The sequence below is a fragment of the Procambarus clarkii genome, chromosome 25 (genome assembly GCF_040958095.1).
Source record: "Procambarus clarkii isolate CNS0578487 chromosome 25, FALCON_Pclarkii_2.0, whole genome shotgun sequence".
Classification (NCBI taxonomy): domain Eukaryota; kingdom Metazoa; phylum Arthropoda; class Malacostraca; order Decapoda; family Cambaridae; genus Procambarus; species Procambarus clarkii.
The window spans coordinates 35,689,322-35,750,269 of record NC_091174.1 but is presented as its reverse complement, the minus strand read 5'-3'; the positions used below and the strand labels follow the sequence as shown (position 1 = coordinate 35,750,269).

The following is a 60,948-nucleotide window of genomic DNA, read 5'->3' as shown; positions in this document are numbered from 1 at the left end:
CATCAACCTGGGCCACAAGAGGTCACCTGTACCGACCGGGGGACCAGCCTCGCTACCCTACGCTAAGTACCTGACATAAAGTTTGAACAAAATAACATACATAATATTACAAATATACGGTATACATATAATATTATAAAAATTAAACATTTAAATATATACATATCATTTTATAAAGAGTTAAAAGGACTGACATCAACAAGTGATCCACACAGTGAACCACAAATACAACACAATACATCAGACAATGGAGAGGTGTGGCGAGTGTTCGGGAGAACTGGGAAGACGTAATGTAGGCGTCAAGTGTTGCATCTGTAACATAAGATTTCACCTGGGCTGTACAGAATTATCTTCAGGATGCGCAAAAAGGCAAGGAATTTACTGGGTTTGCAAAGATGACAGATTAATGTTAGAGAACATAACTAAACTGATGAAAAACATTCCCGAGTCACAGAGATTATCATTCACAGACAAGCTACCAGTGATATATGCGGACTGCGAAAAGACAACATTGGATAACGACCAAAACTCAGGAACAGATAGTTTAGAGAACCGCAGCAGTAGTGTGGAGGAGGAGACTATTGTGGTACAAAATAACAGCAATATTACAGAGCCAGATAATATAAACAATGAGAGCAACAGTGAGATAGAGTGCATAGATGAAGGAATTGGGACGAAAAACGGAGATGGCTTATCATAGACTGTGGGTTGGTTGGTGTTGTCGTCGTTGATCCTTCTCTACGGACAACCCAACCCACAACTCGGTAGAGTGCTTACACTTCACTAGGAGATCACACTAGGCGCTTCTGGCTCCTGGAGAGGGGCTCCACGTCACACGTTTAGGGGATGCGGCTCCAACACTCAGCCTCGTTGTCACGTGCACACACCCACTCGAGCCGCTGTGACTCCCCACTCTCTCCTTAGGTGATATGATCTCCTCAATCCCCTTTTGACTTATTAGTATTACCTCTTACCCTGTCCACAGCAGTGGTTCTTGGTTCTTTCTCTCTCCTTCTTTACTACCTCCTGGGAAGCCTCACTAGGACAAGGGCAAACACCAGCAAATTGTGACACATTTACTGGACAAAGCACATACACGATACATACACACATATAATAATAATGAATCCTATACTCTATAATATCACAATCAGGTTGCACTCCAATACCATCAGAACTCTATTATCAGCTTATCAAGTGGTATCCTATCTCCTGGTTCACCACCTGATACTACTAACCTCCTCAAGTTGGTCAAGCCTACATACACTGTTGCCCCATCAGCAAGATAATATATATATAGAAAATCAGCATTTGAATGCAATCACATATATCAGTATAAATGTTCATTGATACACAACAATGATCCATCAATCACTGTCAGTCCTGGAACACATGCATCTGTAGGTAATCAAGCCTACGACTGCAACTCTAAGCTTCAGAATAAATCACTCCTTGACATAAGAATGCAAACAGTCACTCACCTCTCACTGCGTCTTGCACGCTACTGACAACCAAACACTATCAACTCCCTGTAAGTAATCCACCAGAACTTCCCCTTCCACCTCTGGAAGTTCACAACCCTAATATCCTTAGGTTCTTCCGGGCTTCACTACCAGGATCCTCTGCAGCTCCTCCAGGCTGCTATCATGAAGTTTCTTTGAGCAACTAAGGTGCTTCACCCTTCTGCTAGGGTCCTCCACAGCTCTCTTGGCTGCTACACCATGAAGTTTTCCCGAGCAACTATGGTGCTTCTCCACCTCTACAGAAGCACGTGACACTCCTCTTCACTGCTGCTTCTCCTCACAGCTCGAGGTCCTCTGCTCCACTACCTTGGAGTCTCATCAGCTACTTCATCTGCTGGCTTCGAAGTTCTCAGCAACTTCTTCCCCAAAAGAACAAACCTGCAACCCATCGACACTCCAATAAAATGTTCCCCTTTAACACAAACAAAAAATATTCACACAATATGTTTGCCTCAAACCTCTATCTGTTCTCTACATACAGTGAGAGTGGACTCCCCCATTTTGGGCGGGTCCATACTCCACCTCGCCTGGCGGCGGTCCTCACTCGCTGGGAGGGTCTTCCTCCATCCGGAGCCAGGCTCCCTCAGTCGTCCGCCAGCGCTCAGAGGGGACGGACGTCGCTCCGTGTTCCTCCCTCTCCACTCTCCTATTTCAGGCTTTCTGCCTTATTAAAACATGTCTAACTTATAAATAAACATTGCTACTGTCGCTGGGCACACGACCAACTACAAGTGATCACTATGAACTGGCGTATATCGTGCTTACCCCAGATCGGCTGGTCGAGGGCGCTTTCCCTCTGACGGCGTCTGGTCAGGGCGCTCCCACGGCCCACAATAATGTCTCTGGCCGGCTTGATACTCTCTTCTTCGACCAGGACTTGAGACCACAACGTTCCCAGCTCGATTCCACAGCTGGCACGTCTACACACTTCTCTTCTCTTCGAGATATATCACTAGGGGTTCCCTTCTGACGGGAGCTCAAACGGAGCGCGGCTTCCCCCTGCGATGTCTGGCACTCAAGTGAGGTCAAGGTCCTCCGGAAGCGAGCCTCACGCCTCCAGCAAAATGTCCACATCTCCTAGCCAGTCATTTATCTGTTTTCTTCTTCATTGCCCATAATCTTAAATTGTTTATTGAATCCACCATACCATTTTTCACATGGGTTATCACCTCAATATTTGCTAGACCTTCTAGTTAGGTCAGGCTTGCTGAATAACTCTCAAGAAGGGAGACTCGTTTCTCCTGCAGGCTGAGATCATAACACTCCCCTCCCCTTATTTTTGAGAGTTATTCCAGTGGCAAAGCTCGGGATAATACATCCGCCACCACACTGTCTCGTTCTTCACTCCATATACTCTCTTAGGAGTCTACAATTAATTCGTTGCACCTTGCAACATCTGGCTCACAACTCGCCAGAAATATGATCTTCTCACAAACGATTTGACTTCTCTGGCACCTCTTGGCTAGGCTGTCCTCCTTGGACGCCTGCACTCCATCGGTCCACTCTACTTATTGTTTCCACCCTCCGTTTCCTCGTCTTCCTCTCTTCACGTCCAGAGTTAGACATCTGCTGTCTGTACCTCCTCTGTCGTCTTCACACTTCCATCTACTGCCGTTATACTTCCGCCTCCTGTCATCATACTTCACTTCCTCGTCTTCACCGACGATCCTCCCTTGCGTCTCCGCATTTATCCAAGATCTCATCCTGTCTGACTTCCATCGAGTCCTCGGCTTTCTTCTACTCCTCCATGCTTGTATCATCTTCCTCTTCCCACACTTTTCACCTCTATACAACTCCATTTCTTCTCCTTCAACTCTTCTTCGTTCCCTAAAAGTTTCTTCGGGCACTATACTACATCCAACAGCACTCGACCATACATGTCGCTTTGCCTCTCCCAAAGTGCTCGTAAGCATCTCTCCACACATACTGTCTCTTCTCCTTTCATTTTCTCGGTTATTACTCTTCTTCACTATCTCTCCTCCACGTTGTCTGTGAAACATGTCAACTCTTGACATCTCAAACAACTTAACTCCACTATCCCTATGCCTCTGTGCTCGTGGACCACTTGACGCTCTACTCTCGTCCTCTGTATGTCCACATCCTTCCTCATTCCTACTCAGCACAGTTGCATTCACCTTCCGACTCTTAATTTCAGCAGTCTGGGCTCTACTCAGGTCCGCTCTCTTCACATGAGTCTTCCTCGGCTGGGCCATCTTCACTTTTGACCTCACCGAGACTTCATTTTCCTGGGCTGGACCTTCATCAAATAGCTTTGCTATATCTACATCGATCTCTTCCACCGGTTGAATCGACACTGTATCATCTTCTCCAGCGTCTTCCTTATCGGCCACCTCTGCCTTCCTCACTACCGAGACGGGGTTTTCAATGGCTTGGTGGTCTCCTGACGCATCTCCTCGGATGTCAGTCAGGTTCACACTCTCAGGTGTCCCACCCGTGCCGTGGCCTTCTGGGCACTCCTCTGGCACATTCTCCGCTATGACTCCTGGCAACACCTTTGTCCCACACAAGTCATTCCCCAGGATCACTTGGACTCCTGGAATAGGTATGTCGGGGCACACTCCCAACATCACCTCCGCCGACACATATTCCGACCTTAGCTGGACAGTACAAATGGGCATGTCACTCTCCGACAATAACCCATATACTTTCATCTTCCCACTGCCAGCTAACCGTCGATCATTCCCAATCAGGCTTCTCGCAATCAAGCTCTGATTAGCTCCGGTATCTCTTAAGATACCAACTTCTACCTCAGGTTGGCCTCCTACACTGATCCAACCTTTGCTCATGAACGGCCTATACCTCTCGTTCACTAAGTTCGCTCTCTGTGGTTTGTCTCGGAACACATTAGTATATTTACCTCGGGGGTCACACATGGCCAGGGTCACAACTCTCTTGCCCTGCCGACAATCTCGCATCACGTGACCCAATCCGTTACAATTGTAACATCTCATCTGGGTAAAGTCTCTTCTATATGTACCAGAGTAGCTCTGACTCTGCCCACTCGTATTGGACTTCCTCGGGCCAGACGTACTACTCGTACTCTGTGGAGCTTTACTGGACTCTTGATCTCCCGGATACCGATCAGTTTCTCGTTTAGCTCCTCCATCCTCACTTTCAGACGAAGTGCGCGACCTACTCTTCTGAGTTTTAGGGTACTTACTTTTATCTGCCCATTTATCAAAATTTTTCTCACCCCAGACTCTTCTGGGTCTTTCATAATTTCTTCCTCCCCAGACTCCACTGGATCTGCCATTGCTGCGTCTCACCTCGCTTCTCACTCTGTTCTCCCTCAAGCTCTTGTATGCTTCAGTAATCATATCCGCCCTATCTGCGGCATCTTTCACCTCCATTATCCCTGCTTCTTGGATCTTGAACTTTGTTTCGGGATGCATCATCTCCAAGAACTTCTCCATGACCATCAGTTGCTTCAGGTCAGCGTAAGATCCAACTCCAGCAGCCTCAATCCACTTCTGGAATCGTCTTTCCAGATCTCTTGCTGTCTCAGCAAACGTACACGCTCCAACTTTGATCATCTCTCTGAAGCGCTTCCTATAAGCTTCTGGGGTTAACTGAAACGAGCGCAATATGCTGCTCTTTACTGTGGCATAATCCTGGCACTCTTCCAGTGACAATTGGGTGTATGCCTCCCTGGCTGCACCGGTCAATCTTAACTGGACCAGCTGGGCCCATTCCTCCTGTGGCCACTCCTTGATACTGGCTACTTTCTCAAAATGCTCGAAGAAGCTCTCTGCCTCTTCGGGCACAAACAAGGGAATGTCCTTCTCCCTAACCCTAACATCTGTTGGGTGTGATACCTGGGTGGTGCTCTCTGGCAACCCATGTTCAATCCTTTGCTCAGCCAAGGTTCTGTTCGCTTCTATCTGCATTTGTTTTGTTCTCTCTTTTTCTTTTTCGACCTGGGCTTTTTCTTTCTCCTGTTCTAACTCCAGTTCCCTTACTCTGGTTTTCTCTTTTTCTTTCTCCTGTTCCAACTCCAGTTCCCTTACTCTGGTTTTCTCTTTTTCTTTCTCCTGTTCCAACTCCAGTTCTCTTACTCTGGTTTTCTCTTTTTCTTTCTCCACCTCTAGTCTTGCTTTCTCTTTTTCTATTTCCAGTCTGGTTTTTTCTTTTTCCTTCTCTGCTTCATTTTTCATCTGGAGTTCTAATTTCATCTTTTCCAGCTGGAACTGTCTCTCCTTGTCCTCTCGTTGTTGCTGCATCTGGAGCTCTAACTGGAATCTCTCCAAGCTCCTATTTCGGCTACTCCTGCTACTGCGGCTACTCTTGCTGCTCCTACTCGATCCCTGGGATCTCACTTCATCCTGCCCATCATCCTCCTTTCCACTTTCAGCTCCTTTTTGGGCTCCTTGCTCTGCCGCTTCATTTTTGGCTCTTAACTGCCTCAGGATCTCATCCTTCATCCCAGCTACTTTAGATGCTTTCAACCTAAGGCCACATTTTTCTGCTATTTGTTTCAATTGATCCCTCGTGCAACCTTCCAAGTCCTCAGGCTTGCCTGACTCCACAAACGCTTGCACCTTATCCATCTTTGTCCTGTGAGTCTTCCCAAGAGAGAGAGTATACACCTGCGGTCACACAGTTTATCTATTTCAGCAAGGGTGTACAAATCCACTCTTGGACAGGGTGTGGGTATGTCAGTTCACTCTCCCGGACACAGGCCCCCAATTTATCATAGACTGTGGGTTGGTTGGTGTTGTCGTCGTTGATCCTTCTCTACGGACAACCCAACCCACAACTCGGTAGAGTGCTTACACTTCACTAGGAGATCACACTAGGCGCTTCTGGCTCCTGGAGAGGGGCTCCACGTCACACGTTTAGGGGATGCGGCTCCAACACTCAGCCTCGTTGTCACGTGCACACACCCACTCGAGCCGCTGTGACTCCCCACTCTCTCCTTAGGTGATATGATCTCCTCAATCCCCTTTTGACTTATTAGTATTACCTCTTACCCTGTCCACAGCAGTGGTTCTTGGTTCTTTCTCTCTCCTTCTTTACTACCTCCTGGGAAGCCTCACTAGGACAAGGGCAAACACCAGCAAATTGTGACACATTTACTGGACAAAGCACATACACGATACATACACACATATAATAATAATGAATCCTATACTCTATAATATCACAATCAGGTTGCACTCCAATACCATCAGAACTCTATTATCAGCTTATCAAGTGGTATCCTATCTCCTGGTTCACCACCTGATACTACTAACCTCCTCAAGTTGGTCAAGCCTACATACACTGTTGCCCCATCAGCAAGATAATATATATATAGAAAATCAGCATTTGAATGCAATCACATATATCAGTATAAATGTTCATTGATACACAACAATGATCCATCAATCACTGTCAGTCCTGGAACACATGCATCTGTAGGTAATCAAGCCTACGACTGCAACTCTAAGCTTCAGAATAAATCACTCCTTGACATAAGAATGCAAACAGTCACTCACCTCTCACTGCGTCTTGCACGCTACTGACAACCAAACACTATCAACTCCCTGTAAGTAATCCACCAGAACTTCCCCTTCCACCTCTGGAAGTTCACAACCCTAATATCCTTAGGTTCTTCCGGGCTTCACTACCAGGATCCTCTGCAGCTCCTCCAGGCTGCTATCATGAAGTTTCTTTGAGCAACTAAGGTGCTTCACCCTTCTGCTAGGGGTCCTCCACAGCTCTCTTGGCTGCTACACCATGAAGTTTTCCCGAGCAACTATGGTGCTTCTCCACCTCTACAGAAGCACGTGACACTCCTCTTCACTGCTGCTTCTCCTCACAGCTCGAGGTCCTCTGCTCCACTACCTTGGAGTCTCATCAGCTACTTCATCTGCTGGCTTCGAAGTTCTCAGCAACTTCTTCCCCAAAAGAACAAACCTGCAACCCATCGACACTCCAATAAAATGTTCCCCTTCAACACAAACAAAAAATATTCACACAATATGTTTGCCTCAAACCTCTATCTGTTCTCTACATACAGTGAGAGTGGACTCCCCCATTTTGGGCGGGTCCATACTCCACCTCGCCTGGCGGCGGTCCTCACTCGCTGGGAGGGTCTTCCTCCATCCGGAGCCAGGCTCCCTCAGTCGTCCGCCAGCGCTCAGAGGGGACGGACGTCGCTCCGTGTTCCTCCCTCTCCACTCTCCTATTTCAGGCTTTCTGCCTTATTAAAACATGTCTAACTTATAAATAAACATTGCTACTGTCGCTGGGCACACGACCAACTACAAGTGATCACTATGAACTGGCGTGTATATCGTGCTTACCCCAGATCGGCTGGTCGAGGGCGCTTTCCCTCTGACGGCGTCTGGTCAGGGCGCTCCCACGGCCCACAATAATGTCTCTGGCCGGCTTGATACTCTCTTCTTCGACCAGGACTTGAGACCACAACGTTCCCAGCTCGATTCCACAGCTGGCACGTCTACACACTTCTCTTCTCTTCGAGATATATCACTAGGGGTTCCCTTCTGACGGGAGCTCAAACGGAGCGCGGCTTCCCCCTGCGATGTCTGGCACTCAAGTGAGGTCAAGGTCCTCCGGAAGCGAGCCTCACGCCTCCAGCAAAATGTCCACATCTCCTAGCCAGTCATTTATCTGTTTTCTTCTTCATTGCCCATAATCTTAAATTGTTTATTGAATCCACCATACCATTTTTCACATGGGTTATCACCTCAATATTTGCTAGACCTTCTAGTTAGGTCAGGCTTGCTGAATAACTCTCAAGAAGGGAGACTCGTTTCTCCTGCAGGCTGAGATCATAACAGGCTCCAATAAAGAGGTAGACAAGACAGACACAGATATAAATACCTTGATAAACGCAAAACCGGAACACATTTGCAAATTCTACTCTAAAGGAATATGCAAATATGGAAAATTAGGAGCAAAATGCCATTTTCTGCATCCTCGAAAATGCAGGAACATGTTGGCGAGGGGTACATGCCGTTTTGGAACGGGGTGTAGATACTTCCACCCTAAATTATGTCAATTTTCAATTAGGGACAAAAAAGGCTACAATCTTCAGTGTCCGGAATTCCACGTGAGAGGTACACAGCGTTATAGACGGGAAGATCAATATGACACTACTGGAAATTTTTTAGAGGAAGGCAGAAACAGAGTAGAAAATATAAGAGAGATGGACAGTCAGATGGAACCACTACAGGATTACAGAGGGGAACGGAGATACCCACAAGACTGGAATACAAATTATCAACAAGTACACAGGTACTACACCACACAACACCCGTCCTACTACCAAAACTGGACGAATCACTTCCAAAACAACAAACCCTGGACGCAAACACAGTGGCCTCCTTACCAGAGCCTCAGATATTAACACCAAGTAAGGCTTCCAGCACTTCCACTAACACGATAACATCATTTATATTTGCCAACATCCAGGGTATAAAAACACGCAAATCCAACAAAGTTCACTTTATAGACGGTCTCCTTCATGAGGCAAATGCAGTGTTTGCAGCCCTAACAGAAACCCACACAAAGGACTACCATGATGGTGAAATATGGATCTCAGAGTACAATCTTTTCAGATGTGATAGGAAACACCGGCTTCAGGGTGGGGTCAGCCTCTACATCAAAGACACACTCATCTGTACTGAGCTGCTAAACACCTCAAATGATATGGTGGAAGTGCTGATAATCAAAATAGAGATTCTAAAAGTAGTTATTGTCCTTGTATATAAGTCACCGGAGGCAAACCCTCAGCAGTTTAAAGACCAACTAAAGAAAATAGAACACTGCTTGGAAAACCTCACAAATCCAGCCCCGAACATCATCCTGCTTGGGGACTTCAACCTACAACACCTGAAATGGAAGCACCTAACTAATACAGTAATATCAGAAAGAATACCAGGAAGTAGCCTAAATGAACAGGCACATGCAAATGACCTGCTACGGATGTGCGGCAGGTTTGCCTTAAACCAGCAAATAGTAGAACCAACTAGGAAGGAGAACACGCTGGACCTCATTTTCACTAATAATGATGAATTGATCAGGAACATAATGATTACAAATACCTGTTACTCAGATCACAACTTAATTGAAGTTATGACAACCATGGGGAGTAGACCTTCAAAACCAGTCCAAATTCCCGGTGGAGGAGATTTCAGCAAATTCAACTTCAATAATAAACAGATAAACTGGGAGCAAATAAACCAGGACTTCACAGAAATAAACTGGGAAGAACAGCTAGAAAATGCAAACCTGAACCAGTGCCTGGAAAAAATAAGCTCAGTAGCACTAGAAATATGTTCAAACCGCATACCCCTAAGGAAAAAGAGGAAGAGATGCAGATTGGAACGGGAACATCGTTCCCTATATAGGCAAAGAAAACGAATCGCGGAACAACTTGAGAGTCGCACCCTATCTCAAGAACGGCGAAGAAGGTTAGGTAGAGAAATAGAAACAATTGAACGCAAGCTACAAGAATCATACAAAACGCAGGAGAGGCAAAGAGAGCAAAAGGCCATCAGCGAAATAGAGAGAAATCCGAAATATTTTTTCTCCATTGCAAAATCAAGATCAAAAACCACATCTAGTATCGGGCCCCTGCGAAAGGGAGATGGAACTTTCACCGATGACAACAAAGAAATGAGCGAGCTACTGAGGAAGCAGTACGACTCTGTTTTCAGCGAGCCATTAAACACACTAAAGATTGATAACCCAAATGAATTTTTCATGGATATGATACCAACATCAAATCATATATCAGACGTCACCCTATCCCCACTGGATTTTGAAGAAGCCATAAACAGTATGCCTATGCACTCTGCACCAGGCCCGGATTCTTGGAACTCCATATTCATCAAGAACTGTAAAAAAACCACTATCGCAGGCCCTCCACATTCTGTGGAGACAAAGCCTAGATGCTGGCGTTATTCCTGATATACTAAAAACAGCAGAGATAGCACCACTTCATAAAGGAGGAAATAAGGCAGAGGCAAAAAATTACAGACCGATAGCACTAACATCGCACATCATAAAAATTTTTGAGAGAGTGCTAAGACGTAAGACTGCAAAATACATGGAATCACAGCATCTCCATAACCCCGGACAACATGGTTTCAGAACAGGGCGCTTTTGCCTGTCGCAGTTGCTAGACCACTATGATATAGCATTAGATGCTATGGAAGACAAACAAAACGCTGATGAAATTTACACAGATTTCGCAAAAGCTTTTGATAAATGTGACCATGGTGCTATTGCACTTAAAATGCGTTCAAAAGGAATTACCGGAAAAATAGGCATTTGGATCTACAATTTCCTGACAAACAGAACCCAATGTTTAATAGTCAACAAAATAAAATCCAGCCCATCAACCGTGAAGAGCTCAGTCCCCCAGGGTACTGTGCTTGCTCCAGTGCTCCAGTACTTTTTCTCGTCCTCATATCGGACATAGACAAGAACACAACCTATAGCACTGTATCATCCTTTGCAGATGACACTAGGATCTTCATGAGAGTAGGCAACATAGAGGACACGGCAAACCTCCAGTCAGATGTAGATCAGGTCTTTCTATGGGCTACATAAAATAATATGGTGTTTAACGAAGATCAGTTCCAGCTCATGCGCTATGGAAAAAATTAAAATATAAAAACGGAAACCACGTACAAAACTCAGGCAAATCATAACATAGAACGAAAAGGCAATGTAAAGGACCTGGGTGTACTCATGTCGGAAGACCTTACCTTTAAAGAACACAATAAAGTAGCCGTCACAACTGCAAGAAAAATGACAGGTTGGATAACAAGAACTTTTCACACTAGAGATGCTATACCGATGATGATACTTTTCAAAACGCTTGTGCTCTCTAGAGTGGAGTACTGCTACACAATGACAGCCCCTTTCAAAGCTGGAGAAATTGCTGACCTGGAGAGCGTGCAAAGATCCTTTACTGCTAGAATCCACTCAGTAAAACATCTAAACTACTGGGACCGACTAAAGAGCCTAAATCTGTACTCCCTTGAGCGCAGGCGGGAGAGATACATAATAATTTACACGTGGAAAATATTAGAGGGGCTGGTCCCAAACCTGCACACAGAAATAACATCACATGAGACCAGAAGACATGGCAGGATGTGCATAATACCCCCGTCGAAAAGCAGATGCGCAACAGGTACTCTAAGAGAGAACTCTATCAACATCAGAGGCCCGAGACTGTTCAACACGCTTCCACTACACATAAGAGGCATAACTGGCAAACCCCTCACAGTGTTCAAGAGAGAACTGGATAAACACCTCTAAAGGATACCTGATCAACCAGGCTGTGACTCATACATCAGGCTGCGAGCAGCCGCGTCCAACAGACTGGTTGATCAGTCCGGCAACCAGGAGGCCTGGTCGACGACCGGGCCGCGGGGACGCTAAGCCCCGGAGGCACCTCAAGGTAACCTCAAGGTCAAGGTATGGTGACACCTCCACTGACGTTATGGGGGTAGACATAGGAAGCTACCTCTCTCTTATGAGAGCAATTGGGCCGACCTCGTTCCGCCTATGACAGGCCCCTAACGCTCATGAGTCGCCCTGCAAGGTTTAATGGTATCTGACCTCTTAAACAATTACACAACCGCTTTAAAACAATGATGAGCAACACAGATGTTTTAGACTATGCCAAGTTTGTGTTAGATAAAAGTTCTGCTTGAAACTGTTTTGAAACGTTGATTTAATTACCAGTTGTCCATTGACTATTATTTTCAGTAATGTTTTATTAATTAAAATGAACAATTGTATGATTTTCATAGAAATAATCATTAGTGCGACCTCATTTTCACATTCGTTTTCTCATTTTTAATTTCTCGCTTCCTCATTTTCACTCCTGTTTTTTCATTGTCATTCCCCCGTTTTCTCATTTTCAGTCCCATTATCAAAGTCTCATCCTAGATATTGGCCAAAATCCATATACTAAGCTAGAACAGCTGCGCCACAAACCCATTACACAAATCGGGTTTAAAGAAAATATTACAGCACGCAACTCCTCCAGCTTTCTCGGCCTGGAAAATTTAATTACGGGTTACGTAAAATACTTTTGCTGGCATTGGTTACATGTGGATACCTTCGCTTTGTCTGAGTCTATAGCGCTGGTAATTGGTATAGTCTTGGTAATTGATAAATATATGTATATATTTTGTTTACTATATATTGGCAAGATGGTTTTGTTCGTATGTTCGTATTTTACAGCTGTTGGGAGGTTGTATTCGAACGTTCCTCTTCCTCGTAGCACTTCAGAGTTCGTAAACTGTTCAGTAATTACAATTTAAAATACCGTAGATTTCACTTCTTCTAATCATAGGTTTCGATAGGCTAGTTGGGTTGTTTAAACTCGTACGTATGGACCAAACCGTCGCATTTTATGACGGAGTGGCAAGTACAGTGGACTAACTTGGCCAGTCAGACTAAAAAGGTTAGATATTGGGCCAGCAATATAGGCCATGGTTGAGTAATTAACATCAATGATACACTGTTGCCTAATCTACAACATACATCAGTCCTTATCAGACTAATGCCAATAGGAAATATGATATGAGTTAAAGCATTAGGTCGGCGAGAGCAGCGGGAACAACAGTGGCAAATATTGCAGCAGTTGTTGCACACATCTCTGGGGCAGGAGAAAAAATGTGTTGGATAATAAAATGTTATGTGTAATTGTTATGCGTTCAATGTTTTCCAGCCTCTAGAGACGGGTTTATTGATGGGTTGGTTATTAGTCTGAGTGACTCTGTCTGTCTGTCTGTCTGTCTGTCTGTCTCTCTCTCTCTCTCTCTCTCTCTCTCTCTCTCTCTCTCTCTCTCTCTCTCTCTCTCTCTCTCTCTCTCTCTCTCTCTCTCTCTCTCTCTCTGTATCTCTCTCTCTCTCTCTCTCTTTCTCTCTCTCTCTCTCTCTCTCTCTCTCTCTCTCTCTCTCTCTCTCTCTCTCTCTCTCTCTCTCTCTCTCTCTCTCTCTCTCTCTCTCTCTCTCTCTCTCTCTCTCTCTCTCAGTTCTCGCCCCGCATCAGTACTCTACACAGCTACGCCCCAAAAAGTTCCGTAAGTGTATTGCCAATCACGATATTGAGTTCCCGGTCCACTCTACATTCGCCTGCAGGTCTTGGAAATCTTTTTGGGGACATATATAATGGCCCATAACACTGTCTGTACCGCAGAGAGGCTCTGCATGGGTCTTCACAGGGTCCTCGATGTGTTCCAGGACTACCATGGGGCAGTTGGTGGTGGTGGGGGGGGGTTGTGTTCCAGGACTACCATGGGGCAGATGGTGGTGGGGGGGGGGGGTTGTGTTCCAGGACTACCATGGGGCAGATGGTGGTGGGGGGGGGGTGTTCCAGGACTACCATGGGGCAGATGGTGGTGGGGGGGGGGTTGTGTTCCAGGACTGCCATGGGGCAGATGGTGGTGGGGGGGGGGTTGTGTTCCAGGACTACCATGGGGCAGATGGTGGTGGGGGGGGGGTTGTGAGTAGATTATTTGGAGACAGATAGAGCCACCTATGTAGGGTAATCAGATAAGAAAATCAGAAGCGGGGAGCCACATAGTGCCACTCCATATTAGGTCACCCAAGGTGTGAGTGGTAGCAGTCGAAAAAACAGTGAAGATAGGTATCTATTATGTGCCACTATGATCATGTTCATTTACAGTAAAGTATGACAATATATTTAAGTAAAAATGAATTTATTTGTATAATAAACACTCGTGGGTGAGTGCCAGTTACGCCCCCACATTCCTCTATGGGGCAGGTGTAAAACAGGTTCCTCCCGGTGAGGGTGGTCGCCCGTACCCTTCCTCGCACCTAATGGCCTTGACTTTACCGTAACAGAGTTCCACACCCAGCGGAGGTCGAGTGGGTCTTATATAGGGGTATTAAATTATAAATCTCCTCCAGGGGTTAAAAAAAATCAAAGAATTTATTAATGTTTTATTAGGTAAAAATCACAAATGATGTATAAGAAGTTAATTATGGCCCCTATCCCTCTCCCCCCTCCACCTCCCCTTCCTCATCTGAGTAGAATTCTGACGTCTCCCCATCCGTGGTGAGTGGGGGGAGGTCTTGACCCCCTCCCCCCTCTCTTGGGGGAGTGGGGTGAGTTGGCTGGTTGCCTTTTGGACGACTTTCCTTCTGACTCTCATCTGAAGTGTTCTGGAAAGAGATGGGGAAAATAATTTATAGGACTATATCTTTTATTTGAAAAATATTCTATTTCCTCTAAGAACAGTTAGTACATACCTCTCCCCCTGCAGGAGCGACCTTGTGTCCTCTACAGCAGGCATCATCAATTAGGGTACGTAACAGCATCTTGTTTGGGGCAGACCTTCCTCGTAGAATTACTACTCTACAAATGTGGACAGGTCCTAAGAATTGCACTGAAAAAAAAAGAAGAGGTAAAATAGAGGTTGAGCAAACTTTCTATTGTGGGAAAAAAAATAAATCTTTACCAGAAAGTGAGGGTAATACTAACCAGGCCCTTCAAGGACTTCAATCTTCCCTGCGTGTGTTTCTGGGGAGACGCCTTCCATTTGTAGGATAAGGGGGATGGGGGTCTTCTAGGGAGGTTGTGGGGTGAGAGGTGTTTTATATGTGGGGTAATCCCCCTGTTAGGTGGGTTGCCTAGCTAACAAAAATATTCTCTACACCACCTATAAGAACCAACCCTTACTCCTCTACAAAATGTCCTAACACAGTGATGTTTCATAGGAAAATATCGTCTCGCATAAGCGAGGGCTCGTTTATCATTTAATTTTAAACTAACGCTTGAAAATACATTATGTAAGTAATGTACTGTTGAAGGCAACCCCAGGTGACTCACCCTATGGACGAACATTACACAATACAGTCCACAAGCAAGGGTAAAATCACTCTGGAGTCTGTAGCACATTCCAAACACCTTTGTTATTGTGTTAGTTTTAATAAATCCTTGAAAATAATGTCCATAAGTAACCGCCGACATTGCATAACTATCGAAAAAAAACATTCGATGTTTAACTTTATCAACATAAATAGCTACCCAATGTCCCATAGTTAATCTGCTATGTGATGGTAAAATATTAGTTATGAGAACAATAGGTTTTCTTGATGAGATATTTAAATGTTCTATTTCATCAGCATTATAACAACCTAGGTAGAGTGCTCGATCCCCTAGATTATTTTTTAAATTAATATTTATATCATTACAATTCATTATGTTTTTAAGCTCGCACGTCACACAGAACAGTTCTCTGTCCGTCGATGGATAGTACCCCGGTCGTTTCCCCAAACAGTAAAACCAGCCTGTTATATGTAACACCACCGCCAAACTCAAGCTCCATACGCAAGTTGCCAGATTTCTCCACAGGGAGGGAATCCTTTGTTTGAATGGTGGTTAAGTCAAAGGCGAATATCGATCTTCCCTTATTAAAAGTGTCATAGGCTAGAAGTGAATCACGCTCTAAGCCTAATGTCTTCAAAGTTTCGTAATAAAGGCGGGCATAATGATTGTCGAAATCACCACCAATTCGGTAAATTGCATTATTGTTCAAATACATGGCGATATTTTTCAGTTTTGCATTTTCAAAATATAATCCATTACCTTGGTGAAGGCCAGCGAAATAATTCATTGGCACAATTACCATGAATATCCTGTGAGGAATTACTTGCGCCCAAGGCTGATCAATTAAGAGACTAGTTTGATTCCCTGCTAGGACATATGTTTTAGAAATGGTTTTATTGAAAGTATAGCTTATGGGGTCGGGGGATGCTAACAGTGAGCTGTTTAAGGCTAGGTAAGCACTTGGGTAGGGGAACACTCGTGTTACCCACAACTTAGCATAATCCATATGCAGCCGATACTTAGAGCCATCGTCCACACTTGTATTTAGCACCCAAGCATGTGGGGAGAGCTCCAATCTTAGGCGCACATCTATATTATCTAATATGTATTGGTCTAGGGTTGTTACGTCCAATAGTAGGGGAAAACACATTGACAATCCTTTACCTTTTAAATCGGTCATAAATTTTTTATCCTTGGCGGTTGCCCCAGTAAAAAATGTATTAGTAAATTCGTTAGGGATTACACCATCATCACTCCAGTCCCTACGAAAGGCTCCAATCCTCCCCAAGGAAGACATTTTTGATGGAGGCATGGAGGTAATTAATTTAATAAACGACCAATAATTAAAATTAGAATTTGTTTCAACTACCTGCTCTCCTAAAAACACCTGAACACCTTTAAACATGGTATTTGACAACCCATTAACAAATTCCACATGGTCATCCTCTTCCAATTTTGTGGTATCGTCATCTTTCGTTAAAGATACCTTAAAATCTATAACAATATTAGCTAGATCTAAGAAGGCGCCCTGGGTTCCGGGGATGCGGAATTCTAAGTAATTATCCCGCAAACGTTGATTAATAGGGAGGTTAACAGGTAGAATGTCTATTTGCTGTGTGGAGGCAATTGAACTCTCCACATTACGTATTCTGTTACTTCTAGGAAATTGGTCAATAATACTGGAAGTATAATATTCTACAGGGATTTTCAACCCAGCTCCACTAGCCTCCGCCATGATCTCCTCCGAAAGGTGAAGTATGACTGCTTACTGTAGTGAAAATACATCATTTTTATACCCAAGGGCTCGTTTACATTTATTATTTTTATTTTTTCTTCTCCTAGAGAGTCTTTTAATTTTCCCGCCTGCTACCAATTTCTTCCCCACAGTCTTAAGAGCATCAATACCGTGAGTTCTCAGAGCGCTCTTTACATCCCGTCTACCACTGGTTAAATCACCAAGAACATTTTTCCCAAAATCGATAGCAGTCGGCGTTACAGTTTTCATGAAAAATGGTATGGCTCGTCGAGCCAAGCCGGCTAAGGTCCCAAAAAAACCACCACCAGATCTGAGATAAGGCGCTTGGAATGTGCGTATGTCATTCATCGCTCCCCCCCTCACCCCGTATCTCCCAGAGAGGGGGGAGAAGATCTCCCCATACTCCTTCTGGGAGGGTGTGTGGAAAGGTACTCGCATCCCGACTCCTATTCTTATAATAACCGATGATGTGGGTAAACACTTCTATATATATATATATATATATATATATATATATATATATATATATATATATATATATATATTTATATTTATATAGATTATATTGTTATACCTTAGGGCGGAGGTGTAAGACTACCGTAACCGACCTCCCATCTTCAAAACTAACCTTTCGCCCAAACTGATCTGTTATCTTAATGCTCACCTTCTCCAACGTGTTAGTATTTAATGTCTTGTACACTAGGGGATGAGCCCCTCTAGAATAAGAGTCATGATAATTGATTGCATCTAAGATATTTACAATTTGTCCCCCGTAACGATCCGGCTCGATGACGTCACTATAAATGAGTAAATAGTCACAACCTCCGTCATTGTCTGGGGGGAATGAGGCCACGATCTTTGAGGCTGCTGTAATGTCATCTGATTTTGCCTGATAAATGGTGTATTTGCGAGTGCTGTCAAAACCAAGTACATTAGCTATTCTGTGTTTAAATTGAAGACTAAGAGAATATAAGGAACCAGTGCCTTCATTGTTAAGTGTAGAGGATAGTAACACGCGCTCTAAGGATTGATCATAGGTGAGGATTGGTTCTCTTTCTGAGAAGTATATTTTGAAATCACCTCGGAAGCTAAGCTTCATGTCGGTGATTATTTGTCGGCTAAGCTCACTCGTGATGAATGTGATGTTTCTGGATAATATGTTGGTTTTGGGGGTGAAGGTGTAGATGAGATGTTCTGGGCTTTTAGAAAGAGTTCCTCGCTTAAAAGTAGCATAGACGTCTATACCAGACTCCCCCTCATCCTTGATGATAGCGTTAATTCGTCTGGGTAGGAGTATGTTGACTAAGGCCACTTCATGTTTAATGGAAGGGTTTAAATGTAGAGTGGGGATGGTGTTTGTAAATGCTGAACTTGTGTTGTTGTATATATCTTCTTGGTCGAGGCTAGTGAGGTATATGTAGTGCTCCTCGTCCATTGTTAAGTTATGTACTGACTGGGGTGGGAATAAAACATCATTACTTATATTTTATTTTATTAATCTACTAAGGAAATATTACTTTTAAAAGAACTACAACAGGGGGGACTACATTTTGTTCCCCCATAACAAATTACATATAAAGAGCAGCAGCTGTTGGTACTGCTGTCGTCCGCTGCTGCCGCTGCCGCTGCTGCTGGGGGAGCTGTTGGTACCACTGACACCGCTGCCACCGCTGACGGCACTGCTGCTGCTGCTGCTGCTGCTACCACCGCTGGAACCGTTGTAGTTGGTGGTACTGCTGGCGCTACCGTTACCGCTGCCGGCGATGATGGTACTGTTGCTGCCGCTGTCACCGCCGGAACTGCTGTAGTTGGTGGTACCGTTGCCGCTACCACTACCGCTGACAACACTGTCACCATCGTCGGTGGACCTGCTACTGCTACCACCACCGAAGCTGTTGTAGATGGAGGTACTGCTGTTGCTGCTGCTGCTGCTGCTGCTGCTGTTACTGACTGTGGTGGTGCTGGCACGTCTTCTTTGAGCGTTGATGGTTACAGCTTTCGTTGTTTTTTCGGTGATGAGGATAACAGGAATATTTCCTGTGACTCTCCATCGAGGATGGTGTCAATACGATGATTTGAGAGGGGGTCGAAGTCAATAGTGGTTTCGATCCGTCGTTTGGCCGTACCAGATGTTGTGGGTGGGGGTGGAGCAGCGCTGGAGGTGGATGAGTACTCTTGTAGGTGTCTCTTCTTCCTGGGGGTGGCTGGTGGTGCTGGTGGTGTAGAACGAGAAGAGCTTCCTGGGGTGGTGGCACCCTCCCCCACCACTGCATCTAGGGTGATAGTTTTACTATCACCCTCTCCCCTGGGATCATCATTCGGGAGGGGTACCATCGATGGGGTGACGGTAGAGGGACGTTTGAGGATTACCAACTCCTTGTTATGCTTGGCCAGCTCAGCGTTGAGCGAAATGAGCATGGGCCCGACGTCCTTGTGCCAGTTGTCCATGCCATCACGGGAGGCCCCCAGCCCATGGGGCACCACCAGCCGAAACATGGTTGGAGTTCTTACCATGAGATTGCCAACCTTTGTTAGGGCTGTTTTCAGCCAAAACAGCCTATTCTTGGCAGTATCCAGGGTGACATTGGTGATGTAGTGGATGTCGGAGGAAGACTGCACTTGCTCCTGAGCTATAGGGTTGGACTCGAAGGGTGCTCCTGCACCGAAAGCGGAAATTAGCGCCACGATGGTGGGGCGGAAGAACAAGACTGGCTCTTCGACAATGTCTTGACCGTCGGAGGGTAGGGGAGCTATCTTCACCTCGATGTCACCCGGGGTAGACCGGTAACGTATTGTGGCCCTGTTGACACGAGTCAGTCCTTCACGTTCCACACGGGCATAGTTGTAACATTTCCAAATTACACTTGCCAGTCCATAGGGACGCACAACAGCAGCGGGTAAGTCATACACTATGACATCACCGACCCCAAAGGCGTGGGTGTCGGTGATGTCGCTGTCTATTGACTTAATGGACGATAAAGCCATGGCGGAGGGGCGGTTGAGAGGAACGGGGTAGAGTCGTCGTCAACTATGGTGACCGAGGGTGACGGTGGAGGCCTTTAAATACACCTGTGTCCCCCACCTGGAGGGGGGAGGGATGTATGGGGTGTGGTGTAGAGGCTGCCTTCCCTACCTTAAAAGTCCATACACACTCCGTCCAGTCTCGAAGGCTGTAATCTGGTCTCGATGTTGGAAGGTTAATTTTTCCATTTGCCATATCTCCGTCTGGATTTCCTGGGATGAATATTCTTCATAACGTTTCACCGTCTCTCCAAATGACTTAAAAAACCGTTCTGGAGGGGCACTCAACACAAGACGGTCATAACAATCCCACAATGCATATATCAATCTACATTTGTGTTCGACATACTTGTAGTACCGCTGAGTAGCAACCAACTTCTTTAATAAGGGAGATTTGTCTTCTGGGGGTGTAGCTGGGGGAGGAGTGGGTCTAGAAGCTTGCTCCATGGTGGATATGCAACTGAATATGGTGGTCTTTAAGATGGTCTTCATATAGGTCTTCAATACGGCTCCCAATGGGGTCTCCTATGGATACCCCTCCCCCCTTTTAACTGAGATCTAGCGCGATAATTACGTATGAGGGTTGGGTCTATGCCAGCCACCCTCAGTAAAACCCTTACATCTTCCTTGTCACTTGCCCTAAATTGCCCCTTTGTGAAGGCTAGAGTTTTAATTATATCTAAAATATTTAAATTTTGTACAGGCTTTAATAAATTTCCGCGACTATCCCACATCACCTGTTGGCTGTTTTGTCCAAACATGTTCAATAATGCTTTGACATGAGGAATTTCCTCAATTTTAAAATTCACATTTATTAAGTTGTCCAGACTTGGATTTTGGGGTGTGATGGTGGCTTTATGTGGAGTGTGGCCAGCAACAATTACTTGCACTTCGGGCGGGAGGATGGAATGTCCCCTTTTTTTATTTATTTTTTTTTTTAAAAGGCGATGGTCGCGCCGGGCAGCCCGCGTTTTTTTTTTTCTTTTTAAGGGTGGCGGCGGGCGACGGTCGCCGGGGGCCCCAATGTCATTTAAAGGGTGTGTGACCAGCCCCGCCCGTCTGGAGGTGCTACTACGGCAACACCGCCCACAGCCCGTTGTTGTCAGGTGGGAGGAAGGAGTGTCCTCTTCCCCCACCCCCCCATCACCCCTACCAGAGTCGCAGGTGGGTAGGTTACGGGCTCCCCCAATATTATTACTTGGGGTGGATTCGTTTTTTAAAGAGAAGGACATACTTTCACTACCATCACCACCGGGGGAGGGCAGACCCACAGCATTAGGAGGTGATGGTGAGTTCTTGTTTTTATTAAATAAATATTTTTCAGCTATGAATCGTGGTACCAGGCAATATTCTTTCACCATTTTATTCTCTCGTTACTTATTTACGCAATTACCTTATTAGGGAGGAAATTAACGATACAGCCAAAGGTAGCAGAGCTGCTAATATCGCCCCACCACGTCTGGAGGTCAGTATGAGCTTCTTTTTGTATAAAGGAGTTTTCTTACGTGCTACAGATCGTATGTCGTTCTGATATCTCTGTAAGCCATTAATTATCTGAGGTTGAACTGGGATGTTTCGTTTCAGAAAATTGGCAAAAATTTCACAAATTGATTCAATTTCCTGCCGTTTTAAAGCCTTGATTAGTTTATTCCGCTTCTTGGGTGATAAATTGTTTAATAAAAATAACAACTGATGATGTTTCTCTACGAGAGAGTCCTCTTGAACTGTCATTTTTTGTTAAATTTGATGATGTCTTGAGCTTTAATCCAGCTATTGGCAGAATCTGGGTACCCTCTCCACTTGACGAAATATTCTCTGTGTCCTTTCGATGTTTTCCTAGACTGTAATACCGTTACAGGAAAATAGTCTGGAAGGGATGTTGCAATCAATTCCTGCTCATAAAACATGCCACTGATCGTCTCGTTGTTTAAATCTTTGATTTTATATGTCGGGATTGGATGTGTTCTGTCAATATGTGACACTACAAATATTTCTTCTGTATTTTGGTGCCAAAAGCCTTTGTGAAATATATTCCTGCGCTTTGCCAATCGCACATGCTGTCCAAGGTGCAGCCGTGGACTGATGGCAGTTATGGAGGAGTCATTGTTTAAATACATGACCTTAAACTGTCTTCGTATATCTTCAATATTTTGCAACTTATGAATGGCATGAGGAGTATTTTTTAGCATCCTGTGGAAAGTGTGGTTGTACACGTCCACAACTTTAGGGAGGATGTGGGTGTATTTTAATGAATTAGCTTGAGTCATATAATGATACAGTTTATGTTTTAAAGTTCTGATGGCTCGCTCCACTATGCTAGATTTCATTTCCGAAAATACACTATATAATTTAATATTTTTCTTATTAAAATAATTTTGAACTGACTTGTTGTAAAATTCTCTACCTCGGTCAGTGAATATCCGCCTTACACCGAGAAACTGAGGCGTTTCCTCTAATATCTTCTTCAGAGCGACTAACACTTCACTCGAATTTTTTGTTTTTAAAGTTTGAGTCTGCATTAGGCGGGAATAAACATCGACACAAATTAAAATATATTTAACACCATTATTGTATTTTTGTAAACTACAAAAGTCCCCTAGGTCACAGGCAATTATGGTACGAGGTTTAGGGGCTAATATTTTCCGTCGGGGGAACCTAACTAAATTTCCTCTATGTAATGTGTAAGATCGCTCCCCATGGAGAAATTCCTTCACATCTGCAACACTAATGTTGGGGTCTTTAAGTCTGGCAGCCTTATACAATTTTTGAATTGACCCTGTGAAACCACCTGGGCTAGAAATGTCATTATAGATACTGGTGAGAATTGTTCGTTTCTGTGTCGTTAGAGACATTTTTTTTGTTGTCGTTGATGATTACATTTGATACACAATTTCACAGTGGTCTTCGTTGGTGATGCTCGTTCGTAGTTGTAATGCCTCAGGAACCGTCAGATCGACCAATAAGTAACCATACTTGTTCTGGGATATTGCCCGACGGTATATTTCAACGAAACTACTAGTTGTTTTTCGCCCATATAACTGTCCACTTAAAATTTCAAGTTGGCTTATGTCTCTCTGCTTCATTAATATATAATGACTACAATTCAGAGTTATTGTCCTGGCGTATTTCCCCTGGGGAAACAAATTTTGACTAATTAGAATTACGGAAATATTACCGTGTCTCCCTCTTGTGAAGATATTGGCTATAATTGGACTCTGTATGGCTTCCAGGTATAAGTCATCAATTATATACAAAACTGACTCATTTGAAAAAGGATCTTTATACTCTAGTGGGTTAATCAGATCCTGGGAGACAGTAACCTTGTTTCGCAGAGAGGGAATGTTTGAAAGAGGTTGTTCTGTATTATTTGCAGATGACACTAAAATTTTTGAGAATTTTCCGTGGTATTTAACACATAAATTCCCCACTAGGGTCGTTTTCCCAGAATTACTGAATCCAGCTACAAATATTCTTGCTGGGTGGTGGAAAATATTAAGTTGCTCGTCTGTGACAGACGCACACTCCTCCATATTTTCCCCATAAATGGTTCAATTACCTATGGAGTGGTCGCTTATATATTCATATTATATATATATATATATATATATATATATATATATATATATATATATATATATATATATATATATATATATATATATATATATATATATATATATATATATATATATTGAGTGTGTGTGTGTGTGTGTGTGTGTGTGTGTGTGTGTGTGTGAGTGTGAGTGTATTCACCCATCAAGGGATGTGTCCCCCTCAGGACATAGCCAGTCCTCCTGATGTTTTTTTGAAGTAGAAGTCCCCTAGTGATGACCTCCAGACGAGAGAGAGAGAGAAAAAAAAAAAAAAAAGTTTTCTACAGCAGGCCTAACCCTTCTCTTACAAAAGGACTGAGAGGTGTTGTATGTGGCAACGTTGCCCCCCACGTTTCCGAGTCAATAAAAGGACGCTACACCTCCCCCACATCATGTATTATTGAATTGTGACCAAACCATCCACTCTCCTCCCCGTCTAGCCCGAGATGTAAGTAAATTAGTATCTATTTCATATAAGGGTTATATATATATATATATATATATATATATATATATATATATATATATAAATATAAATATATTATATATATATATATATATATATATATATATATATATATATATATATATATATATTTATATAGATAAGTAGGGGCAGGAATGAGAAGTGGAGTGATTTGAGTGCTGGGGGGATATATATATATATATATATATATATATACAACTTTAGAACACTTTCCCACCAGGAGACTCGAACCCTAGCCAGCACAGAAGCCTTCCAGCAACTGGCATAACAGGTACGCCTTAACCCACTCCACCACCCACTCAGACTCTTAAAAGAGATGGTAATTTCGGAGTATTTAAATACACCAAAGATCATCACCTCCCAAGAGCACCAGAGCAAGTGAGGGGTCATTTAGACGTTAATTTCATCAAGTCCCTGTTAATATGGGAAGACACAGTGTCTATGCTTAAGGCACAACTCTTCTAAACACGAGAGTGAAGTATACAACTTTAGAACACTTTCCCACCAGGAGACTCGAACCCTAGCCAGCACAGAAGCCTTCCAGCAACTGGCATAACAGGTACGCCTTAACCCACTCCACCACCCACTCAGACTCTTAAAAGAGATGGTAATTTCGGAGTATTTAAATACACCAAAGATCATCACCTCCCAAGAGCACCAGAGCAAGTGAGGGGTCATTTAGACGTTAATTTCATCAAGTCCCTGTTAATATGGGAAGACACAGTGTCTATGCTTAAGGCACAACTCTTCTAAACACTGTGCTGGCTTCTGTGCTGGCTAGGGTTCGAGTCTCCTGGTGGGAAAGTGTTCTAAAGTTGTATACTTAACTCTCGTGTTTAGGAGAGTTGTGCCTTAAGCATAGACACTGTGTCTTCCCATATTAACAGGGACTTGATGAAATTAACGTCTAAATGACCCCTCACTTGCTCTGGTGCTCTTGGGAGGTGATGATCTTTGGTGTATTTAAATACTCCGAAATTACCATCTCTTTTAAGAGTCTGAGTGGGTGGTGGAGTGGGTTAAGGCGTACCTGTTATGCCAGTTGCTGGAAGGCTTCTGTGCTGGCTAGGGTTCGAGTCTCCTGGTGGGAAAGTGTTCTAAAGTTGTATACTTCACTCTCGTGTTTAGAAGAGTTGTGCCTTAAGCATAGACACTGTGTCTTCCCATATTAACAGGGACTTGATGAAATTAACGTCTAAATGACCCCTCACTTGCTCTGGTGCTCTTGGGAGGTGATGATCTTTGGTGTATTTAAATACTCCGAAATTACCATCTCTTTTAAGAGTCTGAGTGGGTGGTGGAGTGGGTTAAGGCGTACCTGTTATGCCAGTTGCTGGAAGGCTTCTGTGCTGGCTAGGGTTCGAGTCTCCTGGTGGGAAAGTGTTCTAAAGTTGTATACTTCACTCTCGTGTTTAGAAGAGTTGTGCCTTATATATATATATATATATATATATATATATATATATATATATATATATATTTATTTATTTATTTATTTATTTTAGGTAAGCGTGATCGTTATGTCTCGAGTTGGTGATATTTGTAGAATTTGTGGATGGGGGTCATCACATCTCTTCGTTCATAGGTGTTACACATGTTTCTTCTGCGGAGAAACTGTATGTGTACAGTCTAGTGGTGAAGACAGGAGAACCTGTGCTGGAGGTATGACCGTATTTTATATATTTATTTATTCACTTATTTCAAATAAAAAAAATATTAAGAAGGGTTTTCCCCTTCTCCATGAGTGTGGGAGAGAGAGTGTATATAAATTATACACTATTTCCTTCATTAGGTAAACGTCGCCAGCCCACCCTCCCTTCCAGAGAGGATGGCTTCTTGTGCTTTTTGTGTGGAAATACATCCTTGAGACCTCACCACACTTCCCCTTGTGATAATTGTGGGACCTCTGTGTGTGAGGACTTGACCTCTGAACATCTACAAACATGCCCCCGTGGTGAGTGAATAAACCCTCCACCTTTATTTCTCTTAAGAATCTTTTTTTGAGAACTTATGTCATGGGGATTAGTGAGAGGGTGTTGCCTTTTTATTATTATTATTATTATTATTATTATTATTATTATTATTATTATTATTATTATTATTATTTATTATTATTCCATTCCAGGAGCGATTCAGAGGCAGGTAGGGGAGGAACATGACAAAGCACAGCGTGACAATAACCCCTTAGGTGGAGGGGAGGGGGGAGAGGAAGCGATGAGTGATGATGATGATGGTGATGATGGTGATAGGGGTGACATCTCTCAGCCGGGCCCTAGTGGTCTTAGACCCCCTGTCATCAATAGACTTAATGCCCTAAATAGTGATGAAAATTCCCCAGATGAGGAGGATGCTATAGACACTCCACACTTAATTAATAGGGTGGGGGCTCTGGGGAATCTCTTTACTAGGCTGGAATATTCCATCCCCTCAGCCTTCGCCACAGACCCTATAGGACTCCTAAGCAACTTTAGGGACTATTACATATCTGAAATAGAGAATTACATGAATTCTCTTGGGGGACATGGCAATTTTACTTCATCATTAAAAATCCTCCTCGAGGTAAAGGTAACACTTTTGAAACAACGACTCACGGAAGATGATGACTTTAGAGAACACTTCATAACAACACCCGCTAGACTGGTAACTCTTGAGGATGTGGGTAATCTTATTGATAGCTGGGTGGCTTATATGATTACACGACTGGAAGATCTCCTTTCAGAAACAGAGGGGAGTGGTTTCATATTATATAATGTCGATTTCCTCAAAATCGTCATCTGTAATGCAAGTGTAAGGTCAGTTTTGGGGGATTATGTCCCTTATCCCCCATTTCTAAGGGGACGGCATGAGGTCTTCAACCCAAACCCGGCTGGTAACAATAAAACATGTATTATTCAGTGCATTGCTGCTTTTCTGGCGTCACAACAAGGGTGGAAGTGGAGACGTATAGGGAGACTTGTAGAGTCTCACTCTAGGGTTAGGAAAATGGTCAAATACGACAATTTATCCTTCCCTCTGTCTTGGGAGGATATCTCTAAATTGGAGAATAGAAATAAACTATCCATTTTTTTGTATTCAATACACAAACATACAGATGGCGTCTATCACGTCTCTCTTTGTCGTCGTGGTAGCAGACAGTACTCGATCATAGTTCCTTTATTGTTATTGGGGGAATCTCATGTGACCTTGATAAAAGAGTTCGATAAGTTCCTTCGAAACTTTACTCGCAGCCACAAACGAAAGACAGTCTTCTGTAGAAACTGTCTCTCAGAATATCAAAATTCGTCTGAGCTAACAAATCACTCATCTTCCTGCGACATCACTCAGAAAATTATTTACCCTCAGCCTGGGGACACACTCCATTTTAAAAATACGGGGAAAGGTTATGCCCCTTCCCATGTGGGCTATTTTGATTTCGAGTGTGTCCTAAGCACTGAGGATTGTCTAGGTTCTGTTACAGCCATACATAGACCTATAGCATACAGCTATATAATTGTTGATAGGAACCACACTGTCGTTGATAAATTTACTTATTTTGGGGGGGACAGTGTTACTCATTTCATGCAGCGAGTTGCCACCAAATGGGAAATTATCAGATCTACCCTCCACCATTATGAAATAGACATGTCTCTTGAGGATATGATCCATTTTAGGAGACAGACTCACTGCCAGTTTTGTGAGCAGGTATTTACCCCCTCCAATTTCAAGGTTCAACATCATGATCACCTTAGGGAAAAGCTCAATTATATTGGAGCTCTATGTAATTACTGCAACCTCCGCCACAAGAATGCTCTGGAGAGTTTAGTTCTAATTGCCCATAATATGTCTTATGACATGGGCTTAATTTTGAGGGAGTTTACCATGGATTCAAATATTAAGAGCAATATCCTCATGAGACAGGGGACGAAATATCTTAAGGTGGAAATAGGGAAGCTTAAATTTCTTGATTCACTGGCTTTTATTACAGGTAGTCTTTCATCCCTAGCAAAGACCCACATTGATTCAGCCAGCCCCTTAACATTCACTCACTCAATGATAGAGGGCTTGCCCAAAAAGAGTCACCACCTACTCTTAAAGGGTAAGCAGTTTTTCCCTTATGAATATACCACAAAAATCAGCTGCTTTAATGACACATCACTCCCTCCTATTGAAATGTTCTACAGCTCCCTAAACAAATCAGGTATAACTTTGGACGAATATAGACATTCTAAATTAGTATGGGAGGCTACAGGGTGTAGGACATTAAAAGACTACCTCCTCATTTATTTGAGGTGTGATGTAGGATTACTGGCTGACATTTTTACACACCACAGGGCAATTCTAAATGATATATATTCTTTAGAATTGACACACTATTGCAGCCTCCCAGGGTACTCCTACGACTGCTTCCTGAAAAGTAGTAGAATATCGTTGGAGTTAAGTGCAGATGTGACGTTGCACAATCTCTTATCACAAAACATACGAGGGGGTTTTACAACTGCAGTTAGGAGTTATGTCAGAGCTAACAACCGCTATGTCAACCCATCTTTTAACCCCCAGGAGGATAGGTCTTCATTCTTACTTTATCTCGACTTTAACAGCCTCTATGGGAGTTGTATGACTAGGAAATTGCCCCATGGGGGACTAAGGAGACTATCATCTGATGAGATGAACTCCTTCATTAGCGGGGGGAAGATAATGACAGAACAGCCTTTCTCTTCTAACAAAGGGTACTGGCTCTTAATTGACACCAAACTTTTAAGACCCGAAATAGCTAGACTAACAGACGATCTGCCCCTTTGTTTACACCATAGGGGAATAAGTATGGAGGATATCTCACCATTTAGTAGGGGACTTCTGGAAACAAATAACATCACACACCTCCCCCCAAAAAACATCAAACTGGTTGGAGATCATCTCCCCAAAAAACATTATTTCATATCTCTTCACCTTTTACAACTATTTATTGAGATAGGACTTGAAGTGGAAACAATACATGCAATTTACGAGTTCCACCAGTCAGATTTTATGGCAGAATTTGTTAACACCAACGTTAACAATAGAAATGCCTCCAGCAGTAATGATAGGAAAACACTCTTCAAATTACTGACGAACAGTGTTTTTGGTAAAACGCTACTGAATCCAGCACGTTATGCCATTGACACCAAACTAGTGACTTCAGCTAGGGCCTTTTTACGAGAGGTGAAGAATCCCCGCTTTAAACGAATGGTGCATTTAGGCGACAATAAATTATTGTCTGTCAGTTCCAGACCATTCATTAAAATTACTCATCCTAATTACATTGGGTTCCAGATTCTTGAGCTAGCAAAATACAGCTTGTACCATTTTTGGTACAGGGTACTTAAGAACCACTATTCAGATAGGGTACAACTGGTGTATAGTGATACAGACAGTTTCATTTTCACCTTACTAGCTGAAGATGTCTTTAATGAGATGGGGAAAGAACCCCTTAGTTTGTGGATGGATACGAGTAATTTTCCTGAAACTCACCCCTTGTATGATCCTTCTAAAAAGGGTGTTTTAGGGCTGTTAAAGTCAGAGGTGTCAGATAAACACATCCTTGAAGTTGTGGCACTCAAGCCCAAAATGTATAGTGTGCTTTTGCTTGACAATAAAAATTCCATCACCGCTAAGGGTATTCCCCGAGCTGTGCAAAGATCTTTAGCACATAACCACTTTAAAGAGACCCTTCACAGTAATGGTGTAGTAAATACTTTTAATTACTCACAAATAAGAAACATAGGGGGGCAGATGGCAACCACATTCAATACTAAGAGGGGTTTAAGTGCATTTGATGATAAGCGCTTTTACCTAAATAAATACAGTAGCCTAGCGTATGGTCACCCAGACATACCATCCGAGCCCCACCCCAACACCTCAGCCCAAGGAATGTCCACCGAGAGTGAAGGTGGTGACGTCATTGAACCACAAGGAGAGGAAGGACAACACCCCACCAGCGAGAGTGAACCCTATGACGTCAGCAGTCAGTCACCTGAGGGAGGCGCACTACATCCCATTCACTCTCTGGGAGATGATGAGTCATCATCTTCGTCCCAGGAGGAGGAGGAGGAGGGGGAGGAAGACCCCACAACGGACTTGTGGGCGAGAAGGAGAGGTCTTGTTAATAAATATTATGTGGGGGGAGATGACCTACAATACGACTATGTTTAACCCTATGTACTTTGATAATATAATCTATAAATCATCAGGATTATTTCTTTTTCTCCTTCTTTAAGTATAGAGGCTTAAAATATATCCAACTTAAAAACAACTAAGGGAGGCTGGTCCCTCTTACGGTACACTCAAGGTCATCAAGTATGAGGAGGGCTGGTGAGGGGGGACCGCCCCTACTGCGAGGATCCTGTTTTTACACCTGTCCCATAGGGGGAGGTGGGGGGGGGGGGTAACTACCGCTCACCTGAGTGTTTATTATACAAATATACTGTCATACTTTTCTGTATAAATGAACATGAGCATGAACATAGCGACACATAATAGATACCTATCTTCACTATTTTACGATTGTTGCTGCCCCACACCTTGGGCGACCTAATATGGGGTGGCTCTAAGTGGCACCCCGCCTCTGATTTTCTTATCTGATTACCCTTCATAGGCAGCTACTTTACTGTAAATGAACATGATCATAGTGGCACATAATAGATACCTATCTTCACTGTTTTTTCGACTGCTACCACTCACACCTTGGGTGACCTAATATGGAGTGGCACTATGTGGCTCCCCGCTTCTGATTTTCTTATCTGATTACCCTACATAGGTGGCTCTATCTGTCTCCAAATAATCTACTGTTGTGTTCCAGGACTACCATGGGGCAGATGGTGGTGGGGGGGGGGTTGTGTTCCAGGACTACCATGGGGCAGATGGTGGTGGGGGGGCGGGTTGTGTTCCAGGACTACCATGGGGCAGATGGTGGTGGTGGTGGTGGGGGGGGGGGTTGTGTTCCAAGACTACCATGGGGCAGATGGTGGTGGGGGGGGGTTGTGTTCCAGGACTACCATGGGGCAGATGGTGGTGGTGGTGGGGGGGGGTTGTGTTCCAGGACTACCATGAGGCAGTTGGTGGTGGTGGTGGGGGGGGGGTTGTCCTCCAGGACTACCATGGGGCAGTTGGTGGTGGTGGTGGGGGGGGGGTGGTTGTGCTCCAGGACTACCATGGGGCAGATGGTGGTGGTGGTAGGGGGGGTTGTGCTCCAGGACTACCATGGGGCAGTTGGTGGTGGTGGTGGGGGGGGGTGGTTGTGTTCCAGGACTACCATGGGGCAGTTGGTGGTGGTGGAGGTGGTGGTGGTGGGGGGGGGGGGTTGTGTTCCAGGACTACCATGGGGCAGTTGGTGGTGGTGGTGGTGGTGGTGGTGGGGGGGGGGTTGTGTTCCAGGACTACCATGGGGCAGTTGGTGGTGGTGGTGGTGGTGGTGGTGGGGGGGGGGTTGTGTTCCAGGACTACCATGGGGCAGTTGGTGGTGGTGGTGGTGGGGGGTTGTGTTCCAGGACTACCATGGGGCAGATGGTGGTGGTGGTGGGGGGGGGGTTGTGTTCCAGGACTACCATGGGGCAGTTGGTGGTGGTGGTGGTGGTGGTGGGGGGGGGGGGGGTTGTGTTCCAGGACTACCATGGGGCAGTTGGTGGTGGTGGTGGTGGGGGGTTGTGTTCCAGGACTACCATGGGGCAGTTGGTGGTGATGGTGGTGGGGGGGTTGTGTTCCAGGACTACTATGGGGCAGATGGTGGTGGTGGTGGGGGGGGGGTTGTGTTCCAGGACTACCATGGGGCAGTTGGTGGTGGTGGTGGGGGGGGTTGTGTTCCAGGACAACCATGGGGCAGTTGGTGGTGGTGGTGGTAGTGGTGGTGGGGGGGTTGTGTTCCAGGACTACCATGAGGCAGATGGTGGTGGTGGTGGGGGGGGGTTGTGTTCCAGGACAACCATGGGGCAGTTGGTGGTGGTGGTGGTGGTGGTGGTGGGGGGGGGGGGTTGTGTTCCAGGACTACCATGGGGCAGTTGGTGGTGGTGGTGGAGGGGGGGGTTGTGTTCCAGGACTACCATGGGGCAGATGGTGGTGGTGGTGGGAGGGGGGGTTGTGTTCAAGGACTACCATGGGGCAGTTGGTGGTGGTGGGGGGGTTGTGTTCCAGGACTACCATGGGGCAGTTGGTGGTGGTGGTGGTGGTGGTGGTGGGGGGGGGTTGTGTTCCAGGACTACCATGGGGCAGTTGGTGGTGGTGGTGGTGGTGGTGGTGGTGGGGGGGTTGTGTTCCAGGACTACCATGGGGCAGATGGTGGTGGTGGTGGGGGGGGGTTGTGTTCCAGGACTACCGTGGGGCAGATGGTGGTGGTGGTGGGTGGGGGGGGGTTGTGTTCCAGGACTACCATGGGGCAGATGGTGGTGGTGGTGGGGGGGGGGGTTGTGTTCCAGGACTACCATGGGGCAGATGGTGGTGGTGGTGGGGGGGGTTGTGTTCCAGGACTACCATGGGGCAGTTGGTGGTGGTGGGGGGGGGGTTGAGTTCCAGGACTACCATGGGGCAGATGGTGGTGGTGGTGGTAGTGTTGGTGGAGGGGGTTGTGTTCCAGGACTACCATGGGGCAGTTGGTGGTGGTGGTGGGGGGGGGGGTTGTGTTCCAGGACTACCATGGGGCAGTTGGTAGTGGTGGTGGTGGTGGTGGGGGGTTGTGTTCCAGGACTACCATGGGGCAGTTGGTGGTGGTGGTGGAGGGGGTTGTGTTCCAGGACTACCATGGGGCAGTTGGTGGTGGTGGTGGTGGTGGAGGGGTTGTGTTCCAGGACTACCATGGGGCAGTTGGTGGTGGTGGTGGTGGGGGGGGGGGTTGTGTTCCAGGACTACCATGGGGCAGTTGGTAGTGGTGGTGGAGGGGGTTGTGTTCCAGGACTACCATGGGGCAATTGGTGGTGGTGGTGGGGGGGGGTTGTGTTCCAGGACTACCATGGGGCAGTTGGTGGTGGTGGTGGTGGAGGGGTTGTGTTCCAGGACTACCATGGGGCAGTTGGTGGTGGTGGTGGTAGTGGTGGTGGGGGGGTTGTGTTCCAGGACTACCATGGGGCAGTTGGTGGTGGTGGTGGGGGGGGGGTTGTGTTCCAGGACTACCATGGGGCAGATGGTGGTGGTGGTGGTAGTGGTGGTGGGGGGGTTGTGATCCAGGACTACCATGGGGCAGTTGGTGGTGGTGGTGGGGGGGGGTTGTGTTCCAGGACTACGATGGGGCAGTTGGTGGTGGTGGTGGTGGGGGGGGGGGTTGTGTTCCAGGACTACCATGGGGCAGTTGGTGGTGGTGGTGGGGGGGGTTGTGTTCCAGGACTACCATGGGGCAGTTGGTGGTGGTGGTGGAGGGGTTGTGTTCCAGGACTACCATGGGGCAGTTGGTGGTGGTGGTGGGGGTGGGGGTTGTGTTCTAGGACTACCATGGGGCAGTTGGTGGTGGTGGTGGGGGGGGTGTTCCAGGACTACCATGGGGCAGTTGGTGGTGGTGGTGGGGGGGGGGGTTGTGTTCCAGGACTACCATGGGGCAGTTGGTGGTGGTGGGGGGGTTGTGTTCCAGGACTACCATGGGGCAGTTGGTTGTGGTGGTGGGGGGGGGGTGTTCTAGGACTACCATGGGGCAGTTGGTGGTGGTGGTGGTGGGGGGGTTGTGTTCCAGGACTACCATGGGGCAGTTGGTGGTGGTGGGGGAGGGGGTTGTGTTCCAGGACTACCATGGGGTAGTTGGTAGTGGTGGTGGAGGGGGTTGTGCTCCAGGACTACCATGGGGCAGTTGGTGGTGGTGGTGGGGGGGGGTTGTGTTCCAGGACTACCATGAGGCAGATGGTGGTGGTGGAGGTGGTGGTGGGGGGGGTTGTTTTCCAGGACTACCCTGGGGCAGTTGGTGGTGGTGGTGGGGGGCGAGGTTGTGTTCCAGGACTACCATGGGGCAGTTGGTGGTGGTGTTGGGGGGGGTTGTGTTCCAGGACTACCATGGGGCAGTTGGTGGTGGTGGTGGGGGGGTTGTGTTCCAGGACTACCATGGGGCAGATGGTGGTGGTGGTGGAGGGGTTGTGTTCCAGGACTACCATGGGGCAGTTGGTGGTGGTGGTGGGGGGTTGTGTTCCAGGACTACCATGGGGCAGTTGGTAGTGGTGGTGGGGGGTTGTGTTCCAGGACTACCATTGGGCAGTTGGTGGTGGTGGTGGTGGAGGGGGTTGTGTTCCAGGACTACCATGGGGCAGTTGGTGGTGGTGGTGGTGGGGGGGTTGTGTTCCAGGACTACCATGGGGCAGTTGGTGGTGGTGGTGGGGGGGGGTTGTGTTCCAGGACTACCATGGGGCAGTTGGTGGTGGTGGTGGGAGGGGGGGTTGTGTTCCAGGACTACCATGGGGCAGTTGGTGATGGTGGTGGGAGGGGGGGTTGTGTTCCAGGACTACCATGGGGCAGTTGCTGGTGGTGGGGGGGTTGTGTTCCAGGACTACCATGGACCAATTGGTGGTGGTGGTGGGGGGGGGTTGTGTTCCAGGACTACCATGGAGCAGTTGCAGGTGGTGGTGGGGTTGTGTTCCAGGACTACCATGGGGCAGTTGGTGGTGGTGGTGGGGGGGGGGGGGTTGTGTTCCAGGACTACCATGGGGCAGTTGGTGGTGGTGGGGGAGGGGGTTGTGTTCCAGGACTACCATGGGGCAGTTGGTGGTGGTGGTGGGGGGGGGGTAGTGTTCCAGGACTACCATGGGGCAGTTGGTGGTGATGGTGGTGGAGGGGGTTGTGCTCCAGGACTACCATGGGGCAGTTGGTGGTGGTGGTGGAGGGGGGGTTGTGTTCCAGGACTACCATGGGGCAGTTGGTGGTGGTGATGGTGGAGGGGTTGTGTTCCAGGACTACCATGGGGCAGTTGGTGGTGGTGGTGGTGGAGGGGTTGTGTTCCAGGACTACCATGGGGCAGTTGGTGGTGGTGGTGGTGGGGGGGTTGTGTTCCAGGACTACCATGGGGCAGTTGGTGGTGGTGGTGGGGGGAGGGTTGTGTTCCAGGACTACCATGGGGCAGTTGGTGGTGGTGGTGGTGGTGGGGGGGGGTTGTGTTCCAGGACTACCATGGGGCAGTTGGTGGTGGTGGTGGGGGGGGTTGTGTTCCAGGACTACCATGGGGCAGTTGGTGGTGGTGGTGGTGGAGGGGTTGTGTTCCAGGACTACCATGGGGCAGTTGGTAGTGGTGGTGGGGGGGGGTTGTGTTCCAGGACTACCATGGGGCAGTTGGTGGTGGTGGTGGGGGGGGGGTTGTGTTCCAGGACTACCATGGGGCAGATGGTGGTGGTGGAGGTGGTGGTGGAGGGGGTTGTTTTCCAGGACTACCATGGGGCAGTTGGTGGTGGTGGTGGGGGGCGGGGTTGTGTTCCAGGACTACCATGGGGCAGTTGGTGGTGGTGTTGGGGGGGTTGTGTTCCAGGACTACCATGGGGCAGTTGGTGGTGGTGGTGGGGGGGTTGTGTTCCAGGCCTACCATGGGGCAGATGGTGGTGGTGGTGGAGGGGTTGTGTTCCAGGACTACCATGGGGCAGTTGGTGGTGGTGGTGGGGGGTTGTGTTCCAGGACTACCATGGGGCAGTTGGTAGTGGTGGTGGGGGGTTGTGTTCCAGGACTACCATTGGGCAGTTGGTGGTGGTGGTGGTGGAGGGGGTTGTGTTCCAGGACTACCATGGGGCAGTTGGTGGTGGTGGTGGTGGGGGGGTTGTGTTCCAGGACTACCATGGGGCAGTTGGTGGTGGTGGTGGGAGGGGGGGTTGTGTTCCAGGACTACCATGGGGCAGTTGGTGATGGTGGTGGGAGGGGGGGTTGTGTTCCAGGACTACCATGGGGCAGTTGCTGGTGGTGGGGGGGTTGTGTTCCAGGACTACCATGGACCAATTGGTGGTGGTGGTGGGGGGGGTTGTGTTCCAGGACTACCATGGAGCAGTTGCAGGTGGTGGTGGGGTTGTGTTCCAGGACTACCATGGGGCAGTTGGTGGTGGTGGTGGGGGGGGGGGTTGTGTTCCAGGACTACCATGGGGCAGTTGGTGGTGGTGGGGGAGGGGGCTGTGTTCCAGGACTACCATGGGGCAGTTGGTGGTGGTGGTGGGGGGGGGGTTGTGTTCCAGGACTACCATGGGGCAGTTGGTGGTGATGGTGGTGGAGGGGGTTGTGCTCCAGGACTACCATGGGGCAGTTGGTGGTGGTGGTGGAGGGGGGTTGTGTTCCAGGACTACCATGGGGCAGTTGGTGGTGGTGATGGTGGAGGGGTTGTGTTCCAGGACTACCATGGGGCAGTTGGTGGTGGTGGTGGTGGAGGGGTTGTGTTCCAGGACTACCATGGGGCAGTTGGTGGTGGTGGTGGTGGGGGGGTTGTGTTCCAGGACTACCATGGGGCAGTTGGTGGTGGTGGTGGGGGGAGGGTTGTGTTCCAGGACTACCATGGGGCAGTTGGTGGTGGTGGTGGTGGTGGGGGGGGGGGGTTGTGTTCCAGGACTACCATGGGGCAGTTGTTGGTGGTGGTGGGGGGGGGTTGTGTTCCAGGACTACCATGGGGCAGTTGGTGGTGGTGGTGGTGGAGGGGTTGTGTTCCAGGACTACCATGGGGCAGTTGGTGGTGGTGGTGGTGGGGGGTTGTGTTCCAGGACTACCATGGGGCAGTTGGTGGTGGTGGGGGGGGGGTTGTGTTCCAGGACTACCATGGGGCAGTTGGTGGTGGTGGTGGTGGAGGGGTTGTGTTCCAGGACTACCATGGGGCAGTTGGTGGTGGTGGTGGGGGGGGGGATGTGTTCCAGGACTATCATGTGGCAGTTGGTGGTGGTGGTAGGGGGGGGGGTTGTGTTCCAGGACTACCATGGGGCAGTTGGTGGTGGGGGGGGGGGGTTGTGTTCCAGGACTACCATGGGGCAGTTGGTGGTGGTGGTGGTGGTGGTGGGGGGGGGGGTTGTGTTCCAGGACTACCATGGGGCAGTTGGTGGTGGTGGTGGTGGGGGGTTGTGTTCCAGGACTACCATGGGGCAGTTGGTGGTGGTGGTGGTGGGGGGTTGTGTTCCAGGACTACCATGGGGCAGTTGGTGGTGGTGGTGGTGGGGGGTTGTGTTCCAGGACTACCATGGGGCAGTTGGTGGTGGTGGTGGTGGAGGGGGTTGTGTTCCAGGACTACCATGGGGCAGTTGGTGGTGGTGGTGGTGGGGGGTTGTGTTCCAGGACTACCATGGGGCAGTTGGTGGTGGTGGTGGGGGGGGGTTGTGTTCCAGGACTACCATGGGGCAGTTGGTGGTGGTGGTGGGGGGGGGATGTGTTCCAGGACTATCATGTGGCAGTTGGTGGTGGTGGTAGGGGGGGGGGTTGTGTTCCAGGACTACCATGGGGCAGTTGGTGGTGGGGGGGGGGGTTGTGTTCCAGGACTACCATGGGGCAGTTGGTGGTGGTGGTGGTGGTGGTGGTGGGGGGGTTGTGTTCCAGGACTACCATGGGGCAGTTGGTGGTGGTGGTGGTGGGGGGTTGTGTTCCAGGACTACCATGGGGCAGTTGGTGGTGGTGGTGGTGGGGGGTTGTGTTCCAGGACTACCATGGGGCAGTTGGTGGTGGTGGTGGTGGGGGGTTGTGTTCCAGGACTACCATGGGGCAGTTGGTGGTGGTGGTGGTGGAGGGGGTTGTGTTCCAGGACTACCATGGGGCAGTTGGTGGTGGTGGTGGTGGGGGGTTGTGTTCCAGGACTACCATGGGGCAGTTGGTGGTGGTGGTGGGGGGGGTTGTGTTCCAGGACTACCATGGGGCAGTTGGTGGTGGTGGTGGTGGGGGTTGTGTTCCAGGACTACCATGGGGCAGTTGGTGGTGGTGGTGATGGTGGTGGTGGGGGGGGGGGTTGTGTTCCAGGACTACCATGGGGCAGTTGGTGGTGGTGGTAGGGGGGGGGGGTTGAGTTCCAGGACTACCATGGGGCAGTTGGTGGTGGTGGTGGAGGGGTTGTGTTCCAGGACTACCATGGGGCAGTTGGTGGTGGTGGGGGGGGGGGTTGTGATCCAGGACTACCATGGGGCAGTTGGTGGGGGTACAAGGCGACACAATGAGCTTCCAAGACGACACAATAAGCCTTTAAGACGACACAATAAACCTTAAGGACGACATAATAAGCCTTCAAGACGACACAGTAACCCTACAAGACGACACAATAAGGCTACAAGACGACACAATAAGCCTTCAAGACGACACAATAACGGTTCAAGACGACACAATAAGGCTACAATACGACACAATAAGCCTACAAGACGACATAATAAGCCTTCAAGACGACACTATAAGCCTTCAAGACGACACAAGTTTGGTTCAAGACGACACAATAAGCCTTCAAGACGACACAATAATGGTTCAAGACAACACAATAAGCCTTCAAGACGACACAATAAGCCATCAAGACGACACAATAAGGCTATAAGACGACACAATAATGGTTCAAGACGACACAATACGCCTACAAGACGACACAATAACCCTACAAGACGACTCAATACGCCTACAAAACGACTCAATACGCCTACAAAACGACTCAATACGCCTACAAAACGACTCAATACTCCTGCAAGACGACTCAATACGCCTACAAAACGACTCAATACGCCTACAAAACGACTCAATACGCCTGCAAGACGACTCAATACGCCTACAAAACGACTCAATACGCCTACAAAACGACTCAATACGCCTGCAAGACGACTCAATACGCCTACAAAACGACTCAATACTCCTACAAGACGACTCAATACGCCTACAAAACGACTCAATACTCCTGCAAGACGACTCAATACGCCTACAAAACGACTCAATACGCCTACAAAACGACTCAATACGCCTGCAAGACGACTCAATACGCCTACAAAACGACTCAATACGCCTACAAAACGACTCAATACGCCTGCAAGACGACTCAATACGCCTACAAAACGACTCAATACGCCTACAAAACGACTCAATACTCCTGCAAGACGACTCAATACGCCTACAAAACGACTCAATACGCCTACAAAACGACTCAATACGCCTGCAAGACGACTCAATACGCCTACAAAACGACTCAATACGCCTACAAAACGACTCAATACGCCTGCAAGACGACTCAATACGCCTACAAAACGACTCAATACGCCTACAAAACGACTCAATACTCCTCCAAGACGACTCAATACTCCTACAAAACGACTCAATACTCCTGCAAGACGACTCAATACGCCTACAAAACGACTCAATACGCCTACAAAACGACTCAATACGCCTACAAAACGACTCAATACGCCTGCAAGACGACTCAATACGCCTACAAAACGACTCAATACTCCTACAAGACGACTCAATACGCCTACAAAACGACTCAATACTCCTACAAGACGACTCAATACGCCTACAAGATGATAAAATAAGTTTACAAGACGATACAATAATGGTTCAGGACGACACAATAAGCCTTCAAGACGACAGTGAAAGTCGACACTTTGCTCCCAATATGTGGTAATCAACTTACATATTGCAGACGTGTTACAAGCGTCAGTTTACCATATATATGCAAGGATATGATAATCCCAGAAGATATACCAATCATAATACATAATGATATAATCCAATCATATGCAAATTGGATTATAATGTTCAAAAATGGTCAGAATAGTGATGTTATCTGGGAAATATACTATATATTTGTCTTCTTTAATATTGGGAGGGAATTCTTGGGTAGACTAAAATATTTTAAAATGCCAAGCAGTGCCGTTTGTCTCACTGGGCATGAGTGCCTGGTACTCTTAATTGTCTCTCTAGATTCACAGGTGTTTACATCACACTTAACTGACTTTAATAGATTGAAAATAGATATATAATAGAGGTGATGATCAAGGTTGTTCAGAATTAAAGATCAATGTTGATCAAAGCTGATCAACGGATTACACATGTCAAAACAAGGCCATTTGACCCTTGACCTCGTTAAGCGAACATCACAGGAAATCGCGTAAAAGCGTTTTCAACATTTTCAGTAAAAAAATTACAGTTTTCAGATCAGTTTGTTTCATTTATATTTAAGTAAAAATATTTTACCAAAGCTCCCAAGCTATGTCAATAGACGGGGATGTCTGTCAATCAATGTGTTTGTCTGTCTAAAAGGTTGACGGGCAGAGACCTGGGGGCAACTCCGGCTCAACTTTGCAGGGTGACTGGTGGGTGGTTGGGTACCGTCTTAGGTCAGCCCCTATTGTCCCATCTACCCGTTCATAGTTCCATCTACCTATCTACCGAGCCATTTATGTATCCATCTATCCATCCAGCTATCCATCCATTTAACTATACATCTAGCCTGTCTCTCTCAGACAGACAGACAGACAGACAGACAGACAGACAGACAGACAGACAGACAGACAGACAGACAGACAGACAGACAGACAGACAGACAGACAGACAGACAGACAGACAGACAGTGAGACAGACAAGAGAGAGCTTAACACCCCCTCACACACCACATCTCACTTTCCCAGACAAGGTGGGGGGGATGTGCAACATAATGCACTCTGCTTGCTTTGCACATCAGTGTACTCACCTCACCTATTTGTACTCACCTATTTGTGCTTGCGGGGGTTGAGCTTTGGCTCTTTGGTCCCGCCTCTCAACTGTCAATCAACTGGTGTACAGATTCCTGAGCCTACTGGGCTCTATCATATCTACATTTAAAACTGTGTATGGAGTCAGCCTCCACCACATCACTGCCTAATGCATTCCATCCGTTAACTACTCTGACACTAAAAAAGTTCCTTCTAACGTCTCTGTGGCTCATGTGAGTACTCAGTTTCCACCTGTGTCCCCTTGTTCGCGTCCCACCAGTGTTGAATAGTTTATCCTTGTTTACCCGGTCGATTCCTCTGAGGATTTTGTAGGTTGTGATCATGTCTCCCCTTACTCTTCTGTCTTCCAGTGTCGTAAGGTGCATTTCCCGCAGCCTTTCCTCGTAACTCATGCCTCTTAGTTCTGGGACTAGTCTAGAACTAAGAGGCATGAGTTACGAGGAAAGGCTGCGGGAAATGCACCTTACGACACTGGAAGACAGAAGTGTGTGAGAAAGATAGTGTGCACACTACATTATTAAAACAGATAACACTGAAAAGCATCACTGAAAGTACTCAGAGTATGGGTAACGATGTGTATCAGTGCTATACCGACGGCTCTGTAGAAGAAGGTGGACGATGTACCGGATACAATCTTCTCTCGTACATACAGCAATGAAGCGCGTCAATGACTGGGCAAGTACAACTCAAACCGAACTTGCAGGCATATACCTTGCCACTGAATTTTTAAAATACAAAGGCAGTGGACTTATATACTGTGACTCGCAGAGTGCACTCCTGGCATTGAACGCACATAGTAGTGACACCCAGAAAATAGTCAGTGATATTCGAATGAATGTTTTAGCTGCTAAAGAAAACAGATTTAAAATTAAATTCCTATGGATACCATCACATGTTGGCATCTCAAGGCATGACACTGTTGATATGCTTGCTAAGTCAGCCTGCAGAAAACCAGTGGTAGAAATTGATATGGGTGTTTCATTAGCAGTGACAAAGAGAATACTTAAACAAATATCTAATGAAAATCTCACCGACCTAACAAATTCTCAAAGACCTGAAAGTTGTAGCATTAAATATTATAATAGATATCGTGAGGAGACATTCACATATGGGACTAATAGAACAAGAACCCGGCAATGTGATGTTATAGTGGCCAGAATACGCCTGGGATATAGACGTATCTGGCAGCTTTCTCAAAACCCAAATGTCGAGTACACAATGTGTCAACTTTGTGAAAGAGAAAACATGCACTCTCTTGAACATTATATTGTAGAATGTCCCATACTGACTGACTTTCGCCCTCCTGGGCTAAGGTATGCTGAACTCTGTAGTTACTATATGAGTACTGGAACACTTGATGATATATTGGACTTGTATCCAAGATTAACCATGTAATATATCAATCATACAATGTATATATATGATGTAACTATATAACCTGAGCTTGTAAAAGCACCTTCATCACCTTCAGTGATTAAGTGCTTAATTGCACACTAGTTTCTTTATCAGCTACCTCACCCTGTCAGAGTAAAAGAGACAAATGTATGTGAATGCATGTGTGTGTGTATATGTATGCATACATGTATGTATATATGTATATGTACGTATATGTGTGTGTGTATGTATATGTATGTGTATAAAGTATATATGGAAGCTGATCAGAATTACATTTCACCTTTGTGAATGTACATTAATGACACTATGTAAAAGACACATCGCACACTTTATGTAGGACATACGTAAATCTGTGTATCTATATGTTTACGTATGTAGGTTAGCTTAGCATTTTAAAAGCACCGAATCACCTTCTGTGGTTGAGTGTTCAATAAACCCTTGAACTATATGTTTAACACTTCTCTAACACTGTCCATGGAGGACAGAAGAAAATGTATATATGCTGGTTAGCATTGTAAATGTGTGGCCACGTCTGTGGTAGAAAATAATAATAAAAAAAAAATTGCACTTCAGCAAAACCACTTCACTATGCAATTGTTCCCAAACAACCATCAATAATATCGTTCCTTTGTGCGTGACCAGGCAAAGTGCGTTTGCGTGCGTTAGAGTGCAACTGCGTGCGTTTGAGTGCGATTTGCGTGCGCTTGCGTGCGGTTTGAGTGAGATTGGGGTTTGCGGGCGTTTGCGTGCGAATCTCCTTGGCTGGTTGACAGTCTTATTGCTCCTGATATCCCCTTTTTCGACCCCCCTGATATCCTCGTAGATAACCCGATATCCTCGTAGATAACCTGATATCCTCGTAAACCACCTGATATCATCGTAGACCACCTGATATTCTCGTAGATCAGCTGATATCCTCGTAGATCACCTGATATCCTCGTAGACCCCCTGATATCCTCGTAGATAAACTGATATCCTAGTAGATCACCGAATATCCTCATAAATCACCTGATAGCCTCGTAAATCACCAGATATCCTCGTAGATCAGCTGATATCCTCGTAGATCACCTGATATTCTCGGAGAGCACCTGATAACCCCTGTAAACAACCTGATACCACTGTATACTACCTGATACCCTCATAACAGGGAGGTTATTAACCAGCTAATACACAATTACACTCACCCACTTCAAGACCCTAAGTCCAAACAGAGTCAGGACCGAATGTTAAACTGGCAACATGTTACACTCTAGGTTGATCACATCTATATATATATATATATATATATATATATATATATATATATATATATATATATATATATATATATATATATATATATATGCGAACAAGCCTGAATGGTCCCCAGGACAATATGCAACTGAAAACTCACACCCCAGAAGTGACTCGAACCCATACTCCCAGGAGCCACGCAACTGGTATGTACAAGACGCCTTAATCCACTTGACCATCACGACCGGACATAATGAGGTGATAGCCGAGGCTATTTGAACCACCCCACCGCCGGCACTCGGATAGTAATCTTGGGCATAGCATTTTACCAAATCACCTCATTCTTTGGGGCACACGTGAGGAACACAAATGCGAACAAGCCTGAATGGTCCCCAGGACAATATGCAACTGAAAACTCACACCCCAGAAGTGACTCGAACCCATACTCCCAGGAGCCACGCAACTGGTATGTACAAGACGCCTTAATCCACTTGACCATCACGACCGGACATAATGAGGTGATAGCCGAGGCTATTTGAACCACCCCACCGCCGGCACTCGGATAGTAATCTTGGGCATAGCATTTTACCAAATCACCTCATTCTTTGGGGCACACGTGAGGAACACAAATGCGAACAAGCCTGAATGGTCCCCAGGACAATATGCAACTGAAAACTCACACCCCAGAAGTGACTCGAACCCATACTCCCAGGAGCCACGCAACTGGTATGTACAAGACGCCTTAATCCACTTGACCATCACGACCGAACATAATGAGGTGATAGCCGAGGCTATTTGAACCACCCCACCGCCGGCACTCGGATAGTAATCTTGGGCATAGCATTTTACCAAATCACCTCATTCTTTGGGGCACACGTGAGGAACACAAATGCGAACAAGCCTGAATGGTCCCCAGGACAATATGCAACTGAAAACTCACACCCCAGAAGTGACTCGAACCCATACTCCCAGGAGCCACGCAACTGGTATGTACAAGACGCCTTAATCCACTTGACCATCACGACCGGACATAATGAGGTGATAGCCGAGGCTATTTGAACCACCCCACCGCCGGCACTCGGATAGTAATCTTGGGCATAGCATTTTACCAAATCACCTCATTCTTTGGGGCACACGTGAGGAACACAAATGCGAACAAGCCTGAATGGTCCCCAGGACAATATGCAACTGAAAACTCACACCCCAGAAGTGACTCGAACCCATACTCCCAGGAGCCACGCAACTGGTATGTACAAGACGCCTTAATCCACTTGACCATCACGACCGGACATAATGAGGTGATAGCCGAGGCTATTTGAACCACCCCACCGCCGGCACTCGGATAGTAATCTTGGGCATAGCATTTTACCAAATCACCTCATTCTTTGGGGCACACGTGAGGAACACAAATGCGAACAAGCCTGAATGGTCCCCAGGACAATATGCAACTGAAAACTCACACCCCAGAAGTGACTCGAACCCATACTCCCAGGAGCCACGCAACTGGTATGTACAAGACGCCTTAATCCACTTGACCATCACGACCGGACATAATGAGGTGATAGCCGAGGCTATTTGAACCACCCCACCGCCGGCACTCGGATAGTAATCTTGGGCATAGCATTTTACCAAATCACCTCATTCTTTGGGGCACACGTGAGGAACACAAATGCGAACAAGCCTGAATGGTCCCCAGGACAATATGCAACTGAAAACTCACACCCCAGAAGTGACTCGAACCCATACTCCCAGGAGCCACGCAACTGGTATGTACAAGACGCCTTAATCCACTTGACCATCACGACCGGACATAATGAGGTGATAGCCGAGGCTATTTGAACCACCCCACCGCCGGCACTCGGATAGTAATCTTGGGCATAGCATTTTACCAAATCACCTCATTCTTTGGGGCACACGTGAGGAACACAAATGCGAACAAGCCTGAATGGTCCCCAGGACAATATGCAACTGAAAACTCACACCCCAGAAGTGACTCGAACCCATACTCCCAGGAGCCACGCAACTGGTATGTACAAGACGCCTTAATCCACTTGACCATCACGACCGGACATAATGAGGTGATAGCCGAGGCTATTTGAACCACCCCACCGCCGGCACTCGGATAGTAATCTTGGGCATAGCATTTTACCAAATCACCTCATTCTTTGGGGCACACGTGAGGAACACAAATGCGAACAAGCCTGAATGGTCCCCAGGACAATATGCAACTGAAAACTCACACCCCAGAAGTGACTCGAACCCATACTCCCAGGAGCCACGCAACTGGTATGTACAAGACGCCTTAATCCACTTGACCATCACGACCGGACATAATGAGGTGATAGCCGAGGCTATTTGAACCACCCCACCGCCGGCACTCGGATAGTAATCTTGGGCATAGCATTTTACCAAATCACCTCATTCTTTGGGGCACACGTGAGGAACACAAATGCGAACAAGCCTGAATGGTCCCCAGGACAATATGCAACTGAAAACTCACACCCCAGAAGTGACTCGAACCCATACTCCCAGGAGCCACGCAACTGGTATGTACAAGACGCCTTAATCCACTTGACCATCACGACCGGACATAATGAGGTGATAGCCGAGGCTATTTGAACCGCCCCACCGCCGGCACTCGGATAGTAATCTTGGGCATAGCATTTTACCAAATCACCTCATTCTTTGGGGCACACGTGAGGAACACAAATGCGAACAAGCCTGAATGGTCCCCAGGACAATATGCAACTGAAAACTCACACCCCAGAAGTGACTCGAACCCATACTCCCAGGAGCCACGCAACTGGTATGTACAAGACGCCTTAATCCACTTGACCATCACGACCGGACATAATGAGGTGATAGCCGAGGCTATTTGAACCACCCCACCGCCGGCACTCGGATAGTAATCTTGTTGTACTGGACTTTTTCTTGGATGTTATTTAATGATTCTCGAGGCCAACACGAGTGTCTATATAGAGGATAGAAGGGGGGGGGGGGATTTTAGGGTTTAGAGGGGGGAATTTTAGGGTTTAGAGGGAAAATTTTAGAGTTTTGAGGGGAAATTTTAGGGTTTAGAGAGGGAATTTTATGGGCTAGAGGGGTAATTTAAAGATTTAGGAGGGCGAGTGTGATTCAGACATTGAATGATAACGATTCATATTCAAGGTTATCTTGAGGTTATCATGAGGTTATCTTCATGTTATCATGAGGTTATCATGAGGTTATCTTCATGTTATCTTGATGTTATCATGAGGTTATCTTGATGTTATGTTAATGTTATCTTCGGGTTATCTTGAGATGATTTCGGAGCTCAGCGTCCCCGCGGCCCGGTCCTCGACCAGGCCACCTTTTTGTTACACATCCCCAGGAAGCAGCAGCTCGTAGCAGCTGTCTAACTCCTATTTATTGCTAGGTGAACTGAAGCTTCAGGCTGAAAGAAACTCTGCCCCATTTGTTTTTGCCTCCGCCGGGGATCGAACCGTATTCTAATGGGAATATATTTTTTTCTGGGATGATATATGTGTGTAGAAACTTTTAGACGAGGCTATACAATCTTTGGGAGGCTATATAAACTGGGTGTATATATGAGGCTATATACACTCTGGCTATATACGCTATATACACACACTAGGGGAGGCACAACCCGTTCTCGCAAATTCGTAAAGTCAATATTGACTTATTAACTACGTGCATAGGTGATATACTAAACATAATAGATACCCTTAAAAAGATTCATAGAAAACACCAACCTTACCTAACCTTGTTAGTATCTTAAGATAAGCATCTTATTGCTTCGTAATTACAATTATTACCTAACCTATACCTATTATAGGTTAGGTAATAATTGTAATTACGAAGCAATAAGATGCTTATCTTAACATACTAAGTAGGTTAGGTAAGGTCGGTGTTTTCTATGAATCTTTTTAAGGGTATCTATTATGTTAAGTATGTCACCTATGCACATATTTAATAAGTCAATATTGACTTATTAAATTTGCGAGAACGGGTTGGGGAGGCACTGGAGGACAAAGTCCGGATTTAAAGATAGTGGGGACAAAAACTCCAGTTTAAAAAAGTGAAAGAGCATTCAATGAATGAAGTATACAGTGAGCCGCTGGACAGAAAAACACTTCGAAGGCTAGTTTTCCCGTCAGAAAGCTCACACTGTGTGTTTTGACACAGGAAGAAAAGCACCTCGAGGGAAAGTTTTCGCGTCAAACAGCTCACATTGTGTGTTTTGACACAGGAAGAAAAGCACCTCGAGGGAAAGTTTTCGCGTCAAACAGCTCACATTGTGTGCTCTGGCACAGGAAGAAAAGCACTTCGAGGGAAAGTTTTCGCATCAAACAGCTCACATTGTGTGCTCTGGCACAGATAGACCTCGCAATTCACCATTTGAGTTCTCAGAGTTGTGTTTTGATATGGAGGGATGGTATCATTTGATTCTTTCATAGACAACTGTATCACGGTAGAGTACCATGTACCATAGAGGGGAAGGGTACATGGTAGGAAGGGTACATGGTAGAGTACCATGTACCATGGTACTCTACCGTGACTTTTCATGAGAAATTGTTACTGGGAGATATTTACAGTGAGCGATTGTGGGTGATTGTGATTGGTTATGTATTTGGAGGATTGTGACAGTGGTTGTGTAGGTGGGTGATTGTGACAGTGGTTGTTTAGGTGGGTGATTGTGACAGTGGTTGTGTAGGTGGATGATTGTGACAGTGGATGTGTAGGTGGATGATTGTGACAGTGGTTGTGTAGGTGGGTGATTGTGACAGTGGATGTGTAGGTGGATGATTGTGACAGTGGTTGTGTAGGTGGGTGATTGTGACAGTGGTTGTGTAGGTGAGTGATTGTGACAGTGGATGTGTAGGTGGATGATTGTGACAGTGGATGTGTAGGTGGATGATTGTGACAGTGGATGTGTAGGTGGGTGATTGTGACAGTGGTTGTGTAGATGGATGATTGTGACAGTGGTTGTGTAGGTGGATGATTGTGACAGTGGATGTGTAGGTGGGTGATTGTGACAGTGGATGTGTAGGTGGATGATTGTGACAGTGGATGTGTAGGTGGGTGATTGTGACAGTGGTTGTGTAGGTGGGTGATTGTGACAGTGGTTGTGTAGCTGGGTGATTGTGACAGTGGTTGTGTAGGTGGGTGAGTGTTCCTCTGAGAATTTTTATATATTCCTAGTGAGTGAAATGCAATCATCCAGGCTATGATGGTTCGCAGTTTACATGCCAAGAACGGAAGAGACTTCATCCTTCAGATATCTTAGTGTGTGTGTGTGTGTACTCACCTATTTGTGTCTGCAGGATCGAGCATTGACTCTTGGTTTCCGCCTTTCCAGCATCGGTTGTTTACAGCAATGACTGTGGTCCTATTTCCCTATCATACCTGGTTTTAAAATTATGAATAGAGTTTGCTTCCACAACCTGTTCCTTAAGTGCATTCCATTTTACCATTACTCTCACGCTAAAAGAAAACTTCCTAACATCTCTGTGACTCATCTGAGTTTCCAGCTTCTACCCATGTCCCCTCGTTCTGTTACTATTCCGTGTGAACATTTCGTCTGTCCACTCTGTCAATCCCCTTGAGTATTTTATACGTTTCTATCATGTCCCCCCTCTCCCTTCTTCTTTCTAGTGTCGTAAGGTTCAGTTCCTTCAGGTGCTCCTCATACCCCATCCCTCGTAACTCTGGGACGTGTCTCGTTGCAAACCTCTGAACCTTTTTCAGTTTCTTTATGTGTTTCTTCAGGTGGGGACTCCATGATGGGGCAGCATACTCTAAGACTGGTCTCACGTAGGCAGTGTGAAGCGCCCTAAATGCCTCCTTACTTAGGTTTCTGAATGTCCTAACTTTTGCCAGTGTAGAGTACGCTGCTGTCGTTATTCTATTTACATGGGTTTCATGAGATAGATTAGGTGTTACGTCCACGCCCAGGTCTCTTTCTCGAATCTTTCTTTCTCCCTTTTATAAAGAACTGGGATGGGACGGGGGGGGGCGGGGACAGGAATGGTGCCCAACTACTTGGGCGGTCGGGGATTGAACGAGGACCTGCATGAAGCGAGCCGCTCGCTCTACCGTCCAGCCCAAATGAATGGGAAATGAAGTTCTTTACGAAACGGACAGAGAGAAGGATCTAGGAGTTGATATCACACCAAACCTGTCTCCTGAAGCCCACATAAAAAGAATAACATTAGCGGCGTATGCGAGGCTGACTAACATCAGAACAGCCTTCAGGAACCTGTGTAAGGAATCATTTAGAACCTTGTATACCACATATGTAAGACCAATCCTGGAGTATCCATACTCCCAGAAGCAACGCAACTGGTAACTACAGGGCGCCTTAATCCGCTTGACCATCACGGCCGTCAAAAGGAAGTGATAGCCGAGGCTATTTGAGCCACTTCCCCGACGGCAACTCGGATGGTAATCTTGGGCATAGCATTTCACCAAATCACCTCATTCTTTGGGGCACACGTGAGGAACACAAATGCGAACAAGCCTGAATGGTCCCCAGGACTATATGCGAATGAAAACTCACACCCCAGAAGTGACTCGAACCCATACTCCCAGAAGCAACGCAACTGGTAACTACAGGGCGCCTTAATCCGCTTGACCATCACGGCCGTCAAAAGGAAGTGATAGCCGAGGCTATTTGAGCCACTTCCCCGACGGCAACTCGGATGGTAATCTTGGGCATAGCATTTCACCAAATCACCTCATTCTTTGGGGCACACGTGAGGAACACAAATGCGAACAAGCCTGAATGGTCCCCAGGACTATATGCGAATGAAAACTCACACCCCAGAAGTGACTCGAACCCATACTCCCAGAAGCAACGCAACTGGTAACTACAGGGCGCCTTAATCCGCTTGACCATCACGGCCGTCAAAAGGAAGTGATAGCCGAGGCTATTTGAGCCACTTCCCCGACGGCAACTCGGATGGTAATCTTGGGCATAGCATTTCACCAAATCACCTCATTCTTTGGGGCACACGTGAGGAACACAAATGCGAACAAGCCTGAATGGTCCCCAGGACTATATGCGAATGAAAACTCACACCCCAGAAGTGACTCGAACCCATACTCCCAGAAGCAACGCAACTGGTAACTACAGGGCGCCTTAATCCGCTTGACCATCACGGCCGTCAAAAGGAAGTGATAGCCGAGGCTATTTGAGCCACTTCCCCGACGGCAACTAGGATGGTAATCTTGGGCATAGCATTTCACCAAATCACCTCATTCTTTGGGGCACACGTGAGGAACACAAATGCGAACAAGCCTGAATGGTCCCCAGGACTATATGCGAATGAAAACTCACACCCCAGAAGTGACTCGAACCCATACTCCCAGAAGCAACGCAACTGGTAACTACAGGGCGCCTTAATCCGCTTGACCATCACGGCCGTCAAAAGGAAGTGATAGCCGAGGCTATTTGAGCCACTTCCCCGACGGCAACTCGGATGGTAATCTTGGGCATAGCATTTCACCAAATCACCTCATTCTTTGGGGCACACGTGAGGAACACAAATGCGAACAAGCCTGAATGGTCCCCAGGACTATATGCGAATGAAAACTCACACCCCAGAAGTGACTCGAACCCATACTCCCAGAAGCAACGCAACTGGTAACTACAGGGTGCCTTAATCCGCTTGACCATCACGGCCGTCAAAAGGAAGTGATAGCCGAGGCTATTTGAGCCACTTCCCCGACGGCAACTCGGATGGTAATCTTGGGCATAGCATTTCACCAAATCACCTCATTCTTTGGGGCACACGTGAGGAACACAAATGCGAACAAGCCTGAATGGTCCCCAGGACTATATGCGAATGAAAACTCACACCCCAGAAGTGACTCGAACCCATACTCCCAGAAGCAACGCAACTGGTAACTACAGGGCGCCTTAATCCGCTTGACCATCACGGCCGTCAAAAGGAAGTGATAGCCGAGGCTATTTGAGCCACTTCCCCGACGGCAACTCGGATGGTAATCTTGGGCATAGCATTTCACCAAATCACCTCATTCTTTGGGGCACACGTGAGGAACACAAATGCGAACAAGCCTGAATGGTCCCCAGGACTATATGCGAATGAAAACTCACACCCCAGAAGTGACTCGAACCCATACTCCCAGAAGCAACGCAACTGGTAACTACAGGGCGCCTTAATCCGCTTGACCATCACGGCCGTCAAAAGGAAGTGATAGCCGAGGCTATTTGAGCCACTTCCCCGACGGCAACTCGGATGGTAATCTTGGGCATAGCATTTCACCAAATCACCTCATTCTTTGGGGCACACGTGAGGAACACAAATGCGAACAAGCCTGAATGGTCCCCAGGACTATATGCGAATGAAAACTCACACCCCAGAAGTGACTCGAACCCATACTCCCAGAAGCAACGCAACTGGTAACTACAGGGCGCCTTAATCCGCTTGACCATCACGGCCGTCAAAAGGAAGTGATAGCCGAGGCTATTTGAGCCACTTCCCCGACGGCAACTCGGATGGTAATCTTGGGCATAGCATTTCACCAAATCACCTCATTCTTTGGGGCACACGTGAGGAACACAAATGCGAACAAGCCTGAATGGTCCCCAGGACTATATGCGAATGAAAACTCACACCCCAGAAGTGACTCGAACCCATACTCCCAGAAGCAACGCAACTGGTAACTACAGGGCGCCTTAATCCGCTTGACCATCACGGCCGTCAAAAGGAAGTGATAGCCGAGGCTATTTGAGCCACTTCCCCGACGGCAACTCGGATGGTAATCTTGGGCATAGCATTTCACCAAATCACCTCATTCTTTGGGGCACACGTGAGGAACACAAATGCGAACAAGCCTGAATGGTCCCCAGGACTATATGCGAATGAAAACTCACACCCCAGAAGTGACTCGAACCCATACTCCCAGAAGCAACGCAACTGGTAACTACAGGGCGCCTTAATCCGCTTGACCATCACGGCCGTCAAAAGGAAGTGATAGCCGAGGCTATTTGAGCCACTTCCCCGACGGCAACTCGGATGGTAATCTTGGGCATAGCATTTCACCAAATCACCTCATTCTTTGGGGCACACGTGAGGAACACAAATGCGAACAAGCCTGAATGGTCCCCAGGACTATATGCGAATGAAAACTCACACCCCAGAAGTGACTCGAACCCATACTCCCAGAAGCAACGCAACTGGTAACTACAGGGCGCCTTAATCCGCTTGACCATCACGGCCGTCAAAAGGAAGTGATAGCCGAGGCTATTTGAGCCACTTCCCCGACGGCAACTCGGATGGTAATCTTGGGCATAGCATTTCACCAAATCACCTCATTCTTTGGGGCACACGTGAGGAACACAAATGCGAACAAGCCTGAATGGTCCCCAGGACTATATGCGAATGAAAACTCACACCCCAGAAGTGACTCGAACCCATACTCCCAGAAGCAACGCAACTGGTAACTACAGGGCGCCTTAATCCGCTTGACCATCACGGCCGTCAAAAGGAAGTGATAGCCGAGGCTATTTGAGCCACTTCCCCGACGGCAACTCGGATGGTAATCTTGGGCATAGCATTTCACCAAATCACCTCATTCTTTGGGGCACACGTGAGGAACACAAATGCGAACAAGCCTGAATGGTCCCCAGGACTATATGCGAATGAAAACTCACACCCCAGAAGTGACTCGAACCCATACTCCCAGAAGCAACGCAACTGGTAACTACAGGGCGCCTTAATCCGCTTGACCATCACGGCCGTCAAAAGGAAGTGATAGCCGAGGCTATTTGAGCCACTTCCCCGACGGCAACTCGGATGGTAATCTTGGGCATAGCATTTCACCAAATCACCTCATTCTTTGGGGCACACGTGAGGAACACAAATGCGAACAAGCCTGAATGGTCCCCAGGACTATATGCGAATGAAAACTCACACCCCAGAAGTGACTCGAACCCATACTCCCAGAAGCAACGCAACTGGTAACTACAGGGCGCCTTAATCCGCTTGACCATCACGGCCGTCAAAAGGAAGTGATAGCCGAGGCTATTTGAGCCACTTCCCCGACGGCAACTAGGATGGTAATCTTGGGCATAGCATTTCACCAAATCACCTCATTCTTTGGGGCACACGTGAGGAACACAAATGCGAACAAGCCTGAATGGTCCCCAGGACTATATGCGAATGAAAACTCACACCCCAGAAGTGACTCGAACCCATACTCCCAGAAGCAACGCAACTGGTAACTACAGGGCGCCTTAATCCGCTTGACCATCACGGCCGTCAAAAGGAAGTGATAGCCGAGGCTATTTGAGCCACTTCCCCGACGGCAACTCGGATGGTAATCTTGGGCATAGCATTTCACCAAATCACCTCATTCTTTGGGGCACACGTGAGGAACACAAATGCGAACAAGCCTGAATGGTCCCCAGGACTATATGCGAATGAAAACTCACACCCCAGAAGTGACTCGAACCCATACTCCCAGAAGCAACGCAACTGGTAACTACAGGGCGCCTTAATCCGCTTGACCATCACGGCCGTCAAAAGGAAGTGATAGCCGAGGCTATTTGAGCCACTTCCCCGACGGCAACTCGGATGGTAATCTTGGGCATAGCATTTCACCAAATCACCTCATTCTTTGGGGCACACGTGAGGAACACAAATGCGAACAAGCCTGAATGGTCCCCAGGACTATATGCGAATGAAAACTCACACCCCAGAAGTGACTCGAACCCATACTCCCAGAAGCAACGCAACTGGTAACTACAGGGCGCCTTAATCCGCTTGACCATCACGGCCGTCAAAAGGAAGTGATAGCCGAGGCTATTTGAGCCACTTCCCCGACGGCAACTCGGATGGTAATCTTGGGCATAGCATTTCACCAAATCACCTCATTCTTTGGGGCACACGTGAGGAACACAAATGCGAACAAGCCTGAATGGTCCCCAGGACTATATGCGAATGAAAACTCACACCCCAGAAGTGACTCGAACCCATACTCCCAGAAGCAACGCAACTGGTAACTACAGGGCGCCTTAATCCGCTTGACCATCACGGCCGTCAAAAGGAAGTGATAGCCGAGGCTATTTGAGCCACTTCCCCGACGGCAACTCGGATGGTAATCTTGGGCATAGCATTTCACCAAATCACCTCATTCTTTGGGGCACACGTGAGGAACACAAATGCGAACAAGCCTGAATGGTCCCCAGGACTATATGCGAATGAAAACTCACACCCCAGAAGTGACTCGAACCCATACTCCCAGAAGCAACGCAACTGGTAACTACAGGGCGCCTTAATCCGCTTGACCATCACGGCCGTCAAAAGGAAGTGATAGCCGAGGCTATTTGAGCCACTTCCCCGACGGCAACTCGGATGGTAATCTTGGGCATAGCATTTCACCAAATCACCTCATTCTTTGGGGCACACGTGAGGAACACAAATGCGAACAAGCCTGAATGGTCCCCAGGACTATATGCGAATGAAAACTCACACCCCAGAAGTGACTCGAACCCATACTCCCAGAAGCAACGCAACTGGTAACTACAGGGCGCCTTAATCCGCTTGACCATCACGGCCGTCAAAAGGAAGTGATAGCCGAGGCTATTTGAGCCACTTCCCCGACGGCAACTCGGATGGTAATCTTGGGCATAGCATTTCACCAAATCACCTCATTCTTTGGGGCACACGTGAGGAACACAAATGCGAACAAGCCTGAATGGTCCCCAGGACTATATGCGAATGAAAACTCACACCCCAGAAGTGACTCGAACCCATACTCCCAGAAGCAACGCAACTGGTAACTACAGGGCGCCTTAATCCGCTTGACCATCACGGCCGTCAAAAGGAAGTGATAGCCGAGGCTATTTGAGCCACTTCCCCGACGGCAACTCGGATGGTAATCTTGGGCATAGCATTTCACCAAATCACCTCATTCTTTGGGGCACACGTGAGGAACACAAATGCGAACAAGCCTGAATGGTCCCCAGGACTATATGCGAATGAAAACTCACACCCCAGAAGTGACTCGAACCCATACTCCCAGAAGCAACGCAACTGGTAACTACAGGGCGCCTTAATCCGCTTGACCATCACGGCCGTCAAAAGGAAGTGATAGCCGAGGCTATTTGAGCCACTTCCCCGACGGCAACTCGGATGGTAATCTTGGGCATAGCATTTCACCAAATCACCTCATTCTTTGGGGCACACGTGAGGAACACAAATGCGAACAAGCCTGAATGGTCCCCAGGACTATATGCGAATGAAAACTCACACCCCAGAAGTGACTCGAACCCATACTCCCAGAAGCAACGCAACTGGTAACTACAGGGCGCCTTAATCCGCTTGACCATCACGGCCGTCAAAAGGAAGTGATAGCCGAGGCTATTTGAGCCACTTCCCCGACGGCAACTCGGATGGTAATCTTGGGCATAGCATTTCACCAAATCACCTCATTCTTTGGGGCACACGTGAGGAACACAAATGCGAACAAGCCTGAATGGTCCCCAGGACTATATGCGAATGAAAACTCACACCCCAGAAGTGACTCGAACCCATACTCCCAGAAGCAACGCAACTGGTAACTACAGGGCGCCTTAATCCGCTTGACCATCACGGCCGTCAAAAGGAAGTGATAGCCGAGGCTATTTGAGCCACTTCCCCGACGGCAACTCGGATGGTAATCTTGGGCATAGCATTTCACCAAATCACCTCATTCTTTGGGGCACACGTGAGGAACACAAATGCGAACAAGCCTGAATGGTCCCCAGGACTATATGCGAATGAAAACTCACACCCCAGAAGTGACTCGAACCCATACTCCCAGAAGCAACGCAACTGGTAACTACAGGGCGCCTTAATCCGCTTGACCATCACGGCCGTCAAAAGGAAGTGATAGCCGAGGCTATTTGAGCCACTTCCCCGACGGCAACTCGGATGGTAATCTTGGGCATAGCATTTCACCAAATCACCTCATTCTTTGGGGCACACGTGAGGAACACAAATGCGAACAAGCCTGAATGGTCCCCAGGACTATATGCGAATGAAAACTCACACCCCAGAAGTGACTCGAACCCATACTCCCAGAAGCAACGCAACTGGTAACTACAGGGCGCCTTAATCCGCTTGACCATCACGGCCGTCAAAAGGAAGTGATAGCCGAGGCTATTTGAGCCACTTCCCCGACGGCAACTCGGATGGTAATCTTGGGCATAGCATTTCACCAAATCACCTCATTCTTTGGGGCACACGTGAGGAACACAAATGCGAACAAGCCTGAATGGTCCCCAGGACTATATGCGAATGAAAACTCACACCCCAGAAGTGACTCGAACCCATACTCCCAGAAGCAACGCAACTGGTAACTACAGGGCGCCTTAATCCGCTTGACCATCACGGCCGTCAAAAGGAAGTGATAGCCGAGGCTATTTGAGCCACTTCCCCGACGGCAACTCGGATGGTAATCTTGGGCATAGCATTTCACCAAATCACCTCATTCTTTGGGGCACACGTGAGGAACACAAATGCGAACAAGCCTGAATGGTCCCCAGGACTATATGCGAATGAAAACTCACACCCCAGAAGTGACTCGAACCCATACTCCCAGAAGCAACGCAACTGGTAACTACAGGGCGCCTTAATCCGCTTGACCATCACGGCCGTCAAAAGGAAGTGATAGCCGAGGCTATTTGATTTCACTTCCTTTTGACGGCCGTGATGGTCAAGCGGATTAAGGCGCCCTGTAGTTACCAGTTGCGTTGCTTCTGGGAGTATGGGTTCGAGTCACTTCTGGGGTGTGAGTTTTCATTCGCATATAGTCCTGGGGACCATTCAGGCTTGTTCGCATTTGTGTTCCTCACGTGTGCCCCAAAGAATGAGGTGATTTGGTGAAATGCTATGCCCAAGATTACCATCCGAGTTGCCGTCGGGGAAGTGGCTCAAATAGCCTCGGCTATCACTTCCTTTTGACGGCCGTGATGGTCAAGCGGATTAAGGCGCCCTGTAGTTACCAGTTGCGTTGCTTCTGGGAGTATGGGTTCGAGTCACTTCTGGGGTGTGAGTTTTCATTCGCATATAGTCCTGGGGACCATTCAGGCTTGTTCGCATTTGTGTTCCTCACGTGTGCCCCAAAGAATGAGGTGATTTGGTGAAATGCTATGCCCAAGATTACCATCCGAGTTGCCGTCGGGGAAGTGGCTCAAATAGCCTCGGCTATCACTTCCTTTTGACGGCCGTGATGGTCAAGCGGATTAAGGCGCCCTGTAGTTACCAGTTGCGTTGCTTCTGGGAGTATGGGTTCGAGTCACTTCTGGGGTGTGAGTTTTCATTCGCATATAGTCCTGGGGACCATTCAGGCTTGTTCGCATTTGTGTTCCTCACGTGTGCCCCAAAGAATGAGGTGATTTGGTGAAATGCTATGCCCAAGATTACCATCCGAGTTGCCGTCGGGGAAGTGGCTCAAATAGCCTCGGCTATCACTTCCTTTTGACGGCCGTGATGGTCAAGCGGATTAAGGCGCCCTGTAGTTACCAGTTGCGTTGCTTCTGGGAGTATGGGTTCGAGTCACTTCTGGGGTGTGAGTTTTCATTCGCATATAGTCCTGGGGACCATTCAGGCTTGTTCGCATTTGTGTTCCTCACGTGTGCCCCAAAGAATGAGGTGATTTGGTGAAATGCTATGCCCAAGATTACCATCCGAGTTGCCGTCGGGGAAGTGGCTCAAATAGCCTCGGCTATCACTTCCTTTTGACGGCCGTGATGGTCAAGCGGATTAAGGCGCCCTGTAGTTACCAGTTGCGTTGCTTCTGGGAGTATGGGTTCGAGTCACTTCTGGGGTGTGAGTTTTCATTCGCATATAGTCCTGGGGACCATTCAGGCTTGTTCGCATTTGTGTTCCTCACGTGTGCCCCAAAGAATGAGGTGATTTGGTGAAATGCTATGCCCAAGATTACCATCCGAGTTGCCGTCGGGGAAGTGGCTCAAATAGCCTCGGCTATCACTTCCTTTTGACGGCCGTGATGGTCAAGCGGATTAAGGCGCCCTGTAGTTACCAGTTGCGTTGCTTCTGGGAGTATGGGTTCGAGTCACTTCTGGGGTGTGAGTTTTCATTCGCATATAGTCCTGGGGACCATTCAGGCTTGTTCGCATTTGTGTTCCTCACGTGTGCCCCAAAGAATGAGGTGATTTGGTGAAATGCTATGCCCAAGATTACCATCCGAGTTGCCGTCGGGGAAGTGGCTCAAATAGCCTCGGCTATCACTTCCTTTTGACGGCCGTGATGGTCAAGCGGATTAAGGCGCCCTGTAGTTACCAGTTACGTTGCTTCTGGGAGTATGGGTTCGAGTCACTTCTGGGGTGTGAGTTTTCATTCGCATATAGTCCTGGGGACCATTCAGGCTTGTTCGCATTTGTGTTCCTCACGTGTGCCCCAAAGAATGAGGTGATTTGGTGAAATGCTATGCCCAAGATTACCATCCGAGTTGCCGTCGGGGAAGTGGCTCAAATAGCCTCGGCTATCACTTCCTTTTGACGGCCGTGATGGTCAAGCGGATTAAGGCGCCCTGTAGTTACCAGTTGCGTTGCTTCTGGGAGTATGGGTTCGAGTCACTTCTGGGGTGTGAGTTTTCATTCGCATATAGTCCTGGGGACCATTCAGGCTTGTTCGCATTTGTGTTCCTCACGTGTGCCCCAAAGAATGAGGTGATTTGGTGAAATGCTATGCCCAAGATTACCATCCGAGTTGCCGTCGGGGAAGTGGCTCAAATAGCCTCGGCTATCACTTCCTTTTGACGGCCGTGATGGTCAAGCGGATTAAGGCGCCCTGTAGTTACCAGTTGCGTTGCTTCTGGGAGTATGGGTTCGAGTCACTTCTGGGGTGTGAGTTTTCATTCGCATATAGTCCTGGGGACCATTCAGGCTTGTTCGCATTTGTGTTCCTCACGTGTGCCCCAAAGAATGAGGTGATTTGGTGAAATGCTATGCCCAAGATTACCATCCGAGTTGCCGTCGGGGAAGTGGCTCAAATAGCCTCGGCTATCACTTCCTTTTGACGGCCGTGATGGTCAAGCGGATTAAGGCGCCCTGTAGTTACCAGTTGCGTTGCTTCTGGGAGTATGGGTTCGAGTCACTTCTGGGGTGTGAGTTTTCATTCGCATATAGTCCTGGGGACCATTCAGGCTTGTTCGCATTTGTGTTCCTCACGTGTGCCCCAAAGAATGAGGTGATTTGGTGAAATGCTATGCCCAAGATTACCATCCGAGTTGCCGTCGGGGAAGTGGCTCAAATAGCCTCGGCTATCACTTCCTTTTGACGGCCGTGATGGTCAAGCGGATTAAGGCGCCCTGTAGTTACCAGTTGCGTTGCTTCTGGGAGTATGGGTTCGAGTCACTTCTGGGGTGTGAGTTTTCATTCGCATATAGTCCTGGGGACCATTCAGGCTTGTTCGCATTTGTGTTCCTCACGTGTGCCCCAAAGAATGAGGTGATTTGGTGAAATGCTATGCCCAAGATTACCATCCGAGTTGCCGTCGGGGAAGTGGCTCAAATAGCCTCGGCTATCACTTCCTTTTGACGGCCGTGATGGTCAAGCGGATTAAGGCGCCCTGTAGTTACCAGTTGCGTTGCTTCTGGGAGTATGGGTTCGAGTCACTTCTGGGGTGTGAGTTTTCATTCGCATATAGTCCTGGGGACCATTCAGGCTTGTTCGCATTTGTGTTCCTCACGTGTGCCCCAAAGAATGAGGTGATTTGGTGAAATGCTATGCCCAAGATTACCATCCGAGTTGCCGTCGGGGAAGTGGCTCAAATAGCCTCGGCTATCACTTCCTTTTGACGGCCGTGATGGTCAAGCGGATTAAGGCGCCCTGTAGTTACCAGTTGCGTTGCTTCTGGGAGTATGGGTTCGAGTCACTTCTGGGGTGTGAGTTTTCATTCGCATATAGTCCTGGGGACCATTCAGGCTTGTTCGCATTTGTGTTCCTCACGTGTGCCCCAAAGAATGAGGTGATTTGGTGAAATGCTATGCCCAAGATTACCATCCGAGTTGCCGTCGGGGAAGTGGCTCAAATAGCCTCGGCTATCACTTCCTTTTGACGGCCGTGATGGTCAAGCGGATTAAGGCGCCCTGTAGTTACCAGTTGCGTTGCTTCTGGGAGTATGGGTTCGAGTCACTTCTGGGGTGTGAGTTTTCATTCGCATATAGTCCTGGGGACCATTCAGGCTTGTTCGCATTTGTGTTCCTCACGTGTGCCCCAAAGAATGAGGTGATTTGGTGAAATGCTATGCCCAAGATTACCATCCGAGTTGCCGTCGGGGAAGTGGCTCAAATAGCCTCGGCTATCACTTCCTTTTGACGGCCGTGATGGTCAAGCGGATTAAGGCGCCCTGTAGTTACCAGTTGCGTTGCTTCTGGGAGTATGGGTTCGAGTCACTTCTGGGGTGTGAGTTTTCATTCGCATATAGTCCTGGGGACCATTCAGGCTTGTTCGCATTTGTGTTC

At 47.3% G+C, this 60,948-nt stretch overlaps 1 protein-coding gene across 1 annotated transcript; it reads left to right on the top strand.

Moving 5' to 3' along the window:
* Positions 1–357: 357 nt before the first annotated feature.
* Positions 358–39,631, top strand: LOC138368545 (zonadhesin-like). Its single transcript, XM_069331069.1, has 3 exons — positions 358–369; positions 12,434–12,665; positions 38,346–39,631. The coding sequence occupies exons 1-3, from the start codon at positions 358–360 to the stop codon at positions 39,629–39,631; spliced, it is 1,530 nt and encodes a 509-aa protein (XP_069187170.1).
* Positions 39,632–60,948: the final 21,317 nt, after the last annotated feature.

What these genes read in the sequence shown, in the direction of transcription:
- LOC138368545 (XM_069331069.1), top strand. An exon ending in GTCTATAGCGCTGGTAATTG is followed by an intron (nt 12,666 to 38,345) that starts GTATAGTCTTGG and finishes ATAAACCTTAAG; the next exon opens with GACGACATAATAAGCCTTCA.